At 42.4% G+C, this 60948-nt stretch overlaps 4 protein-coding genes and 1 long non-coding RNA gene across 7 annotated transcripts; 2 read left to right on the top strand and 3 right to left on the bottom strand.

The window, feature by feature from the left end:
• Window positions 1-290: 290 nt before the first annotated feature.
• On the bottom strand, window positions 291-30449 carry sptbn4a (spectrin, beta, non-erythrocytic 4a). Of its 2 annotated transcripts, XM_068721385.1 has the most exons (20): window positions 29702-30449; window positions 29324-29478; window positions 17227-17490; window positions 16433-16666; window positions 16118-16207; window positions 15754-16032; window positions 15533-15663; window positions 15163-15367; window positions 10848-11093; window positions 10579-10713; window positions 10104-10345; window positions 9153-9291; window positions 8942-9026; window positions 8452-8663; window positions 6655-8078; window positions 6439-6499; window positions 6077-6345; window positions 4535-4705; window positions 4284-4326; window positions 291-1554 (listed from the first exon to the last, which is right to left on the bottom strand). In XM_068721385.1, exons 2-20 carry the CDS (start codon window positions 29444-29446, stop codon window positions 1255-1257), a joined length of 4653 nt encoding a protein of 1550 aa, XP_068577486.1. In that variant the 5' UTR covers window positions 29447-29478; window positions 29702-30449; the 3' UTR covers window positions 291-1254. The 2 variants fall into 2 exon arrangements, with proteins under 2 accessions (XP_068577486.1, XP_068577485.1); XM_068721384.1 differs by having other exon boundaries at window positions 29324-30449.
• Window positions 30450-42699: 12250 nt separating this feature from the next.
• Window positions 42700-47280, top strand: tiprl (TIP41, TOR signaling pathway regulator-like (S. cerevisiae)). Of its 2 annotated transcripts, none has more exons than XM_068721262.1 (8): window positions 42700-42807; window positions 43632-43759; window positions 43991-44170; window positions 45218-45317; window positions 45403-45534; window positions 45701-45796; window positions 45923-45985; window positions 46570-47280. In XM_068721262.1, the coding sequence occupies exons 2-8, from the start codon at window positions 43635-43637 to the stop codon at window positions 46699-46701; spliced, it is 828 nt and encodes a 275-aa protein (XP_068577363.1). In that variant the 5' UTR covers window positions 42700-42807; window positions 43632-43634; the 3' UTR covers window positions 46702-47280. The 2 variants fall into 2 exon arrangements, with proteins under 2 accessions (XP_068577363.1, XP_068577364.1); XM_068721263.1 differs by lacking the exon at window positions 42700-42807 and adding an exon at window positions 42885-42956.
• A 1692-nt stretch (window positions 47281-48972) lies between these two features.
• Window positions 48973-55485, top strand: ska2 (spindle and kinetochore associated complex subunit 2). The gene is made up of 7 exons (XM_068721261.1): window positions 48973-49078; window positions 50894-50986; window positions 51941-52117; window positions 52416-52490; window positions 53263-53305; window positions 54515-54641; window positions 54805-55485. The coding sequence occupies exons 1-7, from the start codon at window positions 49046-49048 to the stop codon at window positions 54929-54931; spliced, it is 675 nt and encodes a 224-aa protein (XP_068577362.1). The 5' UTR covers window positions 48973-49045; the 3' UTR covers window positions 54932-55485.
• A 98-nt stretch (window positions 55486-55583) lies between these two features.
• Window positions 55584-58499, bottom strand: LOC137880069 (uncharacterized). The gene is made up of 7 exons (XM_068721157.1): window positions 57867-58499; window positions 56985-57381; window positions 56726-56818; window positions 56411-56510; window positions 56186-56263; window positions 55923-56028; window positions 55584-55802 (listed from the first exon to the last, which is right to left on the bottom strand). The coding sequence occupies exons 1-7, from the start codon at window positions 58497-58499 to the stop codon at window positions 55770-55772; spliced, it is 1440 nt and encodes a 479-aa protein (XP_068577258.1). The 3' UTR covers window positions 55584-55769.
• Window positions 58500-58581: 82 nt separating this feature from the next.
• LOC137880121 (uncharacterized) lies at window positions 58582-59360 on the bottom strand. The gene is made up of 3 exons (XR_011103791.1): window positions 59270-59360; window positions 59022-59133; window positions 58582-58669 (listed from the first exon to the last, which is right to left on the bottom strand). It is a non-coding gene; the product is annotated as an uncharacterized lncRNA (long non-coding RNA).
• Window positions 59361-60948: the final 1588 nt, after the last annotated feature.

The raw sequence follows: 60948 nt of genomic DNA, 5'->3' as shown, positions 1-60948 counted from the left end.
ACATTCTGTGGGAAATGAATTGCAGTAATACAGTACAAACAGCAGAGAGGCCATTTGGCTTCTTAATTCATGTTACAGATCAAGGAGTAGTCTCTTATCTGGTATACCCCTGTCCAAAAAAAACCGAACCATCCCTTTCTTCTCATGCGCACTGTGGTTTAGAAGACAACCCGACTTTGTCAAACTTACCTCTGGATTTTCAGAAGTGGACCGTGATAGTAAAATACAATTTGCCCCCCCACTCACATTCAATTATTGCAATTCCAATACTGCCCAACCTATTTCACGAACATAAAAATAAAGGCAAGTTCAACAGGTGCACTAGTAGACTTTTTTCATGCAATGTTCTGATTTTTTGTCATGTATACAAAGGCATTGTTTCACATTAGGCTTAGTATTACTTTGAGCATTGCCACTTTGAACACACCTTGGATTAGAATTTGATGGAAAGTTCTTTTTTTTTTACATGGATTGTCGTGGACAAACAATAATAATAATGACAATTGTAAAGAAAAAAAAGAGACTGTAGAACTGTGTATTCATTGACACCAATGAAGTCAGGTGGGTAACACCAGCATTCCATTATATTAACATGATTCAAAGCTAGGCATGTGACTGGATTAAATGTCAGTATGATTAGTATACAGATGTGTCAAGTGTCTAGGTGCACAACTGCCTGGAGTAAGCTCACGTGGATGTGACAAATCATAGAGTTCACATTTGCGATTGTTCCTAGTTTCCTCTTCCCCCTTTTATCTCTTTGACAAAGAGAAGAAATAAAAAAAGTATATTGCTTCAAAAAACCTTTTTCTTTTTTTTTGACATTGTGAAACATTTCATTCACCGCTTCTCGGGGTTGTCTAGCTAGACAGAGCGTTATATTATCAGTCAAAGATACATACAGAAAGATGCTGTGAATCCAAGAGATTAAACGATCAACAATGGGACGTGACAGTGACTAATTCCTGGAACCACTTGTTGGAGTCTGTCTGTCTGTCTGTCTGGGCCGACCTGCTATCTACCAGCAGGTGGCCCAATGCAAGCACTGATGTATTGCCTGGGTGAAGGGAAGGGGCTGAGAGATTAGTCTGTCACAGTAACAATAGTCAGTCCAAGGACCATGGCCTCGGTGTGTTCCGGCTCTGTGACTGAGGATCTGCAAACCTAGCTGCACATGCTCTCCATCCGTCCCTCCCACCCACCGCCTCCTACGCCTTTTGTCAGTGAGTAATGTTAAAAACACAAAGGGGCTCCTCATTTGCTCTTCCCAGACGTGCTGGAGCCCCCCGCCCCGCCCTCCATTTTGTCGGCAATTTCTGATGTGTCTAACTTCTCGGAGCCGTCCCCTTTCTCTGACCTCTCCTTCTCGGACCGCTCCTCCCCTTCGGCCAGCTCGGACCTCTCTGACCTGGCGTCCGCATCTCCCTCTGACTTCTCCTTCCTCTCCGAGTTGTCAGGGTCCATGGATGAGGTGCTCGGCTTGTCCCACTTGCCCATGGACTCGTGTTCAGCTATAGAGGTGGTGATATTTGAAGTCCAGGCCTTCAGGTCCTCCTACGAAGCAAATGACACATGTCTTATATAAGGAGTCTCTCTCTTTTTGCATGTTTTTCATATTGTGTTTTGGGATTTACATAATTTCATCGTTTTAGATCAGAATTTGAACCTGCAACAGAGAGGAGAAAACATATCAAAGTGTGGCTCTATTCATGGACGAGGCTCGTGCTTGTGACAGCACAAGATGTCAACATCAATGGCATCCGCATGGCTGAGCGGTAACGCTTTTTTGTGCTCTGAACACCAGAAGCCAAGTGTTTCTATTATATTGAAAAGGAATTTGCAGGAGTCTATTCAGTTGATATCTCCAAAACTAGTTTTATAGTAAATTGTGCATTAATATCCAACTAAAATCCCATTCAGTTATCCCTAGTAAGTATTGATCTATTTTATGAAATTATATTGGTAATAGTTTTCTATTAGGAAAAAAAGGTCTTTGGGGAAATATCAGAAACATAAGTCTCAGCCGATTGGAGGGTCGTGTCCCTGTCTGTATTTGATTGAAAGCAGCTGGCATGCTACCAGACAGCTGCTGTTACACCCTAGAGAAGGAGATACAAGTAAACTGACTTGTGCTGTAGCATACATGCCGTGACCAAACAGTGTTGTTAGTGGCATTGAAGAGACCAAACCACACCAGCATGTAACCGGCCACAAGTGACATTTGCAGGTAAGTGTACATGCTGTTTAATGTGCTGCAACTTAGCAGCTAATTAGCTACCTAACCTGCAAACTGACGTTAGCAGTGCACTTTTTCCAAGTGAAGTTAATTAGCTAGTCTGCAAACTGACGTTAGCAGTGCACCTTTCCAGGTGTGTGGTGGCTCCTTCAACAAGCTATGGTGCAGGACACTACATGTGTTCATGTGTTTTAACTCAATTCTATTAAATTTATTTTGTATAGCCCAAAATAAATTTGCCTCAGATTGTTTTACAATCTGTACTGATGCGACATCCTCTGTCCCGGGACCCTCACATCGGAACAGGAAAAACTCCCCAAAACAACCTTTAACGGGGCGAAAAGAAGAAGACACCTTAGGAAGAGCAACAGAGGATCGATCCCTCTATCAGGATGGACAGAAGTGTGATAGATGTCATGTGTACAGAATGAACAACATAACATAGTTACAACACATTAAATGCATATCACAGAAATTATTCATTTAATGAGAGTAGTAAGCATAATAAGTACGACTACTAGTTGGAGACTTAGACAGGAAAGCTAATGTGGGCTGTATTTCAGGGTCTGTGTCTTTTGTGTTGTGTCTGCTTGCTTTTCTTAGAACGCTGACATTAGCCCACTGCTTCATGTAAGATTTGTTTGGCGATTTCAAAATGACGTCTCCATCTTTGTAGTTGGAATAATCAGAATTATTTTGATAATGCAAAACTAAAATCATGAAAACAAAAATTTTTGAATTTTTTGTCAAAGGAGAAAGCGGGGGAAAAAGCGATTTAATTTCAGCTGGACATGATGAATAAAAGTCTTTCGTAAGTCTCCACATAAGTACAGTAAGGAAGAGGCCACAAATTCCATAGGGATTGCATTGAGATAATTCCCTGAAGAATACAAAAATAAATATTCCTCTGCAGTTGTACTGACAGTATACTGTATATTCTGCTCATATCCTGTTATTTGAATAACCCATAGAGGACTACAAAAGGAAGGAAATTAAAAATAGACAAACTGATGCAATATCTGACATTTATTTGCATACGGCAATGATCAAAACATATGAAGACTGAGCACAATGTTTTCAGTTTTACATTTTTTTTATTTTAGTCCATTTTGCTGGTTTTTACTCTTCATAAGATAAGGCTGATGATATCTATATATTTTTTTTGTCTTCCACAAATCTCATGAAAAGACCAAAACTACAGAAAGAGCGCAGAAAGTTTTCTAACATGTAGGGCACCCTTGAGAGCACTGCATCACGTTTTCTGCATTTTAGTGCTAAAAAGTGCAACAATGAGGCTGGCTGGTCGAGCAAAACCCCACATGGCCAAAGCTGGTCGTAGCAAGCTGTTGTCAGATGCTAACGAGTCCCTGCTGGCAAACATTAGAGACGGTGGGCTGAATGCGCTCAGGGATCATCAATAAATTTGACTTGGTCATTGGAAACCGTCAAGAAAGAGAGTATCCACTGCTTTGCAGCCGCCAATGATCACCCAGGGCGAGACTGTCACGGACCTCAAACACTCGGCCAATCACTATGTTGGCCAGCTAGCTAACCTTGAGGCTACTGAAGTTGGCTCCCTCTCTAAAAAAATATGAAGACCTGGAAGGGCGCTCAAGATGGAACATTGTGCAGGTGGTGGGCTTGCCTTAAGAGCACGGAGGGTCCCCAACCCACTGAGATCTTGTCCCAGTTCCCTCTGGGAGTCTGAGTTTGGACTAATCTTCCCAGCTATGTCAAACTATGTCAAGCTATGTGAAACCCATATTTTCGATGATCCGACATTGACAGACTTTATTCAAAATAATTATTAAAAATGTAGTCATCCCTGATGCTGTTTGGACCTGCTATGGGTCTGTTTAGCCTGGCCTAATGGAGTATTGTATCTAGCTATGATAACTACATAGTCTATTCAGTGACATCTCTTATTTGCACTCAGAGGTGTCTTTCATGGACTTCTTATGTAACACATAGACGGTCTGAAGTAAGTAGTGGATTATGTCCTAATGTCTGCTTTTGGTAAACATGACTCAAATATAAATGTTCTTACCTCATCTTTTGCATGGAATGCCAAGTTGATTCCATCGTTCATTCTGTTGCAGAGGAAATCAACAGGGATTGTCAGTTTCTCATGCACAGCAATTCCTTTTACATTTCTAATGAATAATAATATTGCACTTGTGATTTTATGTTTTTCTCTTAAATCGGATGAACTATTTCTTATTTTATTGTAAAGCAACATTACACTTGAAAATCAGTAAAATCACATTTTAAAATTTGCCACAATAGAAAAGCACTTACTGAAGAATGAAGACATTTTTCTTCTTCTTGTATCCCATTGAAGGATCAAACGTGCAGTTACTAAGTTCTACAGGGGGCTCCTCATTGTATGTTGTGGTTAGGTGCCTAGCATCCTTGTAGAAGGTCAGCTGTCCCTCCTTCAGCACACAATATACGTTCACCCAGGACTTGCTGTAAATATAAAATGACCCATTAAGACGACCATAACAGATTATGATTGAATGCATGTCACATAACATAACTTATGTCACATAAGATGGACACAACCACAACAATAATAAGGATATTCTGTCCTTAAATAAACATGCAACACAGTCACGATAAAGATACGACAATTTGATTTAAAATCTTTTTAACACTAATTTGATTTAATATATTTTTTAAACCCCACCCCCCTTAGTTACAGTTGCTATGACTGTCAAGCTTTCCGATCCTGCATGGCACATATGCAGTTGACAATAACAACGGTGGCAGATTAACCATCAAAGTTCGCAGTACTTTTAGAAGCAATGGGTGCTTGATTTCAGACAAAAGCAGGCTTCTCATTTCCAGCAGACGACTGATGATTGGCATATTAGCATAAACAAACTCTATGAAACATTGTCTCCAGCTAACTTTATAATATTTCCAGCTTGTTTAGAATAATCGTCTTTTAAAAGGGGCCTTGATCGCTACACACATGATATTGTGCTAGAAGCTGCATGTTAAAGGAAAATAGTCAGCATCCCCACCAGTTGATTGGTTCCATGTAGAGGACATGGAAATAAAGAAACGGCATTACTCTTTTGTTGCAGTATATAGAGAGTTAGTTAGTTAGTTATAATTGTAATACTAAAGGTATTACAAGTATAATAAGGAAACCAGTTTGGATGCTAAGTTTGTATACTTTTGCACATTTTCCAACAGTTTGTTATTACATTTATTTTTAAGAAAAAAGGCTTTTAGTATGATGACTAACCGATGCGTTTGGCTGACAATTTTGGAGTGTAAACTTCCCAAAATGTAATCAAATTCAGGACAAATTTGCTAGTGTTAGCCAAAACTCAGTTTCCCGAATCAATTTGCACACAGTGGAGAAATACTACACAGTGATCGTAACTAGGGTTTTTTCTAGCATGTAACCTCACAAATGACTCTAGGTACAGTAGTCCATAATGCGTCCCTTGGCCTTGGAAGTAAAGATTGGTTGCTACTGTAGGTTGTAAACTAATAAGCTGAACATGCTATCATTGGCATCTTATGTTAGAGCAGATAAATACAGTGTTTTATTCATTCCTTACACGTTTACTCTTGTGCCTTTGGAAAGGTTAAAAAAAGACACCACCCTCCAAACTCTTTATAAATGGCGAGTATCACTCTTGTTAGTGCCTATGGACACTTGATCAGCATGCAGAGAAATCCAAAGCTTGATAACAACAGGCCTGCTGTTGTGTTTAGTTGCAGTTGCTAAGCTATGATTGGACAATTGCTTGTAGGATATGGGTTTTAGCGAATGATGAATTGTAAGCTATTTTGTATGATTTTCATCAGTAGCAGTTGTACCTGTTTGGGCTTCTCTGCTGAGCTTCAAGGTCAGAAGTGGTGGCCTTTTTGCGGTAGAGGAAGCCTTCGTTTTGGGCAGTGTGTGAAGGCGGTTGAGGTGTCGTTGGGGCACCAGTAGCTGGAGCCGAGCGAGAACGTCGTGTCTCCTCAGGTTCTTTTGGACGGGGCCTCCTCCTCGGTTTGGGACGGTCTCGGGCACGAGGGCGTCCGTCAAAACGAGTCACGGGTGCCGAGAGGCTGCTTGTAGGGCGATAAGGCTCTCCTCGTGACTAAAAAGGTAGAAACAAGAGAATGAACCAAGACACAAAAACAATTGAACATACACAATACTGTTGAGATATACCGTATGTAATCTAACTCACCTGTGCTGCCTCTCTCTCCTGGACCTGCTCTACAATCTCTGCCATGGTAGATCTCTTTTCCCTGCAGTGACAACAGGCATGAGTCACCCAAACAGTGAAAAACTCATTAAATATAATTAGGATCATACAGGACAGTGCTGATTAGGCAAACAGTAATAGCAAAGTTTGTAAAGATCATTAGAATTTCACTGTCACCAGTACAACTCATTCACATACCCTGAGCGTTTGTCGGAGCCCTCCTTAACAGAGCCCTCCAGGTCACTCGAGTCCTGTCTCTGTAGCCTCTGCTTGCTGCTCCCCTCCTGTTCGCTGGACGATTGCCTCTCCAGGCGCCTTCGGTAGCGCTCCTGACGCACAATCAGTGGCAACTCGTTCAACCTGGCCTGGATCTCCTGTTCGCTGGAGGTCTGTCTACCCAGCTTGTACTCCCTCTCTCGCCTCAGATGGTCCATCTGAGGATCAGAGCGGCTGCCACGGGGATCCCTTTGGAGACGGCCGTGGAGGAGCTCCAGCCCTGACTCTGGCCCCACCATGTCTGCCATTGGGATGTCCCCAAACTGTTCCCGCTGCACTCTGCTGGCCTCTAGGAGGGGGTTTACAGCCTTGTGGATGTGGTTGATTCTGGGCTGCATGAAGTCAGCTTTCAGGTGCTGCCAAGCATACGCCATTTTAGGGTCCATGATGCCACCACTCTGCGCCAGGTAACCAGAACTGCCCAGACTTCCACTACTGTAATGATTTTGTGCCAGAAAGCCTGAGCTACCCAATCCCCCACTGCTCTGATAATTCTGTGCTAGGTATCCAGAACTCACCATATTAGGCTGTTGTGCTAAATACCCAGAACTCCCCATATTAGGCTGTTGTGCCAAATACCCAGTACTCCCCATATTAGGCTGTTGTGCCAAATACCCGGAACTCCCCATATTAGGCTGTTGTGCCAAATACCCGGAACTCCCCATACTAGGCTGTTGTGCCAAATATCCTGTACTCCCTAAATTAGGCTGATGTCCCAAGTATCCAGAACTGCCCATATTTTGTGGTTGAGCCAAATACCCAGAACTGCCCATATTCTGTTGAGGCAGAAAGCCAGGGCTTCCCATAATTCCACTGCTTGGCTGCTGAGCTAGGTTACTTGAACTTCCTAACCTGCCACTGCCTTGATGGTTTTGCGTACTACCCACACTCCCAGTTGTCAGTCCAAAGTACCCAGAACTCTCTGCACTGCCAGCAGTTCGATTGTTTATCCCAAGGTAAGTAGAAGTGTCTGCTCCACCACTCTGGGAGGTCAGCGCTGAGAAACCGGAGTCACTTCCACCCCCAACCGCCTGGTGGTTCATCCCAAGGTACGAGGAGCTCACCAACTTCCCACTGCTCTGCGGTTCCAATCCGTGGTAGCCTGATCCATTTATAACTGGCTTGTAGCTGGCTAGGGTTGAGGACAATCTCTGGCTTGCAGGGGTGGCACCAAGATCCAGACCGGTCTGTAAGGGTTTGTGTTCTATATGTGCCTGTACAGTCTGCCTCAAGAAAGATGAGGTAGCACTGGTTGAGGGAACGCTGGGAGTCAGACATGATAATGGGAACATCCTTCGGCTGGAGAGTGGGGTTGTCTTTTTCTCCTCCTCTTTTTTCTTTTCAGCCTAAAGAGAGAGTTAACTAAATAACTAATAGCACTACATAAATCCAATTAAAACCAGAAAACAAAGAACGGTTCAATAAAATGAGGGTACAACAAGTTATCAAGAATGATCTGCTTATTTCAAAACAGTCTGGGTTTTTTGGCTACTAAGCAATGTCGCATGAAAGGCAGATGGGGTGCAGGGAATGAGGATACACCACATGCAGTTAACGTCATGAGACAGATTTAGGCCCATAAACGATGCAAACTCATGGCTTGCGCCCATGCCTGCTAAGCAAACACACATCCCAAGGTCACATTTTTTTTTCCTGTAGCAGCATTAAATTGTGACTCCACCAAAAACTGATTAAACATTTATCTACAGTCAAGCTTACTGCGGAAAGCTGGCGGAGAGAGCTGAAGCGTTCTTTCCAGGTTACAGCAGCCTTGCGGAAGGCCTCGTGGCGAAGGATGAGTTGCTCAACCTCGTCTGTTTGAGCCCGGGCCCCTCCTCCCTCTGGCTCCCTGGAGGTGATCAGCGGCTCCTTGGCCTTAAGCCAAGCTTCCGCCCTTACCGTCTCCTGGGCAAACTGGAACGTTTCCTGCTCTGGTGGTGACAGAAGACCAACAACATGGTTACCATCACACCAATGCACACCCCAGTAGAAATCTGCTGTTAACATGCTTGTGTACATGATGGTGGTGTGTATGCGTTCTATCGTATTATTTCAGAGTGAGTGTGTAATGTTAGCTCAAACGAGAAGAACTATAAGATTCATACATGATTCATGATGAAAGTGGAAAAAAGAGCCCCTTTGACATTTAACATAGCGTTGTGTTAAAAGCTACCTCTGCTCTGATGTAGTCATTTAGTGAGTTACTCACTGCGCTGTAACTTCTCCTGGTGTTTGTCCCATTTTTCAACAAGATCTCTCTGCTTAGCTAGAAGACTGTCCAGCTTCTCTTGTATCTGTGGTGACAGACAGATTGCAGGCATGACCACAACAACATATTGCTACATCTTAATCAAGTAATTGTATGGGTATTCTTTTATGGCATGTGTGATAATCATTCAAATGTGATTTGTTAGCCTGACCTCCTCTGATGCAGGGTTGCCGGCAGCTATTAGGATCTTGCCCAGATCTGCACACTGCTGTATGGTTTTGCTGCGGCCGTCTACTTTGGCTTTCAGCTCCTGATGTTGTTTCATCATCACCTCTAGAGCCGTCAAATCCCTGAGGAGGGATAGATCAGATTATTCAGATTAAATAAAGCAACAAATACTATTAGGGAATCTTTATACCTGCAGAGTGTAAGATGTTATCGGTATGAATGGCATTTTCTCCCAGTGAAGTACAAGATTAGTAAATATTCAATTGTAATTGCCTAATTTTGTACAATTGCATTTTACCTGATTAGGCACAATGACCTTTGAGTTTTTTGTGGCCTCCACTGTCTCTGTTCATTTTTTCTTCCCATGCCCTTATAAATGCATAATCTATAAACTTGTTCTGTATACAAATTATTAAAAAACGAAGATGAATGAATGCAATTTAAATGTTATTAAGGATGTCTTATCATTAATAAAATACAATTAAAATGACAGGTAAGGAAGACTATGCCAACATTTTAATTATGATGGACATTATACAGAACATGCACATATGTTTTCCCATCTTTTCTTTCTCAGTCTCACAATGCACTGCTAAACGATTTCAAAGCCAAGTGGATGTGCTGTGAGCTTATTCCACAATGGCACTGGTTGGGTAAAATAACAAATACTGGCAGTGATCACGATGTAAAATGTGTAGCCTACAAATTCATCATATGGAAAATTGAACAACAGATGTCATGTGAAATTAGGTCAAGGTGGAACAGCAGCCTAATGCAACACTACACTGTAATTAAATTGTGTCTACAGGGACTGCACAAGACCACAGAGACTTTTAAAATCTGAACCACAAAATGCATCTACTAAACCTGAACCACATAATGGTATACAATGGTTTTAACCACATCTCAAGTAGGTGAACAGCAGATATCTTACCTGGGCTCATCCCATCCGATCTGGCCCATAATGCCTTCCATCCACATCAGGTTTTCACGCACCACTGAGAAGAACTGCACCTTGTCCGTTACTGAGGTGACCTGGACGCGACTGGCCTCGCAAGAGCCCAGCAGCTCCTTCCAGGCCTCCATCACCTCCATCTCTTTGACCATGATGGCCTCGGCCTTCTCACCAGCATAGATGGTCCTCAACTGGGCCGCGTTCTCCTGCAGTTGCCTCACCTGCACCAAGACGGGATGAAGGCAGTTCATCATAGTGGCTTCATCACAGTAGAATATAGTCAGATTGACGAATGGTTGTGTTTGTAGAAAATACATTAGTTAGTCCGTGGATGTGGAGTTGTGTCTTAAAAATAAGTTTGGTGAAATCTATATGCCCTCACATCGTGCCCATGAGCAGGAAGTAGGCCTACACAGGGTGCATGATGGGTTCAGAAACAAATCAAATCACTTACCTGTGCGACGAGCAGTTGAAGGGCATGCTCAAACGAGTGCATGAGTCTCTGCAGGGTGGCCGGATTGGTGATGTTGGCTTGGCACGCCCTCACCTCTGGCAGCTGCTTCATCTTCCCCGCGATCTGAGCCAAGACCTACAACACAGGACCGCGTCGTTATCACGAGCAGCTTTAAAAATAGAAGCCGCGTGTCACGGCCAGACTGTCTACCTTTCCAAATAGATCCGCGGCACACCTGGATCACAGGCGGATATTTGTTTTGACTGTACCTCTTTGCAGTCGGTGAAGAACTTGTGCAGCTGGTGCGACGCTGCCAGCATCTGCCTGCGGGTCTCCATCAGCTCCAGGAGGTCGGCCCACGACTCGTTCAGCCCGTCCTTCCACTCTGCGATTGTGGCCGCGTCCGAGTGCCCGCAGTCGATCATCTCGTTCACCATTTTGTTCACCTGCTCCATGCGCCGCTGACCAACACTGTTGGTTTCTGAGGCAAACTTGGTGAATCTCTCCTGAAGCACCTGGAACACACGTGAGGCACCCCAACACTAAAGAGACTGCACACAATAACATGAGCTAGGTCTGGGGTCAGCAACCTTTACTATCCAAAGAGCCATTTTTCCCTATTTTCCACCAAATAAATTTTGTCTGGAGCCGCAAAAGCTATTTGATATTACGGCTTATAAAGTTTTAAATATAGTTATTTTATATATACACAAATTATAGTTAGTTGTATTTATGAAAATAGACAAAAAATAAAATTCTTGACATTCTATTGCTATTTTACCTGTTATAACAATATCAAACTCTTATGAAGAGGAGAGTTTGCTGCAGCAGTTGAGAAATCGCTCTTTTTCGCTCATCTCCAGCGTGATACTTTTCAACAAATGCGGTGCGTTTGTTCTGGAAGTGTCTTTCTACATTACATTTTTTGCACATATCAAGCATACAGGTAAGCCGGCATCATTTGCAGTGAAAGCAAATGAATACGTCCACGCAGAATTAAACAATCTATTTTCCTCGATGACTTTTCTTTTTTTTTATTTATCCATTGATAGTTTACCGAGGGTGAGGGTCTGCAAATCATGACTGGCCACATGCAGGGAAAGGCGCTTGACAGCGATGTAATAGGATGTCACATTTTAGTTGACAAAATATTAAAACATTTTTTATTTTCAGTGACAAAGTAGACTAGACACCCACGTTCACTACTTGATTGGTTCTTAGCGGTCACGACGTGTTCTTCCCTGATTCGTCACGCCCCTATCACGTGACCCTTACCCGGAAATTCACAAACAACAGCCTTGGTTATCTATTGACCACCAGGTTAATTTAACATGGACAACTGATTACAGGCGTTGCTGACATTGTTGTCTTTACTAGCAGCTGTTGTCCAGTTAAAGTCTGTATATCTGCGGAGGAAACAGCTGTTGTAACGATTAGCGAGCGGCGTGTCCAGCGGCGTTATCATACCTACGGACCGGCCGTCTGAAGTCAGGTTAGCGGCTTTGAGCAACCAATCTACTTCCTATTTACAATGGCCCCACCCGCATGGCCAGTGTAGTGAATAGTCACGTGATATTCGTTTTCAGGCGTTGTAGTCTGGACGGAGGTCGTCTCGAAAAAAACAATACTGAAACGCCGCGTGGACGGAGATCGTTTTTGTTTGTTAAAACTTTTTTTTTTTTTATTAGTGTGGATGTAGACTCAGTGAGCCGCAACAGAGGGGCTGAAGAGCCGCATGAGGCTCCAGAGTGCAGTGATGCAATTCATTGACTGATGCAATACATGCTAGCTTTGTAAGGCTCATATTATTACCGTATTTTTCGGACTATAAGGCGCACCGGATTATAAGGCGCACTGTGAATTAACGTGTCTATGTTCACACATAAACCGCACCGGATTATAAGGCGCATTAAGCAAAACAACACAGTCCGGTAAATCAAACTTTATTCAACTCAGTTGTAACAACAAATACCGGTACAGAAAACTACACTCACTTATCGATTCATTCCTCTTCCACAAATCCATCGAATTCTTCATCTTCAGTGTCTGAGTGAAACAGCTGTGCGATTTCGGCATCAAGAATGCCCGAATCCCTCTCGTCATTTTCCGAGTTAGTCTTGTTGCTGTTATTGGTACTTGGCTGTTCAGTGATGATTCCAGCTTTCGTGAAAGCTCGGACGACAGTTGCGACCGACACCTCAGCCCACGCATCAGCAATCCATTGGCAGATAGTGGCGTAACTAGCCCGGCGTTGCCTCCCGTGCGTACCGTAATGCTCCGAATATCCATTGAGCGGAGCGGCTTCGTCGTACTTACACATTTCGACAGATTTTTGAGCGCATTGTACCACATAAAATCGATCAATAAGCACAACAAGTAACCATACATAAGGCGCGCTGGATTATAAGGCGCACTGTCAATTTTTGAGAAAATGTAAGGATTTTAAGTGCGCCTTATAGTACGAAAAATACGGTATTGTTATTATTATTATCTTCACCAGGAGAAAAGGTATTCGGTTGTGTGTGTGAGTTCGTGGGTGTGTTTCTCGGTGTCTGTCCATGGCTAATCTCGCAAACTGCTTCAGCTTAATATTTTTGGTGCTCACTTATGACTGTAGGCTGAAGGACCTCTCATGGTTTGCAGTGATTCACACCTTTTGAAAATGTGTTTTATTGACTTTTTTAGACTGCAGACTCCTCACTACTCGTAACTGGCCGTTAGGAGGCGCAACAATTTTAATTTGTATTATTATTATAAAAATGATTGGATGTCTGTGAGAGAGAAATCATGAATGAAATGTAATCACTCTTTGCTACTTTGTCCACTTTTTCTTCATTGCCAAAAACACTTTTCTTCCTCGTTTTCATTAAACATTCATCTTGGTTCAAAGATTCACAGCTATACAGACGCACAGTCGCAGTGATCATTTAGTCCTATAATATCAACCTACGCCTTTTTTGTCATTATATTTATTTATTCAAGGGTCTGCCTCCAAAGAAGAATTGTGATCATAATGGAAATATTAAGTATAGGCCTACTTACTTTATCCCATTGCATTTTTGCTTATTGGCTCCTGGAATGTTTGACAAAGACATTTATATTGTGATCACAAGAAAACTGTGTTTGGTATCATTAAAATCAAATTATAATCTCGAATACAAATCAAATCAGAAGATTACAGGGCTTAAAACCTTTTGGACCCTAGACCGATTTTTAGGCCCTCAGCTCGAAAATCGCATACCCATACGATAATGAGTGTAGCGTTGCAACTGTAAGGGCTATTTTAATACTTTTGGTATTAAAATAACCCTAACACTTGTGAGATGTGTTGATATGTGTAAATATCAGTATATATGTTACTGGTTAAGAGTAGATTATTAAGATGGCAGACAGCACAAATTGAAAATTCAAATTTTTTTTTTGCTGCAGAACATCTCAAATTAAGGAGCTGGTTTATGATGTGATCGATTATGCGGATTATGATGATGGCTTTGTTTTGTAAGTAAAACTGTGAGGCTGTGTCGTAGCGGAATGTGAAAAAAATGGCTGCGACCGTCTGGTCGCTAGCGATTTCCTGAGCTAACGGGTGTTAGCATTGAATTAATTTTTCAAAACGTTATTGGCATAAATGTGGCAAGTGGGACTGCCTAGGAGGCACTATACCGATTGTGTTACTTGGTATTATACGTAGCTTTATCATATGTTGTGTTTGGAGTGTGTACAAACAGCTGAGATGACTTTGTAGCGCAGGAGCTGCAGTTTGAGCAGGTATGCGGCATCATTATATTCGTTACTGATGAGTGCACGTTATGAGTGGATTCATTTTTGGATGCATGCGTTGCCCCCGCCGGTGGGGGCGCTCGGGTCAGATTGGTTAAATCTAAATGTTATATTTAATGTTTTCTTTTGGTTTATCTTAAATAGGATAAACAAAATATAGGGTGTGTTTTGTGATGGAGAATTTTCCCTGTGCTACATTTCTACTGTGACCTAGTTTATTCGCCACTAACAAAACTATATATGTGACATATGATTGTGTACCTAGCAGAATGGTAACAGGACCGTATGTGGTATCTCTGCCTTTGCTTTGATAAGAGGGAGTAACTCAATGGGGGTGCAGTTTAACCAGAGAATGTTCCCAGGGGTAATCAAGGGTAGTCAACCCCCCCCCCCCCCAGTGCTGCAGTCTGTATGACGATGAAAGCCTTCTCCGGCCAGAGAATAAATGTCAAAAAGACAAACTTCTTTCCTGAATGTTTCTTGTTTCAGTATTCAGTATTATAGGACTCACTCGGTACTATTGAATAGTTTTTTTTTCACCACAGTTTAGAGGAAGATGTTTGAGGTTAAAATTTTGGTTTTATTACAATCTTTTAACTTTTTGTAGAACAATAAATACAAGAGGTAAATAAATATTCACTGCCTTTCAATAACAACTCCCAACTTGATATGACTATTTTCACTGTGTTTTCTATTACTGCTTTCACTCTTGGCCTCAAATTTAGTGTGAAAGTAAGACACTTTTTTTAGTGAAAATTATAGTTAAAGTATTTGTTTCACCAAAAAACGTGCTGATGAACTGACCGTGACATCCTCGAGGTCATGGCCCAGCTCAGTGGAACTGGCCACCGTCTCTCGCTCAGTGATCCACTTCTCTAACTCCTCCACGTCTTTGTTGAGCTGATAGAGCCAGTACTGCTGCTCCAGCTTGGTCTTCCTGTGCTCCACCATGTCCTTCAGAGACACATACAGCCGGTCTATGTGCGACTGCTGCTTGGTGAGCTGCTCACTGTTGAAAATAGAGGGAAAAACAAAACGTTACAGCTGCCAGCAAGACGAGCATTGACGATGTCGCCCTTGTGTTATCCTACATGGCACATGGAACATGCAAAGATTAAGCTTTACTCTTTCTTTGGGCCATATGTGCTGCTTTGTGGGTGCACGTGAGCCACACCTTTCTGGGTGTCCAAGTTCCAGTAGACGCTGGCACTGCTGGGATAGCATGCCTACTGTCTCTGCGTATGTTTCCACCGTTTGCTCCAGAGCCAGGTGGGCCTTCAGCAGCTGCAGGGTGCTCACCTCGTCCTGAAAACAATGATCAGAACAACGTCAGGATTCACTTTCACATTCGTGCCAAGAACAAAAAAACAATATGAGCGACAGCCGTGCCCGTACCGTGCCTCTCTCTTCGTTGACCAGATGGAGCTTCTGACCTGACAGCCAGGACTCCACTTTAGCTGCCTCGCTGTAGTACTGCTGAGCCTGCAGTGTGGCGTCCAGCATCACACACCGGCGCTCCGTCTCCAGCTGCAAAACCTCCCACAGCTGGCGCACATGCCCGGCCCCTTCGCGCACAAACTCCACCTCGGGAGTCCTCAGCGAAGCGATGATCCCTGCACGGTCCAGAACCTCCTCCACGCGAGCCCGCCGCCCTGTCAGCTCCCTCTGGAGTGTCTGAAGGACCAATCAGAGGTGAGTTCCCAGACTGAGCGTGGTTGGGTCACATTTCAGCCCACCAAACGTCGTCTTGGACACTTACCTGGTTCTTTTTTACATGCTGCTGTACACTCTGAAGGTTAGTCCCATAATCCTTACAAGAGGCCAGGGGAAGCCTCTCCTGAATCCACAGCTATCAAGTAACCACAATCAGGTCATTATATTTCTCAGAATCAAACATGGAAGCTCCGACACTGATGCATTGCCACAGGCATTCGTTCTCAGTCTGATTCCTTAACATGCACCATAATACCATATACTGACAGATGTTCAAAAGGGAATTAAAAACAGTGTATATGGAAGAGGAAGTATGTGGAAGGAAAAGAATAGGGAACAGAGAAAAGAAGTGTGCACTCACTATCTCGTCCTCCAGGTCCTGGGCGACCTGGTGCATCTCTTTGGAAGCCAGCAGAATGCGGCGTCTCTCCTTCAACGGCTCAATGAGGCGGACGATACGGGTCTCCACCATGCCCGACTGCTCGCCGCCCTCCCTGTCACCTGCAATCAGCCCTTGCTGGGGTAGGCAGACCCCCTGCAAACTACCCAGCTCTCCCACATCCTTGTAAAAGTCCCCAATCTGAGACTCCATAGCCTGCACCGGGGAGGAAGGGGGGAGGTCATGTTACAGCCAAATGAAAGACAGACAAACACAGCACATCAGCTGTTTTCCTATCGGAAAAGTTCAGTGTTATATAACTGACTGCCTTATTTTAAGGAAAAAGAAAAAAAAGCATGTGGTGCATTTTTTTCATGCCACCAAAACTCCTGTTTAAGAACACGCCACAACCGCGGCCTGGGTGGACACATGTCCGAGCCGGGGAAAATTACATAAACAACAGCGAGCTGAAGTACGCAGTCTGTCAAAAGCATTAGCCACATCAAGGCAGATTAGAGAGTTTTCGTTCTACAACGTTTCTCATGGGCAAAGGTGCTGTGGAGGTAAGATAAGTCGCATGACACATGGATGAACCAAGGCCTGGTTGTTGTTTTTATTATTTTAAGTCAAGCCCAATAGTAGAATGAGGAGTAGAATAAAACTACTGTACCTAAGTTCTTGAGGTGAAAGTGTTTCACATGTGAAAGAAACATTTGGGTTTTGGTGACACTTAGTGTATTACAAGAGATGGTGGCAGTGAGAGCTCCGAGACTTGCCTGGAATTTCTGGAGCTGCTCGTTGAAGGTGGGCAGATGGTGCACCTGCTCCAGCTGGGGGGGCTGCTGCTCCAGGTGGGAGAGCTGGTTGTCCAGGTCCGAGTAACTCTTCATTGCCGGCTCGGGCTTGTTGTTTTCGAAGAGCTGGCGGGCCTTGGCCTTGGTTGTGCTCTCCAGGTCGGACCAGCACTCTCTGATCTCCTCCAGCTTCTGCTGAACTACGGGACGCAGCTCCGGCTTCTCCTGGATCAGCTCCTGACCCTCCTGGACACAAAAGGTGATGACTGTTATAGACCAATTGTTAAACGCTGACCGAAACCATGACATGAATTTAAGTCAATATGTGTTTTCCCAGGTGTTAAACCTATCCGATTTTTTTTTTAATGCCATTTTGTGTTGGACTCTCCTTTCTTGGCTGAGTGACTCGTACCCTTTGATGTCAGCTTATGCTTCCTATATGGGCTGAGATGATTGCTGCTTCACTTGCTACCACAAATTTGTGAACTGCACTGCACATATCTGTTCACCATTTTAGATTTCAAAAACATTTCTATTTCTGAAATCGAAATGTTTTTATTCTAAATCCATCTTTTTTCACACGACCAACGATTTTAGGTAATTGATATGGGGTCAGATCAGTCTCAATAATTGCAAATGCACACAGAAAGACTCACAAATGCAAACAGAAAGATTCACAAATGCGCACAGAACAATTCACAAATATATTCGATTTACAAATGCACACAGAAGGATTTGCAAATAAATTTGACTCACAAATGCACGCAGAACGATTCACAAATATATTTCTGCATTTGTATGTATTTGAGTGTGGATTTTTTCTATTTGTTTGTGGATTTCTATGTAATTGTTTGTGGATCGCACTGCATTTGTTTGTGGATCTCTCCACATTTGTTTGTGGGTTTTTTGAGACTCCCCTGCCGTGGCCGGATTCACAAATGCGTTTTTTTCAACATGGACCTATCTGTAGCCAATCAGATGTCAGCCTCATTTTCAAACAATCACATGAGCGCAGCTCCCCCCCTCCCCTCCCCACGTGGCTGCCAGCGTGCTGTGTTCACACCAAACACAAGGCCGCCGGTCTCGCCAGGGACCATTTATGTTCATTCGTAAGAATCGCGCTAGACGCGCCGGAGAGGGGGCGTGGCTTATCGTCCTGGAAGCCGTTCAACTGTCCGCCATCAACCATGGACAAATTAACCTATATTTCTGCTTAGTACTTGTTGATGAAGTCCCAGATACCCCGGGAAACTGAACTCCGTCATGTCTGGGTTCATAACATAGTCTGTTTATTTGGGGTTCATATAGCTGTAGTAAACCAGCCAACTGGTGGCTTGCTAGACAGTGGTGGATACAGCTCGATAAAATTCACGGAGCTCCTCCGGACTATGTTATGAACCCAGACATGACGGCGTTCAGTTTCCCGGGGTATCTGGGACTTCCACAACAAGTACTAAGCAGAAATAGGTTGATGGCGGACAGTTGAACGGCTTCCAGGACGATAAGCCACGCCCCCTCTCCGGCACATCTAGCGCGATTCTTGCGAATGAACACAAATGGTCCCCGGCGAGACCGGCGGCGCGAATGACGCATTTAATGCAGCGCGAATAATTCGTCGCGTTTGGTGTGAACACAGCACGCTGGCAGCCACGTGGAGAGGGGAGGGGGGGGAGCTGCGCTCATGTGATTGTTTGAAAATGAGGCTGACATCTGATTGGCTACAGATAGGTCCATGTTGAAAAAAACGCATTTGTGAATCCGGCCACGGCAGGGGAGTCTCAAAAAACCCACAAACAAATGTGGAGAGATCCACAAACAAATGCAATGCGATCCACAAACAAATACATAGAAATCCACAAACAAATAGAAAAAATCCACACTCAAATACATACAAATGCAGAAATATATTTGTGAATCGTTCTGCGTGCATTTGTGAGTCAAATTTATTTGTAAATCCTTCTGTGTGCATTTGTAAATCGAATATATTTGTGAATTGTTCTGTGCGCATTTGTGAATCTTTCTGTTTGCATTTGTGAGTCTTTCTGTGTGCATTTGCAATTATTGAGACTGATCTGACCCCATAATTGATATCCTTTGATGGATTGTCTCTACCAAAGGGAATTGGCCTTCAGAGAAAAAAAGACTATATTAACAGCCCTAACAAATCTACACAGACATACCAAAGCGAAACATGTTATTCTTTACCAGGAACCTGTGGATCTTGTTTTAATAAATTACACTATTGCAAAATGTCACTGTGAGAGTTAACATTTCATGGCGCTAAAAGAGAGTGGCTGAATTCAGTTTTGTCTCGGACCCCCCCAGATAGGCAGGTGTGTGGGGCAAAGTTTGGCCTCGGGCTGACCTAAAAAATCATGTGTGGTAAGTCTAATAAACGCCTGCTCTGTGCTCCTCTGTTCCTCTCCCCTCCCCTGAATCTTGGGCTTTGTTCATGACGTGATGTGGATGAGGAAATGCAGGGAGATCAAAGCTTGTGGCACATTCCCCTTTGTGTCAATGAAGCTCTCCCCTAAAACAGATTATCACCTGTCTCCTTAACTGAGTTTGAGGTGTTTTGACAAGACTTTTGGAAATGTTTTTTTGCAGCATTGTGACTTAAAGTCTCTGCAGATTTGATTCATATTCTAAGAAGCGAGCGTTTCTGCTCCAAATTATTCTTGCATACGATCGCGGTTGATATTTTCATAATTTACTCAGCTCGTGTTGTAATAACAACCATGGACATGATGGATTCGATCTTCTAAATTCTGCTTCCCCTCCTTCATCTTTTTTCGCGGGGAGCTGGACCTATATCCTATTGCTTTCATAATGCAGTGCTGCATTACTCCTCTTGGCACCGGCTCTCTGCTTAACTGCTGCTAGCGCTCACTCGCTCACATCTATCTCTCTCTCGCGCGCGCGCGCTCTCGCTCCTATCTTCCCCCAGACTCGCTCCCCCTCTCATAATGCAGAGCCAGCAGAAAGCAGGTCTCTCTATCTTTCTCCCTCTCCCTTGGCTTTTCTGACATACACAGTGAGGCAGAGGGAGAAGAAATCTGAGGGGGGGTGGAGAGAGAGAGGAGAGCAGAAAGGCAGAGTAAAAAGGAAGAAGGGAGGCAAAACGAGAGAGAATCAAAGGTTTGTGGAGCAGGAACGAGGCTGCGGGTGTGTGCTACAGCCTGGGCACAGTCGGATCCAAAGGGCACCTACAAAAGCATATGTTTGAGGCAGTCGCGGCTGACACAGTGCGATATTTGAATGGCTACCATGGATGAATCGCACAATTACGGCAGCGGAGTTGTGTTGCCGGATTCTGCAGGCTTTTCTTGTGATGCTGATGCAGCATAGTGAAATAGTGGGTGGGATTATGGGGCTTCTTTTATACTACTGGCACAAACAACAATGTGTTCCCACCTACTGGATGCATCAAAGTAACACTATGCAACGTATGCAGTTACCAGCAAAACACTGAAAAGAGTTATAATGCTGCAAATATCACTTCATGTAGATAGCAGCATCCTTCTTTGATGCCATGTCGTCCCTTCTGCCCAACCCACAATGCAACACTGACAAGTATGTATTACTACGGCGATGTCCAACCAGCAAACTTTCAACTTTGAGTGGATGTGCCATTATTTACAATTCTGGATTATTCCCGCCTGATACAAAATTTTAGATGTGACATACACTAAAAATACTTATGCTATAAAATAAATGCTATTTTGCACGCATGAGCTTTAGTGTATTTTCAAGCGTCTTGGATTAGTAAATTAATAAATTCCACTATTTCTAAAATGCATATGCTACAGAGGGTGAATGCATGAGTGGCATGTTCTTTATGAAAGTATCATTGGCATCAAGACAAAAAGTTATTGTCCATTAAAGCAGTTGTTTGAACATGCTGTCATGATTAATAAGTCTTGTATGTAGTAAATTAAAGTGTATTTTTTTTATGGATTAAAATAGCAGGATGGATGTAATAGACAAAAAATACAGATGTGCAGGTTAGAGATGAGTGTTTAAAAAAAAGTATTCAGGATAATGAATGCAGCACAATAAGCTACCAAAGTAAGTAAAATAAGCAACATCTGGAAAGCAACAGTAAACAGCAGGGGGAATAAGTCAATCTATACTGCATTAAAGACGTGACAAACCGTTACTTAATTGTACTGCTGGTACCCGTTTTATTGAAAATTTACTACGACAAGTTTAAACCTCTGAAAGTCATCATTGGATGTTGAAAATATAGTGATTCTAAACCGTTTTGAATTAAGAGATTTTTGGAAATACAATACTTTTAAAGAGCATCAAGACAATAAATATAACAAAAGTAATTAATTAAATCCCAGTGTAACATAGCACATTAGCATGAGCCTTTTGCGACGATGTATCAGCGCTGCTACTTCATCTAGTAGTGGCAAATACATTTCCGGATAAAACAACTTGATTGCTAATTGAACAATCCCAGTGAGCACCAATCGGGATTGCAACGTTGATTTCAGGGTTGAAAACTGGTTGAAATTCGGTCTGAACGTCTAAGACCTATTTTCACCGTCTTTTCAACCGGCTAAATTGCAGTTACAACATCAACGTCACAAAACACCAATTTGTTTTAAAATGTTGATGCTTTGTTCAGTTGTAGGTTGACAGAGAGATAATAATGGTTACTATTAACGTATATTTCCAAAGTCATATTACACTGGTCGGTGAAATGTGTTCTACACGATAATATAAATATATAAATATAAAACATAAATATATATATATATATTATATGGAACTATAGACTGTATTCTGTCAACAAGATGCTCCCAGGACATCGTAATGAGAGCAGTGTACATTCTGTCTGTATATTCATGTAAAATACGAGTGTGTGTTTACTGCTGGAACATGCATGCGTAGGGACTTTGAAAGTTCCACAGGTCTGGAAACTCGGCACGGGACTTGCAGAACAAAGTGAACGAGCTGACAGAATAAACAACATACTTTGTAAATACTTGAACTACTGGATTCCAATATTGCAAACGGAAATTAGCACCATTATTATCATTTTATTCTGTTCACAATGCGGGTGAGGCTGCTAGCTTGTAGCGTTAGCATGTTAGCTGGTATCGTACTACATCATGGACCAAGTTAACAAACGTGTGACTGTAAGTTCATGTTGGAGACTGTCTTTATGGGCTGTCGCTGTAGCCCAACATTATCTTGACTTTAAAAGACGTTTAAAACACGGTGATGTTTAATTAAAAGACGTTCAAAAGTGTTTCAAAACTGAACGTTTTTTCACTGACTTTTTGAAGATGTTGATTAAACGTTCACGTTTAGACCAGATTTCACCGGGATTTACAGTATTGGCTTTCAACTGAGAAATGTGTATCTGGTTTGATATATGATATACTATTATTAGCACAAAGTAAAGGATGAAAAAGTATTAGTATTGCAAATCCCGTTGACATCCCGTTGATCTGGTGTTCAATCAACATCTTCAAATAGTCGTTAAAAAAACGTTCACTTTTGAACGAATTTTGAACGTCTTTTCAACAGAAAAATGCTCGCTGGGATGCATAGTTTAAAACAACCAAAGTAGCCTGAAATCACATCTTTATGCTTAATATTTACTTTATGATATTGTATATTAGATGGTACAAAATTAAAATGGAGACAATTATCCACCAAAAAGTCCACCAAACTCTGCAGGGTATAAACCCTGTTGTTCAGTGTTGAAATTCCTGCCTGACATTATAAAATGTGTGACGTTCATCATTACTTTCATGATAGAAGAGATATAAATAATTGAGGAAAATGTAACAAGAAAAGCTAATAACAGTCCCAGTAAGTTATGACAGCAAGCCAACATGCACAATACCTGGACCCTGAAGCTGAAGCAGCTAAATGGAATTCAGCCATTCATTCATTTTATTACTTGCACTATATTTTCTGACTGATACTTACTAATATGTTCAGGTAGTTCTTATCCAGCATTCATTGTTATAACTACAAAAAATAATGTGCCATAATTCCTAGATATCCCACAAAATTATTACGTATGTTATCCACGTAATCATGAGCGAAGACACACAGGGCAGGTGGGGTGGTTGATGGGTCCAACAAACAGCTATCTTTCAGCCAAGACACAGTTGTTCATTCCCCATGTGAAAGATGTCACAGTTGATTTATGTCACGTAACTTGCGTACTCAAGTAACCGCACTTCCATTGTTGTTTGAACCCAAACAATTATCTTTACCTTATTCTAACTAAGTAGGTTTGTTGTTTCCTGTGCAGGCGGAAGTTTATTTTGAAAAGAACGAATGCATGTAACAAGCGAAAAAAATCATACCTGTTGCTGGCTTTCACGCATAAAAAATGAAGAGTAACATTTCGTAAGATATCATAGGCACCGTTGTATGAGGATACGTTTATATGTTAAATAAAGTCTGCGTAAGTCTGCGTAGGGAGGAAAGATGGGTCTAACACGGAACTCTCACCCAGAAGACATGGTATTCGTGTCCTGTGTAAAACCAAAAGTTACCTACTTAATTTTAACCCAAAACATGATCTTTTGCTAAACCTAACCAAGTAGTCTTGTTCCCTAAACCTGAACGTAATTAAGACTGCAACTTAAAAAAAAACGTGTTTTTGGACGTCCAGATTTAACATATCGCTCGTTTGCAGAAATGTGGAATGCTAATGTTTTATTCTGGAGCCTGGGTTGCAAAAGTTCTCAGTGAAAAAGGCCTGCTGAGAGATGCATTCTTAGTTTGGGCTCTCTGGGATTTATTATTTGATCATAAAAATAAGAATATAGATAATTCAAGCATAAATTTAAATATATGCTGAATGTATGTCTTAAAGCAGAGGTCTTCAACAGGGGCTCCGCGACCCCTAGGGGGTCCGCGGAGATACTACAGGCTGTCCGCATTATTTTTGGTTGATTAGACAATTAAAAAAAATAAAAATGTATTCACAAATTTAAATGCCTTTAAATACACATTAACATGAATCCAACGAATGGATAATTGGAGGCAGAAGATGTTATCTTTCAGTCAGAAATGCACACATTCAGCGACACACAGGAGCTCTCTCAAGCTGGGCACTGGTTCACTCACAGCGCGAGACTAGCCTGGACCTGTCCCTCCAAGCCTCCAGCACACAAAGAGGAGGACCCGCCCCTATCGCTGCTGTGCCAATCACAAGGCCGCATGTTACGTGCTGGCTCTGTCAGGTTCCCCGTGATTGACCGAGAGCCTATTCAGTCCCCAGCTGACTAAGATCCCAGACACAAGGACGCACGCTGCAATGTTATTTTAAAAGAAGATACCGTTGTAAAAAAAAAAAATTGTAATTAAAAAATGACATTTTCTTCACCCACGAATCCTTGTGCAATCATTTTTGCAAGATATTCCTGGCTAAAACACTGCAGCTCCTATCCAAGTGTATGGACATTGTTATGAGCGAAAATGGATTGTTTTGTAACTCGACCAAAAAACATGAATCAGTCCATTATTTTAATAGTTCAGTATTGTACAAGATAACAGGTATGTTTATGCATGGCAGTGGCACTAATAGGCCATCACTCATTTTTCGTTTCCACATTTATGTTTAAAATAAAAACGTCAATTTGAATAGCTTGTATGCATGATTATCATGCAATTGACAGACAATGTTGATGTTGGCATTGGTATCAGTTCACAAGGTGTGTTTATAAATGTCAGTGGCACGGCCACCCTACTCACTGTACCTTGCACATGTTTAAAATAAAAACATGAATATATGAACCTGTGTATTATTTGAATAGCTTAGTATTGAATGCACAATAACAAGGTATGTTTATACATGGCACCAGGCCCGGTTTAATATAAAACACAATTTTATACAATATATATATAGTAGGGGGTCCCTGCTCCAAATCAGTTTGGGGGCCCTTGGCCTGAAAATGTTGAAGACCCCTGTCTTAAAGAGAAGCCATCATACCTTCTTTGTCTCCAGTCACATGTAAAGGAGGGTGACGATAAAGAGTAAAAAAGTGATTTGAAATTTTTTATTTCAACTTTTGAAAGGGGCAGTATCTAAATATTAAGACGGCACTAATATTTTGGCATGTGTAAATATGTAAGCGGTGCAGTGTTTATCAGTCAGTCACTGATCCCTGTGCTCCAGGCGGACAGGCCCATGGGTTGTCTGTGCGTTGACCCCTGAGCCCATGCTGAGGCTCGGCACAAGGTCGGCCGTGAGTCCTCTCACTGTAACAGGGAAGCACCCACAGATCCTCCACACACACACACACACGCACATGAGTTGGCCGGGAGCTGTGCGTCATGTGCTGCTTCATGCTTCATGTGCTGAGTAAGTACTGAGAGAACAGAGGTGAGGGGTGGAGGCGGGAACCCTTTCAAAAAGAGTTCTCCGATCACGGCAGCACGTGGCGTCATCTTTTCTCTCCGTCTCTCAGGAAACGACGGACAGACAGAGAGAGAGAGAAAGACATGGGGGTAGATTATGGGATGCTAGCAGGGTGGCGGAGACATGAGTGTCTCTGGTATCGTCTGTATGTGACTACATACACAGGAACTTTAGGAAATTGTGTTAGTCAGCACGTTAGAGACAACCTCTGTGTAGCGGCCATCTTCTGTCAATCCTTCCAGTTGGTTTTATCTGGTTATTTGGAGTTAAAGGTTATTCAAATACGCTGATGATTCAGAAATAAAGCAGTATCCTGTTTCACTTCATTTTCATTTCAAGCTGAGATGTCGTTCTAGTTAGAGGAGCTCTCTGTGTCTCTCTGATCAGAGTTTTGTTGTAGGCTTGATAGCTTTTTATTATTATGGCAAAATCTTAAAATATTGTGAACATATATTTAAGGCAACTGGTTAGAAGTTGTCATGGTGCCCTAGTGGTTTAAGATACATACCATATAACAATAGACTGTAGATAAGAAGTGGCAGCCATCTTGGATTACGGCCGTTGCCATCTTGACTTTAAAAACGTAAGTGACCATATTAGGACTGTGGAGAAGTGATGTAGAGATGCAGTTTACAGCTCTGATAGGGTGGAGACCTGTCAATCACAGTGTAGCATACTCTGCTTTATGGTCTATTTGACTCTAAAAGGAACATAATCTACTAAATGAACATCATGCTGTATTGAAGAAGACTTGAAACTAGAGATTGAGACCATAAACTCATGATTACAATGTTTACTGAGGTAATAAATCAAGAGAGAAGTAGAGTCATTTTCTCATAGACTTCAATACAACCAGAGCAGTCGCCCCCTGATGGTCAGTAGAGAGAATGCAGGTTTAAGGCACTTCAGCATTGGCTTCACTTTTCAGAGTTTGACTCCTGCATATAAACTGCACTATTGAACATCAGGAGCTGGTAATAACATATTTGTCTTTAAAACGACACAGAATATAGTTAATTTAATTAAATGAAGAAATGTTTTAAACCCAGTCACATATACTATATAGTTTATATTTTAGTTATCTGTGATAATAAAATCATGTGTGCTGAGCAGACACCAACTCAAGTGTCCTCAACTCGAGTCCAGCTTCTGTTGAATGAATCATTTCATTCTATTTCACCAGTGATGAAGATAATAACAGGCATATGATGAGGATGTTAACAGCGGTCCCACTAAGTCGCTTTATATACATATGCAAATGTCATTGTTCCACCATTTGATTATCTGTTTTGGCTGTAGAGCCACACATTAAATCGGGGTTGCAACTAGCATGTTTCATTATTGATTAATCTGCTTGATATTTTCTTGATTATTTATATAAATTGCTTGGTCTATAAAATGCCAAAAATCAGGGATAAAAGGCTGTCGCCATTCCCTAAAGCCTGAATCCTACAGCTTCAAATGACTTGTTTTTTTTCTCAAACCCAAAGCTGTTCAGTTTACAATGCTATGAAACAGAGAGAAGCAGCAAATCCCTGCATTTGAAAAGCCGTTGGAACCAGAGAATGATCGGACTTTTGCGCGGAAAATGCGATTAATCAATTACAGCTTAATTTTCTATCAATTCACTAATCCTTAAATTGACTAATCGTTTCAGCGCTAGAAAAATAGAAACAAAAAACGTAAGTGTAAAAATAGATCTGGCAAATCATGTTAGGTTCAGGTAATGAGTTCCATCCATAGTCTTGTAGCCTGTATTGTTAAATTCACAGTGAATGATAAAATTGGCGTTATTATGGCATTAATGTCACATGGAGTAGCACTCATAGTGAGCTCCAAACATATTTCTGTTTGATTACATCTTTTATAGTTCCATTTGAGCAATGTTGCTACATTTGATTATTAACTTTCCCACATACGGGTCTCTCTACTTTTGACGTTGTAAAAATAACATCTTGTGTGCCCACTGTGAATAAAAACAACTTTAATGTTGTAATATCACAAACAGATTATCCTGAACTACTAAGCCACAGGACGTAACACTGTCAGAACACGTATGAATATGGCTGTACAGACTCTAAACCTGTAACTCTAAACAGTCTGTAGCAAAGACAAAGTAAAGAAAGAGTCATCTACTAAAAGCACAAACCCATCTGCACACATTGAGCAATACAAGTAATCTTTTCTCTCTATTGCATCGAGACTGAACTAAGAGGAGGTGTCTGCCGGCTCAATTGGGAGGGTCTAGACTGTGATGAACTTAGTGACGGCTAATGAGGACTTCCTCATTAGATCATATGCAGCAGTAGGCCTCATCTTCATGGGCCATGGTTGTAATTTGTTACGCCACTATTGTATGAATATTTAATAATAACCGTATATACTACGAAAACATGAATGTGTAAAAATCTATACCGTCTAATGAATTTTTTAATGTATTCAATAAAGAATTAATAATTAAAACGGTTGGAAATGTCAACAAAACCTCTCAGGATGTTATCAGAGATGTAAATACATTTTAGCAAGGTCACAGTCTGATAAACCTCACCAGCACTATCGCATTATTCAACATTTTTCTTTTAAACATGTGTCCAGGAGCCACTTGTCATGTATTTCAGTCACACCGTGTCATCGGTGCAGGTAGAGGACTGACAGCAGTAACTCATTCGCTTCTAGATTAGCGAATTGAGTATCCAATATTCAAAAAACACACACACTTTACACTGAAGCACTTCCTGGTTTATCCAAATCCCAAAGATGTCATCAATCTGAATCAATTATAAAACAGTGCATCTCTAAAGTCAGCGATTCTGTTTAAATTGTTTAAAAGCATCAAAGGAGGTTACACTGTGATAAACGATGCACATTTCTACATGAAAATATAATATAGTATTGGCTTATGCAAACATTTCCACTAAGAGCTAAACCCACTTGGGTCTTGTGTTCTCCACATGTCCTCCTCAGCAGCAGGAGCTTTACGTGTGACAGAGCCGATCATCACGGCTTACTGAAAGACAGCAGCGATATGTTTGACTGTTTGACTTTAGCAGAGATGGAGGGAGTCTCATTGACTAATAAAGAGCCCACCTGAGCTTCACCGAGGCAGAGGGCATGGAGAACATTCTGTGTGGATGGGACGGTTGCTCTGTCAGGGGAGCAAAGCATGATGGGAATGTGGGGCCCAAAAAAAAAGGCAAACCTGAAAATGTGTTCATGATGTGAGCTGACTATGTGTATGTGTTTAGACACCTTTTGTATATACATGGACATGAAAAAACCTGCATCCTCTGTATGTTTAGCCTCCACTGCTGCAGAGCTTTAAGTGTCCTCTGTGTGATTCACTGTAACCTCCATAACGGAGCTGTGAAATCCAGGTGATCTCACCTCTGGGCAGAGACACCAGAGAACCACGGGGGGGGGGGGGATGTACCACCTGTGAACCGGAACAACACCGCCACCATGGCGACGTAACCTTGAGAACGTAATTCAGGATGTCCCCGAGCAAAGTGATGAAATGAAAAGCTGAGTGATGACATCTCTCACACTCTCACCTATTACCATTCCACTGCCACCACACCCACTGTCACTCATGTTATGCTCTCACCTGCTCCGGCCCGTCCGACCTCCCTCTCCATCCCTCCCTCCCTCCATCATCATGCCCTGTTCACCTCCACTCACCTGCTCGATCTTGGCAAGCCATTCCTTATTGCGGGCCAGTTCTGCCATAAAGGCCTGGTGCTTCAGCCACTTCCTGTGTAGCTTTTGAGCCTCGTCCCGCGCCATGTCTCGGGCCATAAGCATCTTCTCTTCCACCCGCTGTCCCAATCACTCAGCTAGGGGAGACAAAAATAGCCACCATCAGGAGCCCAACGTTTGAGCCGGCCCTTCTTCTCCCCCCTCTTTCCCACAGGACGTCCTGCCTGCCTCCTCTATGCAAGAGCCACCCGCTCTGCTCTGCTCTCCTCTGCAGGGGCCTGGGTACCTGTGCTGTCACCACTCACCCCAACCCCCACCAGACACCCTTTTCTGGAGAAAAAAAAAAATCAAGATAAGCACCTCAGCAGCAGTGGTAGCAATGGAAGCACTCAAGCCCTTCCTTTGGGTCGCCCCTGGGTCCTCATGCCCTACTGTTTCATGGGTCTTGCGGTCCTGATGCTGCAGTGCCTGCTAGCCAGTCTCAGAGAAGGCAAAAAACAAGCAGCGAAATAGAGCAAATGCACTAAATGACAACGCTGGTAAAAGAAATGACACAACACATCCGAGGCTCCTTTCGGCTCACGGTTTGTCTTTCAGTTCCGGATGTCGATTACAATCCAGCCGTCAGCGGAGGTGTAGATCTAGCTTAGCCACAGAGGTGTCTTCCAGCCGGGGCAAACCTGACCATCCGCCGCTCGACCAGTCCCGGTCAATCTGTAGTCTGGTGTAATGATGCTGTAGACAGGAGGAGGAGGAAGACTTGGAGTGGGAGGAGCAGGGTGAACGGGATGCAGAGGCAGTGCAGGGGGGGAAGGCCGGATAACATAAGCTATCCGCTCTTGAAATGTATTGCTCCCGAACGCTGCAAAGATGCCCACGTAGGCTGGTGTGAGATAGCACACTATTTCCTCTCCTCAGTTCCCCCTTCCTCGTGTCCCCGAACAGCTCAGCCGCGGTTGGTGCATGCTGCTGCAGTCCTTGCCTCTCAGCTACGCTCCTGTGTGTGTGTGTGTGTGTGTGTGTGTGTGTGTGTGTGTGTGTGTGTGTGTGTGTGAGTGAGTGAGTGAGTGTGTGAGTGTGTGTGTGCTTGCGCGAGTGTATGTGTGTGTGTGCAATCACAATCAGCACTGCAGTACCGGAGTGGAGAGAGAGGGAGAGAGAGTGAGAAGGAATGAAGGGAGAGAGGAGGAGGGGGGAGAGTGAGAGGAAATGGAAAAAGGGGGAGCGCCAGAGCAAAAAAAAAAGAAGCAGAAGAAGAAGGGGAGAGCAAGTGAATAGAGGGAAAAGATGGTGTTGGTGAGAAGGAGGTGGGGGGTGTAGTGGAACAGAGAAAGGAAGAGAGAGCCTGCGTCATCCCTCAGTGTCACCAGGGACATTTCTCTGCACTAGAAATGACTGCACTCAGAGCGGGAGCAGGATTTGGGGAGGGGGAGGGGGGTGTCCTTTTTAAAACCGCTGAATGGGAGGGAAGGGAGGATGCATGCACACATGGTCCACGGTGCAGCCAACTGATTCGAATCACCGTTCACGCTCCCTCTTTAAGGGCACCTGCATGCGATTCCTCCTGCTGCAAATTCTGTGTCCTTTAGGTGCAAAGGGTGCACACGTTTTACCGTGTGCTTAACGCTGCCCCCCCGATCTGAATTATAGATAAGCGAGATGATTTTTACGTTGTAAAAAAAAAAGTGTTCTGTTCACTTCTAATGTTTAGTCCATGCCCGAGCTGCAGCATCAAAAACATATGTTATTTTAATTTTTATACTATTTTATACTTTTATACAATTTTTACCAAGATTGAATCGTCACAACAACCAGAGGTGATTAAAGTTTCATGAGAATGAAGTGGAGCACTACCCAAAACCACCAAGTTTTGTTATTCAAGCTGGTTGTGTGTATTTTCTTTTATCAGTTGATAGATGCAATTTATTGAACCAACAAATCCTACATCTTTGGTTTACAGCATCAGACCTCACCAGACCCAATAAATTACAAATAACCACAAATAATAATACTAATATTATTAAAAATAAATAAATTATCTCATCATATTTGAAAATGCAAGCCATCCCATGTTTACAAATATTACTGATGTTAACATTTACAGCATTATAAAACATGAAGTATTTACATTACTTGTCTCTTAGTGTATTTAAGGGCTGTCAACTCTTTTTAGAGTGATTGCAGGTTTTGAATCTATGTTTTAAGAAATGTAAACTATTCTTTATTAGATTACACCATTCACTGCATTAAAACGATTCTCCAAAATCAGATACAAAGTGCTAAAGCTCACATTAAGAACTTTACAAGGTTACAAAGTTTGTATTTGTCATTGTATGACAGGGTTGCACAACACAATTTAGATTGTAGTCCCAATTTCCTACATAGGAAAGAAAAACAACAACAAAAAAACAATATTGTATGGAGGGTGGACAATGAATTATGGAGTCTCACAGCCAGAGGAAAGAAGCTGTTTTGAAGTCTGGTGGTTCTGCAGCTGATACTTCTGTATCTCTTTCTAGACAGCAGCAGGGTGAACAGGTTGTGGTTGGGTGGGTTTTGTCTTTAATATCCTTTAGCTCTTCACAGGCTCCTCTTCTCACCAATATCCCTGAAGCTCAGTAGATAGGGATGTTCTGAGTGGTTTTAATCACCCGCTGTAGAGCCCTCCTGTCCTGGGCCGTGCACATTCCATGCTAGTTTATAATGTCTGCAGTCAGGATGCTTTCTGTTGCTCCTTTTAAAAGTTGGGAACGGGAATTTTGCCTTCTCAAGTTTCTTCAAGCATTGCAGACATTCATGAGCTTTCTTCACCAGGATGGAGATGTGTGAGGACCATGTCAGGTTGTTTGTGATGCTGATTCCCAGGAACTTCAAGCTGCTAACTTGCTCCTCCTCAGCTCCATTGATGTAGACAGGGATGTGCGTCTTTGCCTCCTTTTTTCTAAAATCAACAATCAGCTCCTTGGTTGAGGAGTAGGTTCTCTGAGCACCACTCTAAAGGTTGTTGATTTCCTCTCTATATGAAGTCTCTATATATAAGTGTTTGTAATCCGACTGATGACGGTATTGTCATCTGCCAACTTCAAAAACATTACACATTCTGGTTAAAATCCAGGCGCAACACACAAAAGGTGCTGTGATTTTTGACAAAATACAGCCATGATGAAAAGCCATATTCAAACTGGGTGTGAATGCACCCTGACACAAGCCAATCTTAATGAAGCTTAGTTGAACCATTGCAGGATCAAATCTGCTGTCCAGGTTTGTCCAATTCTTACAGGTCATCACATCAGGTCAATCGAACAAAACGTGTCTGACAGCTGATGATATTGGGAGGCCTCTCTACCAGAAATGTCCTCAGGGTTATGTAACAAATCGACTTCGTTAGGTTTAGGAATAATATCATGGTTTAGGTTTTTAAAAAAATAACAACTTTCTGGCAGAAAGCCCTGAAGACCAAATTCTCCAGTTTGCTATGTTACGACACTGGTGCTTTATGTACCTATATGCTAACATCAGAATTCTAACATGCTCACAGTGGTAATATTTACCATGTTAACCATCTTAGTTTAGAGTGCTGGCAAGATAACATTTGTTATTTAGCTCTGTCTTGCTAAATAGCAATAAGTACAGCTGAGGCTGAGGAGAATGTCATTAACTCTTCATGGTATTTGATCGTAAACCAAAGTATTGGACAAACTCACATTTTGACCTAATGACTGCGCAAGATGACATGTTGAAGGTGCCAGCAAAGTTACACTGTAAATCATTTCCAATATTTCACCTTCATTTTAATTTAACCTTAATATTTCACAATAAATTACACTTTTTTTACTTCACAGGATTTAACAAATGTTGTACTCAGAATTCTATTGTGAAATCAATGCAGGGGCACTAGCACACAGAAAATATGAGCTTGAATTGTCTGTAAATCTACGACAGCATACTGCTATAATAATCTGATGGGTATTTCACTACAATCACAGCTCAATGCAATAATATGACAGCAACATACTGCTGTGTCACAGTAATTTGATGCCAAGTCTATATATAAGTATATATAGACTATAAGTATATATATATATATATATATATATATATATATATATATATATATATATATATATATATATATATATATATATATATAAGTATACCAGTGTCATTTAACTGTAATTTACTGTAAAAATGTCACAGTAACTTAATCTGAAAGTAATGCACCTAGTATCCAGTAATTTACTGTAAATGCACATTCAAATACTTTACAGTGATTGTATTTTTTTTATTGCCGTTGACATTATTTTCAGATTTAGGGAGTGATAAAAAGAGCTCTCTAAAATCCCCTCTGTAAAGACCTTTGACTTTAATACATAAAAAAAAAAATGAAATACAAATTTTTAACCTGAATGTTCAAATTTCTGTTCTGGAATTGTATGAAAAGTTGCTTTACAAACAGAGATGTGCTAAAAAAATGTATAAAACATATCAATTTGAAATCAACCACGACTTTTGATGACTTTTCGATTGATTCTACTTTTGCCTTGTTCTCAAAATGTGTTTCTATGAAATGTTCTATCAATCATAAACATCCTTCTCCAAAATGTACTCTTTAAGTCGCTCTGCACTTAAAGGCAGTGGTGGGCCGTCAGGGCCAGCACTGCCTTCTCTGCTGGCCTAAACAGAATCACAAAATTATATATAGCTATTTTATAATTTAATAATTGTTCATGAATACATTACATGTATTCTAATTAATTTACCCATTAGCTTATTTTCTCATTGCACAGCTCCTGTCTTCCTCAGTTGCTCTGCTTCCAGTGCAACTTGTTTTAAGCCTTTATCCAATCAGATTTCACCTCTATGTCTCTTGGTAAGAAGAGAGGCCCGAGGCCTGCAGGGAAGCCTTTGCAGACTAAAGTATATGGGGACGATATTGTTGATTGTCATAGTCTTAAACCAATCAGATTTTTTGTTTGACATGTTGGGCGTATTCTTTGACACGTCAGAGTTGTCTAGGTGGCCTACAAGTACGTCAGCATTAATGTGCAGCTCAGCATTAACGTGCGGTGTGATTGGTCGGTGGGCTAGCATCACTGTTGTGAAGTTCAAGCTAGCTAGCAGAACTTAGTAGTAGTAAGAGTTCAAGTTGAAAGATATTGTAAGAAGTTATGACATTGACTTGACATTTTTAGCGTTTTGCTTGGTGTAGCTTTGTTTTTTTAACACTCAATGACTCAAGGAGGAGAAACGGATTTGGGAGTTACTGGCAATGCCTTTCTGGAGAAGAACATTTTCAGAATCATCGTAAGAAAAGGTCAGCCAACCCCACAGCTAGCAGCCCTGACCCAGCCAGGAAAAGGATTTGTATGAACGGTATTTCTGGCTGACAGCGTCGGAGAAGTGTTTCACATGTTATGGCTAAGAATGCGTTTTATTTGCGACTGAGTGTCTTGGTGTTTAGAGCTAAGCTGGATGTTACCACCTGGCACAAGGCTGGCAACAAAAAGGGAGGACACACACACACACACACACACACACACACACACACACACTTAACCCAAAATAGTTTATTTGAGTTGCTCAAACTTCAGCATAATGAAATGAGGTGCAACAGGCCCTGCTGTGAGAGAGAGACACTCCCAGAAGTGCTGTGTTTTATGCCTTCCTGGAGGCTCCAATCAGGTGGGCTGGTGACTATCCCAGCATCTCCCACCAGGAAACCATCATGCAGCAGGACCATAGCCAACAGAGTGGGAGGGTCGTCACACTGGATTTGCTAACCAAGTCAGCAAAAAGACACCATAGCACGACAGGACACTTACAAGCTACGGTGCTTTTGAAAACTTTTTCAACCTGAGTGGATCGACAACTCAACGAACACGTTCGCAGGAGGACCTCTTACTGGAACTGAACCGCACCGATGTTCTGTACAACAGTGGTATTAAACTCTTTGTTAACAAAGAAAGGAGGATGGACTTTGTCTTGAAGTGAATAGCAGCTTTGGTAAGTGAACTGCTTTTGTTTTTACATCTGCAGTAGCGTTACTACTGTTAGATTTTCTATCGTGTCGTTTTTATGATATGGTTAATTTTGTTCCCTCTTTAGTGTGCGGCGGAATGTGTGTTTTAGTGCTGCAGTTTTGCTGGATTGATTTGTCATGCTTTGTTGTCATAATAAATATATGTGACTGTTTTTTGTGAGTTTGTTCTTGTTATTGTGTTAATTACGTTGATTTTGATGATATGCCAATATACATTGTCCGTGACGAAGCATCCCGTCATACACGTATTCATGTATCTGCACTCTGCAGTTAATGTATTTGTAGGTGTTGAGCTCAGTGACGGGCCGTGCATTTTATACCTATGCCTTCAGTGCTGTCCTACTACAGTTGAACCACCTCCTAATAACCTCATTATTACACATATTAGTTTACACATACACATAACTTGCCACTTACCTGACAGTGTGGTGACAGGTAATTGGTAACCTGTACTGATTATACACTATATTATCTGATATATTGCTGTTAAGCTTGAAGAGAGTCAGACAGTATTTGGCCTTTGCAGAAACCCGGAAAAGAAGATGAAGACGGATTTCAAACGAGACTCACGACGCAGGTAGGCTCAATTATAGCAGCACAGTAATAGGTCATGAATACGTTTGAACTTACACACAGCTGGTGCAACAGCCTGCAAGTTCATTATTAAATCACTTCAGTGTATTTAAGTCTGATCTAATGAAGTAGTAATGTTTTACAATAAGTTATCATGCTGGGAAAGTGGGAGGGTGAAATTTATGATCTACGGAGGTAAAATTAAATCAGCATTTATTTGGTGAACATGAACCATAGCTTTCCTTAACTTTGCGAGCATTATAACATCATATTTTTCTTTTTAAACATCTAAAGAGGCTCCAGCTGCGTCTTCATCCAGTGCGGCCCAGCTAAGCCTCAGAGGAAAAGGAGGTAGGCCACTTTTGTAGCTTTGCACAGTGTGTTAAGGTTGGTGTCATTAAACTTATCTATACTGATAAAACTGTGACTCAAAATTAGAGATCCACACATACAGATAATGATATTGGTCCGATACTGACTCAAATTGCTGGATTGGGTATCTGTGACAATAGGTCAATCTGGTATTGGATACCATTATTTTATTAAATAACAATTCAATACTATTATCTTCATATATTTATTTGTTACATTTTGTTTTTAAAAAGTTATGAAAGCAAGGTTTAAATCAAGCCTGATGTTGCCTTATACATAAAAGAATGATCCCAGTCACTTCCACACACCTTATCATTCAAACAATGGCATCGGATCCGTACTTGGTATTGGCCAATACTCAAAGTCCAGATATCCGTATCGGTATCAGGACTGAAAAAGTTGCATCGGTGCTGTTGGGAACAAAAAGTAGTGTGTTTGAGTTATCAGCAAATATGAAAAACTAAATTATTGACATCAATAGAATTATAAATGTCAGTAAGATTATTAACAATTATTAATAGTAATGGGGCACCACCCTGAGAACAGGGACCACTAACCAAACTATAAACTAAGTGTCATACTGTAATTAGTGTTCACTCACAATGTCAATAGTCAAAGTACAGTACTATTCCATATTCAGAGTGAACAGTGAAGGTTTGAATTCGAGCACAGGCCACATATCCAGCTATTACATCAATACACGTGCACAAAGTAATCACAGAAAGCTGCTTTGAAAGTATAACAGAGTTTATTAGATTCCAATAATATTGATCAAGTCAAATAATATCTAAACCTAACAACAACTGCTATACAATTACGAGTCTACTATCTAAAATCAACAAACAATCTGTAGTGAGAGAGTGTGTGTGTGTGTGTGTGTATGTGTGTGTGTAGAGGGAGATGCGAGAAAACTAGAAATGGCGGATGTAGTCTCGTACATGATCACGCCACGTGGGACTACAAAACAATATGGCAGAAGATAGATAGGACTTTCAAAATGGCGGGTGTAGTCGCGTCCGTGACGAAACAAGGTAATACACACTCTGACCTAACTTTCTCTGCCCAGACACAAGCCTCTTACTCTGAGATGACTTTGTAGCGGTCGATGTGGTTCTTCGAGTTTCTTGGTTAAACTCGGGGTCCGGAGCTTCAAGCTCTGCGGCGATAAATTCTCTGTATGGCAGCGGGGATTACTTATTATGAAGTTATGGGAATTATTGTCCTTATGACCGGCAAAATGTTTACATCAATGGGGAGAGAACGGGGCATAGAAGTTATCCGTTCTCTTCTACAGTCTATTGTTTGTTCAGCGAAGTTAAGACCATGACCTAGGGTTTTCTTTTTTACATTACAGTCATTTTAGCAGACGCTTTTATCCAAAGCGACTTACAATTCAGAATCTATCTATACACCGTAGGCACAGCTACGGGAGCAATTTTGGGGTTAAGTGTTTTGCTCAAGGACACATTGACATGAGACTAGTGGAGCATGAACTGCCAACCCTCTGATTGAAAAGCGGCCCTGCTCTCCACTTGGCCCTGCTCTCCGCTCACCACGGTCACCCCCTTTCTTCAAAAGCAATGTTGTTTCTACACCTCCTTTCATGCAAATTGGATCCCGTGGGATGGCACAGAGCTGGAGGTGATGCAGAGTTTTAAAGTCTCAGGGACAGCAGGGTTGCACCACAGGGAACCACCTGTGGTGCCTGTGGCCCTCGTCCAATGAGACCCCAGTGTTGAGTTTGGACCAAGAATCACACGTAGGTGAGACTTAATGTCTCACAGGGCTTGGTGTGACTTTAACCCAAATCAGGCTGTTGACAACCATGCAGACCCATGTAGGTCCAACTCTTTGTTCCAACTACATGGCGAAGTCCCAACACGTGGTATGACAGAACCAAGAGGACGACAGAGCTAGAGTGACAGCACAACAGAACAGAGAGTGACGTAGGACGACAGAACCCAGAGTGACATAGGACGACAGAACCGGCAGTGACGTAGGATGACAGAATTTAGAGTTGTATAGGAAGACAAAACCTACAGTGAGACGTAGGACGACTTAGCCAGAGTGACATAGGACAACAAAACCAAGAGTGACATGACCTTGACGACAGAACAGAGAGTGACAAAGGACGGCGGACCAGAGTGACATAGGACAGCAGAACCGGGATAGACATAGGATTTCAGAACCAAGAATGACATAGGATGACACAACCGAGAGTAACGTAGAACGACTCAGCCAGAGTGACTACTGACGATGGAGCCAGAGCGATGAAAGACGGGGAGACAGCTTGACGAAGGATTCGGACAACAGATCAACAGCCCAGAGTGACATCATAAGGTTTGGTCGGTCATTAGTAGCCTGCACAGATGGAACTAGAAAAAACATTTACTCTTTATAATGTTTAGCTGTTACCCAGGGAAGAGGAGGACATACAGGTAGTTACTTTAAAGAGCACTTTTGTTATGCTGCCCAAAAGACACTAAACTCGGGGTCTGGAGCTTCAAGCTCTGCGGCGATAAATCCTCCTTATGGCAGTGGGGATTACTCGGATCTTGTGTGATCCTTCCCAAGGTTTCCTCCAGCCTCTCCTGTTAAAGGGTTAGTTTGGAGGTTTTTCCTTGCCCACTTGAGGGAGGTGCCGTCATCACTTGGGCTTCAAATTACCAATACTTAAGAGTTGTTTTTCAGCATTTCCAGCCTTAACGGTAAATGTAATGTCATCACATATGGTAAATTGACTGTACTATAGACCACTCAGAGCACTTGAACACTTTTAACACCATTCACACACAGGGCAGGGGGGTACCATGCACCTGCCCATCAGGACTCTGACTAATCATGCACACCCATTCGCACCATGGGCACAGCCTGCGGGAGGAATTTAAGTGTCTTACTCAAGGACAGCTCTACATGGACTAGCGGAGCCGGGGATTGAACCACCGATTCCCTGAAGAATACAACCCATATATCATGATAAGAGCAGAATAGAACTGATGGTGCTCAGGCGTTACTCTTGTATATGTATATCATTTTATTGGACTTGTATTTAAAATCTGTCTTCTATTTTTCAATGTACATAACATTTCAACATTTATTTTGCTGTGGGGTTTACAGTTTCAATAGTTGCACACAGTTCAAAATGAAATGCAATTTAGTTCATTTAAAGAAACACAGTGAAGGAGCCACAGTAAAAATGCTCAGCCACTGATTTGCTGTTGCAAACGCTTAGGTGCTTACAGGTAAACATTAATTAAGTGCTTAACACGCCATTTCTTATTTTACCTGCAGATAAAGATTCCATAGAATAATCTCTCATATCTTTTAAATATGAAAGTGAGTGCAGCTTACTCACACCACCTACAGGGGAGAGTGAGCATTTTCTCAACACCATGTTGGCCACAGGCTACACAGGGATCTTTCAAACCTTTTCTGGCACATCACTCCATTTTACTTCCTCATATGCCAAATGTTAGACTGTTGCCTCTAACTGCCATGGATAGCCCATTTTTAATTCTATTTTCAAATGCATGAATGGGGTTCCAATGCTGTTTTCAAACCTATATTTTCAATTTCTATTGAAAATATATCTCACCCAACTTATGTTCCTGTCTCATGCCTCTCGAACAAACCCAAATGACCAATAGTCAATGCGTCAGTTTTCTTTTATTAAACACTAAAGGTTCTGGCTGGTAAAATTGGTACATGTTATGCAAAAAGGATCTTCTCAGATACAAAAGACAAAGAGAAAAAAATGTTCTGTGCATTTTCATGGTTAAAGAAAGACATCAAGTCGTCTAACCGCCCCACCACGTGCTCCCTTGACCCGATCCCTTCCCCTCTTCTTCAGTCTATTGCGACTGAACTCTTTCCTTTCCTCACCCACCTCATCAACACATCTCTTATTTCAGGATGCTTTCCCACGGCCTTCAAGACTGCCAGAGTCACCCCCCTTCTGAAGAAACCATCACTTGACCCCTCTGATGTCAAGAACTTCAGACCGGTTTCTCTTCTACCCTTTCTATCCAAAACACTTAAACATGCTGTCTTTAACCAACTGTCTTCCTATCTCCACCAGAACAGCCTTTTGGACCCCCACCAGTCCGGATTCAAAGTGGGTCACTTGACAGAGAGAGCCCTCCTTGCGGTGACAGAGTCGCTTCACGCCGCGAGAGCTAACTCTCTCTCCTCTGTCCTGATTCTCCTGGACCTGTCTGCGGCTTTTGACACTGTGAACCATCAAATCCTCCTTTCCACCCTCGAGGGGATGGGCGTCTCAGGCTCTGCACTCTCCCTGTTTGCATCCTACCTGACGGGTCGATCCTACCAGGTGACCTGGAGGGGGGCCGTGTCGGAACCACGCATGCTGACTACGGGGGTTCCGCAAGGTTCAGTCCTGGGCCCCCTTCTCTTCTCGCTCTACACAACATCTCTGGGTTATGTTATTCGCATGACTTCTCCTACCATTGTTATGCCGATGACACCCAGCTGGTCTTATCATTTCCCCCCGGTGACACCCAAGTGGAGGCGCGCATCGCTGCGTGTTTGGCTGACATCTCGAAGTGGATGACGACACACCACCTCAAGCTCAACCTAGACAAAACTGAGCTACTGTTCCTCCCGGGGAAGGGTTGCCCGCACCGGGACCTGTCCATCACCATTGATGATACCGTGGTGACGCCGACTCGGACTGCGAGGAACCTGGGTGTGACCCTGGATGACCAACTGTCATTCTCAGCAAACATTTCATCCGTTACACGCTCCATCAGGAGGATTCGTCCCTTCCTCACTGACGAGACGGCGCAGGTGCTCATCCAGGCTCTTGTCATCTCCCGCCTGGACTACTGCAACTCTCTACTCGCCGGAGCCCCGGCGTCGGCCATCAGACCTCTGGAGCTTGTCCAGAAAGCCGCAGCTCGCCTAGTGTTCAATCGCCCCAAGTTCTTCCACACAACTTCTTTTCTCCGTTCTCTACACTGGCTACCTGTAAGAGCTCGCATCCAGTTTAAGACTCTGGTGCTAGCCTACAGGGCAGTGAAAGGAACAGCTCCTTCCTATCTCCAGGCCATGGTCAAGCCCTACACCCCCGCCCGACCACTTCGCTCTGCTGCCTCGGGGCGATTGGTTGCCCCGTCGCTCAGAGGTCCTGGCGGCCAATCGACCCGGTCACGGCTGTTTTCTGTCCTGGCCCCACAGTGGTGGAATGAACTCCCCACTGACGTCAGGACAGCAGAGTCGCTGCCCATCTTTCGCCGCAGGCTGAAAACCCACCTCTTCAAGAAGTACTACCCTGAGACTTCCACTTAGCACTTATTGTATTCATACTAGCTTGTTGCACTTATTGTATTCGTATTACTTATAGCATTAACTGTTTTTCTTGTTTCTGCACAGTACTTTGGCTCTGAGTTATGCTCTGCTTCATGCTCTTAGATGCTTGTTTGGAAATGAGATGTACTTATGACTTCTGGTGACTAGTAGTTCTTTTGATTACCTATGTTTAATGCACTTATTGTAAGTCGCTTTGGATAAAAGCGTCTGCTAAATGACTGTAATGTAATGTAATGTAATGTTTTGTAATATTACCTAGTATAACCTCAACACTGTCATGGACAATCATGTTATTAACATCTCTTTTTCAGGACAAACAGAAGAGGTATGCAACACTAATGTCTCATGAATGTATCAATAGTAACATCACCTTAAATACAAAACAAAAACAAAAAATAGAAATTGAATCTCTGATATTTATTGAAATAACATATATCACAACAGTGAACAGGACCTTTGGCTTATGAACGTTCTTCTGGGCCTTGGTGATCTGGTGGAACAAAATAAAACATTGTAGCCAACACATATCAAAAACTATTTACATGATAAGAAGCCAAATAAAATGTGTAACTAAACGGAATATAACTGCATGGATTACTCAGTAATCCCTGGGTGCATCCCTTACAAGTGCGCAAAGGATTATGTGCATATTATTTATTACGCTCATTATTTTGGTTGATGTCTAAACAGCACAGATCTACATGACACTAGGAGGATGAAGGGTGAGTGCCATGTTATTCCAATGAGCTTGACCTCTGAGATCAACACTGTGGTGCAGACATGCCCAGTCAGCAACACCAGCCGCTGACTCATCTACAGGCTCAATTTTATCCTGCTGTAGTATTATTCCCACGCAAATTGATATGCGCGTGTACGTGCCCACTGCTAAAGAAAATACGTTACCGCGTGATGAAGTTGTTAATTACAAAATAAAATGGGCAATACAAAAAATTACAACAAGCTCGCCATGGATCCACCCAGAACGCCGCAACACATCTTGAGTCTGTGCTGTGGGACAGACGGTAACACAGGAAACGGACACCACGCAGAAATAACGGAACCATAGCGTGAGCGTAGCAAAACTAACCGGACGGTTTATAGTGGCGCACTCAAGTAGCCTCCATGACAGCTAACAGTAGACTACAACACCAAGGTAAACAGATTTTCTCTCTGTTAACTTATGTTGTAACACAGTCGTGGCGACTTCAACTATTTCTGGTCAGGGACAGCTGGTTTTAATGTTCAACCATCTTTTGATAGTTATGTTTGCCGAAACTAGTGTAACGTTATCCATACAACGAAGTAAGGGTCCAATAATTTAATATTCTGATATTTGACAAATTGTACTATGAGTAGAAACACTAGCAGCCGATGTAATTCTTTCAAAAGTTTGACGAGGGTTATCATTAATGAATGCTTGGTTTGACGAAGCTAACCAGCTAATGTTAACGTTATTAATGAATAAATGGTTAACACTATGTGTCTTTTTCCGCCGTAACTGAAGAGAGCTTTATAAAAAAAACTTTATGAACCGAGTGGACTAAAACGGCGAGTTTAAAGATTTGTAGATGGTTGAAATTGCCATTAATGGTGCAAACAATTAATTTATAAATGTTTTATCAGTGCAAATCAAGAAAGTACACACGAAACATGAGGTGTGTGTTCACGAAGACAGCTGTTCAGCTGGGGGCATCTATGTAATCTATGTAATGTGATGTACAAAGCATTGGATGAATCATTTTAATTTTACTTTTTTTAATTGTTATACAGTTTCTCCCTACCTCTCATTTCTTTGTAAACCATATATTTGGTCTACTATTAGACCTGCTTTTAAGACACCCCCCGACCCTTCGGAGGGTGCAGGTGCAGAACTTGTGCTTTTGCATCCTTACAAAAGTGGAGAAGTAGCCAACAGTGTTGACAGACGACTAGCAGACAGCCCCTTTGAAACATCTGCTGCCGATGTATTTTGTCTAGTTGATGTTGGCCTCACTTTCCACGATGATGTCGCATGGCTTCAAGAGCAGCAAGCAGGACTTCACCTTCGGACCATGGAGAGTGACTGCTGCCAGAAACCACATCATGAAATCCAAAGACATTGAACGGTGAGATGGCGCTTCTTACAGTGTTTGTCTTTTGCCCCCCCCCCCCCCCCCCCCCCCCATACACCTGTAGAGCTCAGTACTGGTCTTGTGTCAAATTTAATTTCCTCCTTCAAATAGTGTTTCCCTATGCAGGTTGACACGCATTGTAAGCATCATTACATACAGTTATGGCAAGTAACTGTATGAATAGGTGTAATCTTTTCTTTAGCTGTTTGCTGTTTGCCCCTCCAGGTTAGCTGAGGAGATGAACTTGCCCTCCCTTCCGGAGATGCTGTTCGGGGACAACGTCCTGCGCATCCAGCACACAGATGGCTACGGCATCGAATTCAACGCCATCGATGCCCTGAGGAGAGTCAACAACATGGAGGACGCCGTCAAGGTGGCCTGTGCACAGGAGTGGCAGGAGAGCAGGCAAGACTAGCATCCCAGCTGGAGGGTTGTTTAGTTAATGTGTGATATGTTGTTGTTTTTTCAGAACTGAAGTTGCCCTAAAGTAGAATAAATTACAGTCTGTCCACATTCTGATTCGGTAATCAAAGGCAACATCTGTGGCCTTTTCACCTGAACTCAAAATCCTGTTGGGAGTTTTTAAAGCAGTAATGCATACCGTTTAGTTAGTTAGTTTGGTTCCAGATTGTGATTTGTCATTATCACCTGCGCCAGGAGAATCATGCCATTGCTTGTGTGCGAGTGAGTGAGTGAGTGTGCATCCCTACGTCTCTCCACGGCTAATCTTGCATTCTGACTTCATTCAATTTGCATGATATTTCAAGTTGCTATGCTGGCAGATGGTGAGTTTAATTAGTTTTTTGGCACGAGATTATAAAGTGTATTAAACAACGACTTTGAATGAAGTGTGTCCTAGGACGCCTTATTGGTGTCTAGACGAGGGGTTAGCCAGTTGTAAGTTGTATTCATTCAATCGCACAATACATTACATTACGGTCATTTAGCAGACGCTTTTATCCAAAGCGACTTACAATTCAGTATCTTCAGCAGCTACGGGAGCAATTTTTGGGGTTAAGTGTCTTGCTCAAGGACACATTGACATGAGACTAGCAGAGCAGTAGCCGGGGATCGAACCGTTGACCCTCTCATTGAAAGGCGGCCCTGCTCTCCACTTAGCCACGGTCAATACAGCAGAAATTGTTGCAGACACACCTGTCAGAGATCTGAACTCTACTGACTGCACCGTTCTAGTTTATCTTAGAGCAGTGATTTACATGTCTGTTGTAAAAATCTATGTTGATTCAAAAGGAAATAATAAAAGACAACAGGATGAGAATATAGGACATCAGGACATCCCATATATCACATGCAGGGATGTATCAGAACAACTTAAAGAAGGAAATCTCCCCTTTTTGTGTTGTGTTGAAAAATTATTCAATAATGCTGCTCATTACCAGAGACACAATGCCACCTGCGTAGTGAACAATAATCTCTGTAATCTCCTTCCAGAGCTGACTCTGAACACTCGAAAGAGGTGGTGAGACCTTACGACTGGACATACACCACGGACTACAGAGGCACCCTCATAGGAGAGAGCTTGCAGATGAAGGTGGGTCTTTTTTCAGGAATGGGTTGTACCACAGTTTCATCACCACCTTTTTTTTTTTTACATGTTACCTATTGTTCATGTGAAGGCAACCAAGACAGCAGAACGGATCGACATGGAGAAGCTGAAAGCCCGGGAACAGATAATGTTCTTCGACGAGGTGCTGCTGTTCGAGGATGAGCTGCACGACCACGGCGTCTCGATGATCAGCGTCAAAATTGTGAGTGCGTCGATGCTAAGCAGCCAATGCTAATGATCAAAACGAGGAGCAGATTCAGTCACGTTTGAGAGGACACAGTCTGTGTAATTGTTGCCTAATCGACCGAGGCAGCAGCTTGCGTTGCATGCAACAAGTTTTAAGTTACATGTCGCTGTGTTTGATGCAGAGGGTGATGCCCACCAGTTTCTTCCTGTTGCTGCGCTTCTTCCTACGAGTGGACGGAGTACTGATTCGAATAAATGACACGCGACTGTATCACGAGGCAAGTTGGTTGCCTCCAGGCAGGATGAAATGTACAGTGTGGGGTTTTACAATGAGCAGGACATGTGATGTGAATGTTATCTGAAGTTGTCCACGCTGAATGTGGCGCTGCTGTTTTTGATTCCAGGCCGGAAAGGACTTCATGCTGCGAGAGTTCAGCACGAGGGAAAGCAAAGTAGCAGAGCTGAAGGTGATAACCGATAACAAGACACAGTTCATGTTTTGAGCTAAAAGGGACAGTACACCTCAAATTCTAAGATATATATATATTGTTCCGGTTACCTTTAGTGCTACTTATCAGTCTTCATAAAGATAGTATTTATTCCATTAGATTTTACAGGTGTACCTAATAAAGGGGCCACTCACACACACCCAGTGACATGACAGGATTTAGTCTCTTTCTTACATAAAGTCTGTTTTGTTGTCTCGCTCATGGAAAAATAAGTTAACAAATTAATTTTACCACAGTGGTCTACTCTCCATCACCAGTATTTGCATAAAATATTTGTATATTACCAATGTTTTGCATTTAAAAAACAATCCCAACATTACCATTTATTTACGCATAAACACAATAAATTCATTGAAATGTACATAAGAATAGAAAAACTATATCGTAGACATTTGCATTTCTATATCACCATGCGCTTTGAATAAAAACTGTATTTTTGTTGAATGATAATAATTATGCATTAAACCAGATTGCATGTAAAGCCTCCGTTAGCAGAACGTACATTAAAACTCCTGTGATGTACTGCATGTATTTCTCTTCAGGATGTTCCCGCCGCACTGTACACGGATCCTAATGAGATTGCCCAGCACTTAACCCTGAAGCTGACAGAAAGCGAGAGGCTGGAGCTTCCTGCGATGCAGCCTGAGACAGCTGTCAACGACGTCCTTCCGTGACCGCCACACCGATGTGTCCACATCCACGTGTTGCATGAAGAAAAAAAAGGGAATCGTAGTCTTAAACCACATTGAACCACAGTAACATAACAACCATTGATTTCCCCTTCAAATACCTGTACAGGAATAGTTTTTATATGTGACCACTAAGATCATGTGTTCTTAAAACTCTCACGACAGTTTCCGTGTGTTCCCAGTGCAGCCTGACGCACTGTAATATCAGAGAAACGTTAACCCCAGTTCGGTCTAGCTTCTGGCTCTGTTCATATTTGAACTGATTTTGTTTTATGAGGCATTTTTTCCACATGAAAGACTCGGTAGGGTAGCTGTGTCCATGCTTGTAATATTAGTGCATCAATAGTGTGTTAGTAGAAAAAAAAAAAAAAACTACACTAAACAGCACTGTATTTTCTGAAGTCAAAAGTCATCAAAACATGTCTGTAAATATGTCTACTTTATTTTCTACGGTTACTTATGGAAGGTGAAAGAGCTTGTTTTCCATTTGCAAGTCGGACACCTCCATAATCTGTGTGAATATGTCTTCAATATGGCCAAATAAATTCTGTTTGTGCAAATGTAGCTAGCTGGTGCCGGTGTTCATGGCGGTTTACTTGTCAGAGAGGGTTTCTATCCATAATAATCATAAATTATGAATGAATCCAACACTCAATGCCAATCAACTTTCATCCACGATAAATGCTGAGTTGTTGACCTTAGTTTAGTTTCACAACATCAGCAGTGACCATGGTGATTGGATGTTGAAATAGGAATTGGGATTTAAACAAAATGGAAGTCTAATTTGACGGGGGAATTATTGATAATTATTATTTAAAAAAAATACTTAGCACATGGAGTTACTCATTCAACAAGAGAATTCCCCTGTGTGTATAATCAACAAGAAAGAGGTTGCACTGGATGACATGTTCCTTCATTACCATTGACACACACTGTACTGTGATGTAAAAGAATCAGCTCTATTGTGTGCTCAACCAAGGATTTTTTTTCCATCTCTCTAAATGTACTTACAAAAAGTATGTAAATAACTGAAACAGTTACAGTTCCACCTGATGGATTAGTGTGTTCTGCTGGTTAAGATGCAATCGTTCAGGTTAGTGGTTTAGAGATCACTGCTCCGGGGGTTCAGGTTTCAATTCCCAACAGTTGTATGGCAGCAGACTTGCTGGGCAGAATAAGGCCCAATCCCAATCTGCAGACTCACAGACTCGCAGACTTTGAGGCGCTCTCTCACAAAGTCTGTGAGGGTTTAGGACTGTCCCACTGTCAAATCATCGAGTCGTGTTTTAGGGCTCTCTGGCAGATATTTTGAGCCCTTTATGAACCCTTTCCGTAAGTCAGCATTAGATGCTGACTTTGCCCAAGGGAATTACCCACAACTCATTGCAATGGGCCGTTAAACATGGGGAAACCAGTGGATTCATGGAGACGCAAAAAAAGTAAATGAAGAGGACGGCACGTGTGTTCAGCCTGGAATATTAAATTTACACAGAAACATTAAGGGTTAAAGATGGAACAAAAAACCCCCACATTAAATCACAGAATATTTATTTATTCATTCATCAAATATTTAATTTTGTCATTGAAGGTGTTTTGACCAAAACAAGTAAATAGATCATTTGAAATTGCTTCTCATCTTGTAAGGAAAGAGCCAGGAAGACTTTCAAATCAGGGAGTACAAAATAAATACCCACAATAGTTTTTTTGACGTTGTCATGGTAACATGATATGTTGCAGCAAAGTATTGACACCATTCCTATTTACACCATTTCAAGCCCTCACAGTCTCACCCTCAACCACTTACCAGGTGGCATCAGTAAATACCTGAGGGTTCAGGGTTTGCGGCTTTAGAGGGGGACACTGGGATTGGGCCTCTCTCAGGTGCCCAACAGGAAGTCCGAGTCCTGAAACCGGCACACATAACAAACTGCACGCATACAACATTGATAGACCATGCAAGAGGAAGAAATTACCAAAAACTCGAACCCAGGCATCATAAACAAAGTAAAGACTGGTGATTTAAAAGCCATGTCCTTTTGCCCATAATATATAGTCGAAAAAATGAAAGATGAAAATGAAAATTTTTCAAATAAAAGTGTCAGAAATGTTTTTTTAAATGATACTATACAATGTAATGGAAGACTAAAATGTTGTAATGAAGGAATACACTTTGTAAATAAAGGGGGGGGAAATGCAGCCATTCCACAAAACGAGACGGGCAGCAATCCAATATGGCGCACAATGGCCTCGCACTGCGGTCCAATCGGCTCTCTCTTTTCCTGACAGCTGGCCAATAGCAGCGCCTGCATCGGGCTGAAAACTATTCAACATGGAGACAACAGTTGAAAAGCTCGAGGCGATGGTAAGCCCAGTGTAAAACTATCCTATTTTCTGCCATATTCATCCTCAGATAATGTTTTTTTTATCCTTGTTGAAGGGTTCCACAGACATTAGCAGCTCATTAATTATGGACGAGTTATTCATCCTATCACAGGAAGAGCAGCCAGCTCATGATTTCCTCTTTGCGTTGATAAGCAATTCAAACTCCTTTGCGCCTTTCACCAGGCCCGTCTACGTAACGTTACCGTAAATATTACGACCGGGGTTATATCCCTCGAGCTTATGTAACTATTAATATTATAAACAACGACTACTACGAACGGCCAGTTCGGACGTTACGTTCTGCTCTCTAGAAAGCCGCTTCCTGCTTTCTCCCAAATATAATAACATGGCCCCCGTTAAAACGTATACATAGCTGCTGTTCCTTTTTTAAAGTATTCAGCTAATAAAGCATTTTAACAAGCTAGTAGTCGGTCAACAGACACTCGCATCATGGTAACGTTAGGTGGACATTTTCGCTGTTTCCGTGTTCTTTCAGCCTCAAAAGACAATTGGTTTATTCCAGACATACGTTTTATAGTCTGCATTAACGCCCGTAGGTTCCTCCTCGGGAAGTGTTTAATGGGACGCAGTGGAGGACAGCTTTATCTGGAGTGAGCAGCTGACGTCAATAGTATCCGAAGAGAGCCGTTATTAAACGGGTGCGCAATGTTTGACCAAAATAAATCAACTCAAGGGTACACTGACTAGCTTTTTTTTCTAGAGCTTTCTGCAGCATTCCACATAAAATTCATAACACAAACGGATTCAAAGCAGGTTTTTCAGTATGTGGCAGTGTTCACACTAGAACAGTTCCAAAACAAAGTTTAGTAGTGGTGTTCAGCAGCTGTTGAGACCTTTCACTCAAAACCACACAGGTGTGCCTCATTGGTGGCACTAAAGGAAGTGATTTTGAGTCGATCCATGTAGAATTTTTTACTAGATAAGTTAAAAGCCTTTACTCGTTGGCAGGGGGTTCAGCAAAGTCACCAGGATGTATCCTCTGTGGACAACAAATGTCCCAACAGAATGTCAACAACATTATGCCTCATTCTATTTGATACAGTGAGATGCCTCCTCACATTGACACTCACAGCCGCCCGGACTTCAGCTGAGCTCGTGTGCTGTCTGTCCAGTGCCCCTTTTATGTTGTACTACTGGTGACCCTGCTAGAAAAAGCAGTGCAATGTTAAAAGGGCATTGGCCAGAAATGGTCGCAAGCGACAGGAAGCGCTTCCAAACTCTGAAGCTGCGGCTGTTGGCAGGTGCTCTGACTTCATTGCACTACTGTATCAAGACAGCTAGCAGTGCAATAGTATTGTCAAAGCATCTGAAAACTGCAGAGACCAGCTGCACTGACTACCTTTACATTTCTACATTGTATCAATTGCAATATTTTTGACCAAATGCTTGGATATTGTAGGGTTGACTATTGGTGCTTTCACAAAATATTGACACAAGATTATTTAATAAATAATTATCAGTGATGTGGATTTAATTAATTAATTAGTAATGGCAAATAATAGAAGAGCTAGAACAGTTTGGTAAGTTCTGAATATGACATCACTTTACTGTAATACAGCCTTTCAAACCAGGAGAAGACGAAACTTATGCCATATTACGATATCACTGTATCTCATTTCCTGCTTCAAAACTCCTCTTTTTATCCACAGACAGTGGTTGGGTTTTTCTTCATTTTGAATTTCTCTATGGCATTTTTAATACTTTAACAAAAAGCCAGCCCTACTTCTGAGCAGATGAAGCAGGGAGAGTGTCTTAACGATGAGTGTCTTTGCAGTTCCTGAAGTCCGAGGCCGACCTGGAGTACATCGAGAGGCGGCTAAAGCTGGACTTCATCAAAAACGCAGCAGAGAATGGATGTCCCGCTGAGGTGATAACTGAACTACTAACCCTAACCCTACTATTACAACTTCAAACAACTAAAGACGTAGCTACCGTAGTTTAAATGCAATATATATGGATTATGGTGGCAGTACTTATCGGCTGATAACCTCCACTATAAACACAGTTCATTGAGTGTTCTTCATATTAAGTCACCTGTGGGTTTTCTCCCCATTTCTCCTCCAAATATAAACAATGTAACTGTACATTTTTTTTTCATGCATTAAGAGACAATAATGCGACACAAGACAAAAAAAACATTAATTAATGGAGAACATGTAACAGAACAAAACCAACCAGACCATATAGAAGCTAATATGAGTAAAATAAGACATATAGAGCAATAAATGGAGAAGAAAGAAAAAGAGCACGACGTCCAAATAAATATACATGTATGGGATAGCACATTTTCATAATAGAATGAGTAGGACTGTTTAGTTCCCGTTGTCTTTCTCTCTTTATATCTGTTAAAAAGGTATCAGAACAAACTTCATAAAACCCTCCTTGGCAGTAATAAGTTCTTGAGATCAGAGACTCCAAAAAGGCAAAGACCTTCATTTGTGTGACTCTTCCCGTGATGGAGAACTACCAGTGAAGCTCCTAATGAACACAGCTGGGGGATCCTGGCTGTGTTTTACAATCACTCTCAATACTTACTTGTATCCAAAAAAGAGGAAAAAAATGTAGCATGATTCCCACATTAAATGAGAAATATTTCCCCTCTTCCACGAGTCCTGTTTTAAATAAAAGTTTAACTGGTGTATAATAACACCTGTGTATAATAATAATAAAGATGTTCCTCATCACTATCAGTATTGGAAATCCCACATCTTTAGACAGTCCCACAGTCCTTTTGCTACACACATCCATGAAAGCGTGAGGCTGGATGGGGTCTTGGAACGCTGAGTCCGAACGGGCCAAATGACCGACTCTGTGCCCGCAGGAGAACCCGGCGGTGATGCTGGAAAATCTGAGGGCCATCAAAGCCAAGCATGCGGCGCTGTGCTCGCAGGTGAAGGAGATAGCAGCGGCACAGAAAGAATCCATGGACTCCATCAGAAACAACCTGGGCAGTGCCATGGAGCTGGTGCAGCGCTTCCAGCAGACTACTGACGTGGAGGTGACGCAAACGCTGTTTCATGTTCTAAAGCCTTTGAGAAGTAGATAGTGGTTTGTTGTGATTACAAAAACGTGGAAATCATCTTGTATGTCTTAATAAAGACATTATGTTACATAAAGGAGGCCTAATGGCTTTTTGCCTCTCACTTTAACAGACCTAGAAACCAAAAACATTACATAATGATTGTAATATACATTTGATGTCACAGGGGAAAAAACCATGCATGGCATTTCATTCTGCACGCATAGGTTGCAGCTCTGGGTACAAACTGTTGACTGTCCTTGTTAACTCGCTACAGGTACAGCCACTGACAGAGTCAGAGCGAGAGTCAGCAGAGCTCCTGGGTTTAGCCGTCAGTGAGACCACAACCGAGGTGAGAGGCAATAAGCTCCCAGAAACCAATCTGCATGTTGCTAACCTTTGGGACAAAGTCCCACTTCCTCGCAGGAACGCTCCGTTTTTAATAAAGGGCTTCCAAATGTGAATCAGAAAATATGCCTGTGTGAACAACCCTTTTCTTAAGATGTAGGGAAGTTTCTCCTCATTTATGTGCTGGAGAATTATGAATACATTTTTCTTAAAGCCCTCCTTGATTTCAGGGCCGATGCATCACCTCTAAAACGTCTGTCACGGCCCAGCGATTTTAGATCGCTACAACTGTATAGCCTTCCTGTTGTTCAAGGGCTACAATCCTCCCCTTTCTAGTAGATGTTTTCTTTTCTTTTTTTAAAATATCTGTCCAGGAAGTGCTGAAGCTGAACACCAAACACGTCCATGCCTCTGGATATTATATGAGACGCAACCATGGGTTTAAATACCAGCTTCTATTTTGAAACATAACTGTTGTATAGAATTTAAATGTAAATCATATTTTTTCATGTTGGATTTGTTCGCCGGGATTCTATGATTTGGGAAAACCTACAGCCTTAAGCAACGCAAGCGAAAATGTGGACTCATTAGGTCGGTATAATGTGATAATGTGCTAACCCTGCGTGTGATGTGGATTTAAAGAGGAGTGTGGATCAGCACCAGACCAGACCCTGCTCCACAGTAGGCAGCCTTAAGTCATAGCAAAGCAACAGTCTGGACAAGTCCATATTGCGTTGTTGTCACATGATGATTTCTGCTGCTGTTTTGTCTCTCAGGTTCCTCCTCCTGTAGCAGCTTCTGAACACCAGCAGTCACTGAGTGAGTCTGTTACCCTGCTCTGAACTCTGTCCGTTGGTCCGTCCACCACTGTAGTCCAGACTGAAATATTGGATGACTGGTGATCGATCCTCTGACTTCTTGTCCAGTGTCATCATCAGCTCGAAATTTTTTATTAATTATGGCCAATTAATTTGTCGAGCCTGACAGATCCGGTGTTTCCCTCCTGTTAAAACCATAGCTACCCCCTCGGTGGTTAGAGATAGGATTTGATTCTGGTGTTTTTAGGGGGAAACGGTATTCACACCGTATTCATCACCGGCCTGGAGCGAAAGTAAGAGGAAGTTAAGATAAGAATACCAACATGTTCTTGCATGAGATCCATGGAGTTCCGAAAAAATACCCAAATGCATACAAAACAATGTAACTTAATGTTTGTCAAGCAAATGAGTCAAAATAAGTTATTAAAATAATGTGTATTAATATTAACACTGAAATGTGCCCATCATACAGATGTAGAGCATAGACTTTATATAAGTGGTTGTAGTCACCGTGACGTCACCCATTGGCCGTTTTCAAGTCTTGAGTTCAGCATTTTGGCTGCAACCAGAAGTGACACGAGAGGGAGGGGCTTATTACAAATGTTGGCATTAATTCCCGTGAAGGGAAAACACACTGAAATTTTTAAAGTTCTAACACAAAAACACAAACAACTCCCAGATCAGACAACGCTGTGTTAGAAACCTGTCAATGACAGTAGTCCTGCCCTAAAGCATACTCTACTTTATGGTCTATTTGACTCTAAATGGACCATAATTTACTAAATGAACATCATGCTGTATTGAAGAAGACTTGAAACTAGAGATTGAGACCATAAACTCATGTTTACAATGTTTACTGAGGTAATAAATCAAGAGAGAAGCAGAGTCATTTTCTCATAGACTTCTATACTGGTCAGTAGAGAGAATGCAGGTTTAAGACCCTTGCATTGGCTTCACTTTTCAGTACCGGAGGTTGCCGCCTGGTTTAGAGGTATTTCTTTTTTTCCGTGGACTTTTAAAGATCACCTCCAGACTGATATCTTGAAACTTTGACAAATAAATCCAAAGCTATCGTCTTTGTAGTTCAGGTGAACTGACCCTTGTGTAGTGTAAATTCAGACCAGTTGGAATGCATCTCTTTAGTTTCCATACTCCATCAGGTGACTGAAGGTTTTCTTTGCGACTGACGTCTCCTTCCGTGTGTCCACAGGCTGTGAGTACGAGGAGCTGAGCGCCGCCATGTTGGAGGCGGTTCCTCTCGGCGTACGCTCCAACGTCAAACTGGCTGACCTCAATGTGTTCTACCAGCAGCTACAGCAGCACCTCAGCAAAGACGGGTAGGAGAGAAACTATGACCATTCTTCTATATTTATATGCACAACATGTTAATATTTACGCACACATTATCTCTCCACCATCTTTTCAAACGATAAACAACACAACAGTCCTTTTATAAACATCTGCATCATTTGACCCACGGTGTCCTCTCGTCCTCTGCAGTGGCTCCCTCAGCGAGCAGAAGATGAAGCAGCTGAAGATGAAGGGGAGCGATGCCAAGCTGAAGGTACTGCAGCACCTCTCGTTGGTGGAGTTGGACAGGAAGGGCCACGTCCATCTCGTCGTGTGAGGGGAATCCACAACCGCAGACTGCTGTGGTGGGGGGGGGGGACATCGTCGCTGGGCGTGACTCCATCCGTCCCACCTGGAGGATTGTTTTTATTGACGTCTTCTTCTCTCCTACAGCTGACACACGTAACTCTAAAACTTAAGTCGTATAATTTGAGCTGTGGTAAATGCATGGACGTCCAGTGGTTGTCAGTTTTTGATAAATGTCTTCATACGTCTGAATATGAGGGATATTGATATTCCTGTACTGTACTGTCTGATTGTATCAATCAGTCAAAGTTTCTGTGACGAAGATGGAACCCAAAGGAGCGTTATTTAATGGGCAAACAGTCTCCTTCACATTTTACTATTCTGTGTTCAGATGCGTGAACTGAAATGGAGAATGTTTTTTGATGTGAGGAAGAAAACATTGAAGATTAAACATAATGTTTCCTCTGAGGAGAGGACAGAGAGAGACGTTCTTTGAGTGGATTGTTTTAAAACCAGACGGTGTCTTTGTATATGATTTTTATTTTCTGAAACAGAACAAATGTTAAATAAATATCGGAAGCCTGATGACTCGATGAGGACTTCTTTTCTACCGGCATCAAAAAGGATTTCTGAACAATTCTTTAAACAATACAAATTATTCCAGCTCTGACTTCAAACATGGAAAAGTCAGTTAATTTACAGCTTCGGCAGCTGTTAAAGTAACGATCCGGAAATGTTCCAGAATAACAAACTTTGCTTAATAACAAAACAGCAAACTGCTAACAGTGGACAAAACTTCCCTGTGAAGTCCACAACAGGTAACATAACAAATGCACATAAAAGAACGTTTCCCTTGTTGATCTGGCTCATCAGGAGTCTGGTCCTGCTCCAACACAATCCTCCTGTATTCACAAACGTACATGAACTCTCAATTTGACTTTTCAAGTGCATCATTTCAATCATTACTGGCATCAAATGTACAGAGCCCAGGAGTTTCACAAGCATGCTGTGTGTGAGCTCACCAGTGGAGGGTGTGTTTCAGGTGTCTGAGTCACCACTGGAGCTGCAGTGTGTGTGTGTGTTGGGTGTCCTTTATCGTCACCACGCTGCCCCTCAAATAGCCGACACCTAAACACCATTATTACTATATTTATTTTTATATTTTTCTGGCATAGAAATTAATAAACTGCATGACTTTGCTGTCTTTAACCTGCAAAACAAACGGTTAGTATATGCATTGAAATTGCATTTGAAATGTTAACTTTTAGCAGCACTTGATACTCACAGTATGCGGACCCCTGGGCTCCTTCCGGTGCCCTCCATTCCAAAGCCCAGCAGCACATCGTCGAGTGTCGAGTGGGCTCTGAAAAAGGAGAACACACGCAGACAGTAGTTGCATCGCCATGACTCAGCGACAGGCGTTAGAATCTGCAACTGTAATCCTGGAATTTTTGTGTTGTTGAGGTCAAAAGCCAAGCAGATTGACATCATTGAGACTGCTGTCCCCCACCTGTTGGTGTCCTCCAATAAACTGGGACTTTGCTGGGACCCTGGAGACACCCTGAGCTCCTCCTTCTGATCTGCAGTCACTGTGTCTACACCAAGCTCGTCTGAGTGGACAAATGGATCCAAGACTGTTGGAATTATTGTAAGTCATCAAGGCAAGGCAAGTTTATTTGTATAGCACATTTCAACAACGAGGTAATTCAAAGTGCTTCACATAAAACCATTAAAAGCATCAAAACATAAGGCAAAAGATCACACTGCAATACTGCTCTCAATCAAACATGGAGTATTTGTCACACCGTCATGTCTGTTTGCTTACCGATCTTGACCAAGACGTCATCTGCTGTTTCTTCAGCGCTGCCAAATGTAATTTCCTTCCTCCTGTCATCAATACCATCCTCTTCCTCCACATCTTTAAAACAAAGTCAAATGCATAAAGCATCTATCCAGTGGTGACAGGGAGATATGGATTTTACATTACAGAGTTGATAATGAACCCATAAATATACTTGGTGAAGTTTTCATGTTAGGATTTTCATTCAGTCAGACCCAGTTTTTGATGGTCTGTTGGTTCTCACCGCTCTGCTGGTCACACCAGGCATGCTGCTCCTCTTCCTCAACATGCGCACCTCCCTCCTCCTCGTCTTCCATGTTTTCTCCTCCCATCTTGCCTTCCATCTGTAATTCTCTCTGCATTTCCTCGAGCTCCTCTTGTGCACTGTCCTCCTCTTCCTCCACATACACCCTCGGATGACTTTGACTGCTTCCGTCCTTCCTCTCTTCACTCTGCTCCTGTTTGGATGCTCCCTCCATCTCTCCTTCCTCTTCCTCGTCCACGCTGTGCTCTCTTTCCTCGACGCTGCAGCCTCTGTGGACTGTGAAGCTGGGAAATCCCGTGTCTAACAGCTCTTCCTCCTTGCTGGCCGTGACGAAACCCTCTGGACTGCTTGCAGATTTTACCTTGGAAGGGGGAGACTGAAAAAATTGACAGATAACAGCACACATGCAAATGTGAAGGACATGCAGTGTAGGGTGTTGTAGCTGTGGACCTCTGACACAGATATTGTGAATACAAAAGCAAACTGCCAATGTATGAACATGCTGATGAGGTGGTGCTGGTTGGTCTGATGCAGAAGAGTGACAGTTAATCAGTGTACATTTTAACAAAAGGAAGACTTAGGAACTTTTCTTTTTATTGCACTTTAAGTTTTACAGCAATACAAATTATTACAGCAATTGTGAGTATCTGACAGTAGACTCCCACTAGCTGCTGGCCTGCACACCTCCATTGTAACGTCTGCATTTTCTGCTGAACTAGATGTCTGGAGGAGACATATAACACTCTGCATTTTGTGTCAAAGCAACAAAAGATGATTGTGAATAATTATAGCATAGAGAAATGTGTTAAACTAAACGTAAACAAAAGACTGTAAAGAGTCTTGCTGGCTAAAGCCATGTACCTGCTGCTTCTTCTCAGAGTGGACGTTGAGAAGACTGCTGTCCAGAGCTGATCTGTAGTGACTCGGCTCCTCCTCGCTGTGATCAGCTCCCACTGGCCGGATCCCTGTCATGTAGCGACCCGAGGAAAGAGAAGCCAGCGGGCAGCCCTCCTCGTACTGCTGCTGCTCGGCTGGATAGTAACTCAGCCATAGAGCCAGCTCCTCCTGGCTCAGCAGTTCCCAATCTCTGCTCAGAAGCTGAGCCTCCAGGTTCTTTCCCCAATCATCTCCCCTGTGTGGAAAGAGACTGTACTGCTTCGAAGGCGGTCCAACAGCAGCGCTCACTCCTGAAAGATTTGCAGAGGACGTAGAGAACGAGGCCCGAGAGGAGTTGGTGTGGCGATAGGGAGCGTCTCTGACCCAGTCTACTTGATCCTCCTCTCTATGGTCCAGCTGGGGGGGGGGTTCCACTGTGTCTAGGCTCCTGTTGGCCTGCTGCAGTAGCTCCCGGGACACTTTGAAGTTCACCGCAATGGTGCTGATCTGCTCATCCATTGCTACTTTCAGGCCATCCAGCTGCTCCACTATCTCCCTGTCTATGTCCGACTCCTCCTCGTCGCTAACTGAGTCAAACTCACCGAGCAGAGGAAGCATGCCTGAGTAAGGGTACAGTTGGTGGAGCGTGGATTCTCCCTCTGTACATTCTTCTCTTCCTCTCCCCAGCTCTGGCTTTGCTCCTCTGTACAGCTGTTTGTCCAGGTGGACATGTCTGTCTGCAACGGCGTCTGCCTTGATTGTGACTGGTCTGACAGTTCTATAGACAACTGATTTGGACAGAAGAATTTCATAATAAATTTGTGTTGAATTGCATGCCTGAAGCACATGCAGTAAATGCACATGGCATTAATAGATAAAGTTACTGTGAGGAACTTTTAACTGGTTATTAAATAGTCTCAGTGTAAAACTGATCCTCTAAATGACCTCCATGAATAAACGAGACCATTAGAGAGAAGATTGGCTCAGGCTGTGTTAATGGGCCTGTGGCAGGGAAGGGAGGCACGGGAGAACCAGAACCAGGACTGTGGGATCCTGCAGCAGTAAAATTAGATGTTTTCTAAAGGGAATCTTTTTCATTACACATGAGGACCCTACATGTTTGTGTGTTGTGCTCTGTACCGCTCTGTACTGGTTCCCCCACAATGGTCCTATGCTCTGCTGTGGTCTGGACCTCGGGCCCCAGATCTTGTTCACACAGCCCACCAGTCATCTGCTCCTCCAGGGAGAACCTCTGCAGCATATCATGTAAACGCTCATTTTCAGGCCCACAATGACTTCTCAGGATGCACCAATGTGCATTCTATAAATAATCATTTGAAACAGTATGAACATAAATATGATGCCAAAGCCTATAGAGTGAGGCACACCTTGACGTCCTGCTGTAGGGTGTGGCACAGGCCCTGCAGACTGCATGTGCGGTCCTGTGGGTGGTGCTGCAGGCCTCTCAGGACCACATCATAGTAAGGCTGTGGAATGCTGCTGTCCACTGCCAGGGCCTGTCCTGCATCCATCGCCTGTTTGATCCAGTCCAGGTCCACTGTGCCCCACGGTTCACTGTCTGAAACAATGTATGAAGCGTTGGAGACTGACGTTATTCCATTTGACCAAACTGTCTGTCACCTACTGCAAATCCTCAAACTACAGGAAGTGCGTCCCTCCTGTCCATTCATTCAACTTCAAAAAGCTCATCCTAAGGTAACAAAAACACATTGATTCTTATCTTCAGGTGCTCATACAACAAAGAAAAAGATTCATATTATATTTAACTTCTGCCAATAGATACCCCTCTAAATGCCACACACTGTTCCTTTAGTCCAGCACGAGAAGCCGGGATGTGAGCGCTACCTGTGTAGAGTTCCTGGATCAGAGCACACAGACTGTAGATGTCGGCCTGCGTTGTGCACGGTCGCTGACTAATGATCTCTGGAGCAGCCCATCTGTAAAGGCTGTGTGGCAGGTCTATGTGCGCGGGGGGTTTGACACATGTACTTTGACTGCTGGACACACACACATTCGCACACACACACACACACACACACACACACATGGAACATGATTATAACCAGAAGTGTAATGACAAGCAATGATTTGCTAAATATACTTTCCATACTGCTGTTTAGGAATATTAATCATGTTGACAATATCCAATTGATCTAGCTAGTTAATGTGTTTCCATTCACGGTACCCACCTTGTCTTTGCTGCATAACAACAACTATTTGGAACTGATATTAAACTATGTGTCATTATGTAATATTATAGGTGTCAAGTACATTGTAAGTACATTTACTCAAGTACTGTACTTAATTACATTTTTCAAGTACTTGCACTTTACTTGGGTTTTTCCATTTTATGATGCTTCTACTGCACTACATTTCAGAGGCAAACATAGTACTTTTTATTCTACCACATTTATCTGAAAATTTACAAATACTTTGAATATTATTGTATTACACAGATTTAGAATATTAATAGAAAAAATATATATCAACTACAAAATAATGCTATATTATTATAATGGTACCCAGCAGTATATCAAATACTGCCGACTGAAACGGGCCATTCTGCACCATGAGATTTCAGTCCTGCTTGTTTTAGAATTTATTTTCGAGTGAAAACAATGAAATGGGTTTTGTGTTTAGTAGTGTGGAGTCTTGTTTTCAGAATTATGCGTATAATTCAAATATTTTGTGTGTATACAAAACTGTAATAAAGCATTTCTTTTTCTGGGAATGTTGCCACAAACACCTACTTCATAATACTGAAAATATATAATTATTTCAATACTTTCATCAGTGGGACATAGGCCCAGTCACTGTTGCGTTGCCTCCTTCTGCTACAGATAATGACTTAACAGACATTTATTAAAATGAAAGTGTTCGAGATTGCCATTTTAAGTATGTTTTCAGGTCTTTTTCAAAGATTTTGAATGCAGGACTTTTACTTGTAGCAGAGTATTCCTACATTGTTTTACTTAAGTAAAAGATCTGACTACTTTGTACTGTCAAGCATCGATTTAAGTAGAGTGCATGGCTGCTAGAAATAATT

The sequence above is a fragment of the Cebidichthys violaceus genome, unplaced genomic scaffold (assembly GCF_023349555.1).
Source record: "Cebidichthys violaceus isolate CVI_PGR_0920_01 unplaced genomic scaffold, fCebVio1.0.p SCAF_27, whole genome shotgun sequence".
NCBI classification, from domain to species: domain Eukaryota; kingdom Metazoa; phylum Chordata; class Actinopteri; order Perciformes; family Stichaeidae; genus Cebidichthys; species Cebidichthys violaceus.
Note: the sequence above shows the minus strand (reverse complement) of the source record. Positions and strands in the feature narration are given on the sequence as shown.

Coding starts and splice junctions, on each gene's coding strand:
- ska2 (XM_068721261.1), top strand. CDS start 49,046: ATGGAGACAACAGTTGAAAAGCTCGAGGCGATG. Junction 49,079..50,893: donor TTGAAAAGCTCGAGGCGATG/GTAAGCCCAGTG, acceptor GTGTCTTTGCAG/TTCCTGAAGTCCGAGGCCGA. Junction 50,987..51,940: donor AGAATGGATGTCCCGCTGAG/GTGATAACTGAA, acceptor CTGTGCCCGCAG/GAGAACCCGGCGGTGATGCT.
- tiprl (XM_068721262.1), top strand. CDS start 43,635: ATGTTGGCCTCACTTTCCACGATGATGTCGCATGGCTTCAAGAGCAGC. Junction 45,318..45,402: donor GAGAGAGCTTGCAGATGAAG/GTGGGTCTTTTT, acceptor GTTCATGTGAAG/GCAACCAAGACAGCAGAACG. Junction 45,535..45,700: donor CGATGATCAGCGTCAAAATT/GTGAGTGCGTCG, acceptor TGTTTGATGCAG/AGGGTGATGCCCACCAGTTT.
- LOC137880069 (XM_068721157.1), bottom strand. CDS start 58,499: ATGCTTCCTCTGCTCGGTGAGTTTGACTCAGTTAGCGACGAGGAGGAG. Junction 56,819..56,984: donor CTGGTGTGACCAGCAGAGCG/GTGAGAACCAAC, acceptor TTTGTTTTAAAG/ATGTGGAGGAAGAGGATGGT. Junction 55,803..55,922: donor CTGAAACACACCCTCCACTG/GTGAGCTCACAC, acceptor TTGTGAATACAG/GAGGATTGTGTTGGAGCAGG.
- sptbn4a (XM_068721384.1), bottom strand. CDS start 29,446: ATGCTTATGGCCCGAGACATGGCGCGGGACGAGGCTCAAAAGCTACAC. Junction 16,033..16,117: donor AGCATGTAAAAAAGAACCAG/GTAAGTGTCCAA, acceptor TTGGTCCTTCAG/ACACTCCAGAGGGAGCTGAC. Junction 8,664..8,941: donor CCAGGAGAAGTTACAGCGCA/GTGAGTAACTCA, acceptor TGTCACCACCAG/AGCAGGAAACGTTCCAGTTT.